Source organism: Camellia sinensis, chromosome 1 (genome assembly GCF_055761805.1).
Source record: "Camellia sinensis isolate YWXY chromosome 1, ASM5576180v1, whole genome shotgun sequence".
NCBI lineage: Eukaryota > Viridiplantae > Streptophyta > Magnoliopsida > Ericales > Theaceae > Camellia > Camellia sinensis.
The window spans coordinates 10,147,757-10,219,845 of NC_138961.1; the positions used below are offsets into that span (position 1 = coordinate 10,147,757).

The window sequence follows — 72,089 nt, forward strand, 5'->3', positions numbered from 1 at the left end:
AGTAAGTCAAATGTGAGCAAAAATATACCTACATTTCACCAACACACCTTTTCTCTTTTCTTTTTCTAATCCCTTCTTAAATTCCTCAACCAAATACAGCATGACGGATTCAAACACGCAAGAGGCTGTTTCCTTCTAATCCTCTACTGCGCCCATAATGGCGATACCATAAAAAAGAATTGAAAAAAAATAAGAAAGAATACCCCTTTTTTTTCAATCAGGAAGGAGAGTAGGGAAAGAGAGAGTTGTATCACGCAAGGATAAGGCTGAAACTCGGGCATCAAACTTCATAAGAGAGTACCTCAACTACTAGGTAAACACTTGGATCTCGAAATATCCCACTTTATGACAGAAGTATGCAAATGAAAACAAGATAAGATCCTGGTAAGAACTTACAAATACATTTTCATGCTACTCAATTCTGCAAAGAAAATCCCATACACAATACCAGACCTGAAGGATCAAATACAATTAGATTTATGAGATTTGAATTTAGTGAATCACGGTGAAGATTTTGTATAGAAGAACACAACTTTTTATTCACCCTATAAAGTTAAAAAGGTGAAGCTAAATTATGACCATGGTTCGAGAAAACTAGCAGCTCTAGTTTGTTCAAGGTTTAGTGAAATAATACTAAACATTTCTATGCTAGTATCTTGACGGTATTGATCCTATAAGCCCGGTAAATACTTTGAAGAAATGATGACACAAAATCTTCTAAATTTACTTACTAACTTCACATTCCTTCATTTGCCCGTTGAAGGACTCTTCGAAGCTCATCAGCCATTCCTTGCAAAAGTACAGGTTTTCGAATAACACCATTCATTCCTACTTGTAAGCATCTCTCCCAAACATGTTCCTCAGCACTTGCAGTGAGGGCTATGATCAATGGCCAATTGTGGCTTCGGTACTTTCTGATTCTCATGGCCACTTCAAACCCATCCATTTCAGGCATTTGAAGATCTAAAACAACTACTTGAAACAAATTCCCAGTTGGGCCAAGTGCACTCAAACATTCAAATCCAGATGAAACGGCAGTTACTTGGCAACCAAGTTTCTCGAGCAGCCTTTTTGTCACGGTTCTGTTTATGTCATCATCATCAGCTAACATAACTTGCTGGCCTCTGAACATAGTGTTTGATTTTGGTTGCTCTGGTACATTTCCAGGTTCAAACATGGCTCTCCTAAAAGGTTGGATTTGAAACCCGAGAACAAGAGTCATGCTTTGTGCCTCACCCAGAGAATTTGAGGATATCCAGATATTACCTTGCATCATCTGCAAATTATATTTAATCAAAGAAGATTCATAAGTTGAATTATTATCAACAAAGGCCAACTATTATTGATCCAATTTTGCTTTTAAAAATTACCTCGAATTCAAATATAACCCTTGGGTATAACGACTAGCGTGCCCTAAAATTAAATATGTATCAAAACATTTTACAAACATCATTATTAACCATAGATGTAAGCCATAGTTATGCATTGTAAAAACTGCAAATTTTTTTAGGTCACAATGTTCCGAAGGTGTTTTTAACATAAACTAGCAAGTTTAATGGATAAAAATCAAAGAAAGAACAAAATTTTGCAACAAGACCTCTACAACTAATATTTTTAGGAGAATATATTTCAGATATAAGGCAAGCCTGACAGCATGATGCACATTCTTTATGAAAGGCTCACATCTACGTGCATCATAAATTTCAAGGCTCAGAACATTTTTCATTTAAATTACCAAAACTTATTATGAAATGGAAATTCTAAGCATAATTCTCATGTGCTCAACACAAATGCTACGAGACTTGAAAATGAGGTGAATGAAATGCAATTTTCATTCCCAAGTGAAATCCAAACGTGCTCTACTAGTGCAGTGACAAAATCAAACTACAACATCACAGGAAAAAAATTAAGATAAAAACAAATTTTTTGGGATTCTCACCTGCACGAGTTTCCTGCACATGCTGAAGCTGAGGCCCTCCTTGGCATTGTTGCTGTTGTGCCTCCTACCAGCAAAATGTATGGTAGCGATCGAGCCATCATTTGATTGAGAGCCTCTATCATTAAGTTCAATTTCAAATTTTACACTCACGTGCTCTTCATTCGCGTTTGGTCTCCACATTCCCCAAACTTTCTCATTCCTGCCCTCATTTCCTTTCTCAGAAACTACCCGAAAGATAACAGACCTCCCTCTGTCACTGACATTCAGTAGATGCCCAACCATATGAAATAGGACCTGAAACGTCCTCCTCTCATCGCCCATCACTTGATTGGGCAAAGAATTCTCAACATCTACGATAAAACCAAAGCCCTTGCAAACACACAAGCACTTGACAAGACAAGAAGCTTCCTTAATCATAGAATGCAGCTGAAAAGGCCTCATCTCTAACGGAAATCTTCCGTTATCTTTGGCTGAAATCTCCATTCCATCATTTACTAAAGTAGAAAGGACGTTGCTAGTTTTCACCATCGTGTCGACAATGATTTTTTGCTCGGATCTCAAACTATCGTCTTGAAACATTGAAAGTAAGCCCAAGATTGAGTGCATAGGCCTCCTCATCCCATGGCTCATCACTTTCTGAAAAGAGTTCCGTGCCTGGTTTGCCATCAATGCATTCTCCTTCGCCTGTTGTAGCATGCGATTTTGCTCTTCCAATTTTTCCCTCATTAGTTGGGATTCCTCTAGAACTGCAGCATGGGAGAGAGCCACAGCCACTTGATCAGCAACAACTGCCACTATCTCCATCTCATTATAGCTCCAAACTCTGTTACTTGCACTCGGAAGAACCAAAACCAATATGGCATAACAAGTCTCAACAAACTCTGGCGTACCCCCTTTAAAATTTGAAACATGAAGCATAGGCATCCGAATTGCCGCCACTGCACCCCACTCTGCAGACCCACCACTGCTTGCAGCCCCAAGTGCAGACTCTGGCCTCAAAACCCTAACCCCCTTTTTGTTTCTTATCTCTAATACATCAGGGTCATTAATAGGAAGTAACTGATGGCAACTGTTTGAAGAACTTGCTTTCAACTGATGGGTCAAGTTCATCTCTGTCTTAATCTCGTTTGGCATCCAAACTGCACAATTTTGCAGATCCAACGTGTTGGAAAGCTCAACCAAAGTGGTGTACAATATCGTGTGCTTATCAAGTGATTTCCTAATTTCTTGGGTCAGCATCCGAACATGCCAGCTTGCTTCTTTCTGTTTCTTCATCATCCCAACCTCTTGGTCTAGCTCTAACACGTTCTGTTTCAAGAAAAGCTCTCTCACTTTCACTTTGAGAAGGAGAGGGATTAGCGTCAAAAGCGTTATTGCAGTTGCGCAAGAAACAAGGGCTGTGAGGATTTTGGCAATGGTTAGGGCTAGCATCAACTGGAAAGAGTGAGGGCCATAATAGGTCCAACCATTGATCAAATGGGTCAATCCACAAAGAACTATGAACGCAATGAATTGAAGAAGTACCCATTTGAATGGTACACTCGAGCAGCTAATGAAGTAAAGTAGCTCAACGGGGATCGAGAAATACGCTATCGCAATCAAGAAATCACTCACTTTCTGACACTCAAGAATACTATGTATGCTCCAAAGCCCCTCGTCGTCGCAATGATAATGGGCGAATCCATTGTCAATGGCAGAAACAGAGATCAATAGACAAGCAACCAACAACCAAAGAGCGATAGCTTTTACCATTGCACCAAGCAAATTACTAGTCTAATCCATCTGACAAGTTTAAACCCAACAATTAATTGAAGATCATCAGAGAACAGTCCTCCAACTAGAATCCAACACACCCAAGTTTGAATTCTTGAAATCTAAACCTAGAATCTTGATAATACCAACATAGACCCATTATAAAAAAAAATTAAAACCGATCTACTAGATTTTTTTATTTGAACATAATGGAGGAAACTTCGTTTGATGGAAATGAATCTTCTGTCAAACAATGTTGATCTGCTATACGTGTAGATCTAGTATTCTTTAAAAAAATCTAGAATACCCAAATACCTCAACATCCAACATACCCATCTGCCAAAAACCTCAAAATTTGCATTTTTTTTGATAAAAAAAATCATCAAACTGATCTTTCACAGTTCAATACTCTTTTTTCATGTTATCTTCTTGTTTTAGCTATGAATTGTTATGTACTTGTAGACAAAACCAGAATTGAAGAAAACGTGTGCTTTCTTCAACTCTGTGTTTAGGGGGGGGGGGGGGAATCAACAACAAAATTAGACCCAAAACATAAAAAATTAATCTTTAATCGAGAGAGAGAGAGAGAGACCTGAAAGAGAGGCGAGACCCACCTTCAATTCGAGCCTGTAGTAGTCCTTTTCCACATTCACTTGTTTAATGCTTTGCTTATAACAGTGATTACTGTTCACCACTAAACGATTTTCAACTCTATAGAATAAAAGAACAAAACAGACCTTAATTGCACAAAAACCCCCAGCCAACCCACTTGGCACTTTTAAAATACCCTCAAACCAGAGTCTCCGTTATGGTATACCCCAAACCCAAAACCCATTAATAAAATTACAAGTAGATCATCAGAATCTTATAGTGAGAACCACCAAGAGCAAGAAAGAAGATTCTGTGCTGTGAGTGACCCATTTCAGAATAAGAGAAAGACTGTCAGAATGAGTGAGTACATCCTCTCTATATACATACATGTAGTATACATTCTGCTTCGAAATCTTAAGGAGATACGTGTATAAAAAAGTGTATATATACGTGTATGGTTATTGATTGATCTTGATATCGTTACGTGTATGGTATTGTGATTGATAAAATAATTTGAGCAATGCTACGTATCATGAAAAAATTTTCATGAAAATGATCATGAAAGATTTATAATTCTTAGATTACACTTAAAATAAAATACCACATACTAATCAAGGTAATCTAAGAGTCATAAATTTTTCATGATCAGTTTCATAAAAAAATTTTCATAATCCCTATCTTTTCTCAAATAATTTTTATGAATTTGTATTAAATTATTAAAAATTATGAGGAATATAAGTAATTGTAATTGGTATAAGATATAATTACGCCTCAAATTCACCAATAAATTTTCGAGAGAGAAGAGGCAAGATTGGTGGGACCCAAATTTTCTGAGTGAGGAGAACTTGGACGATCTTGTTTTGCATCCTCGTAAATGAACATTTGTCACTCTCCCACAAGTCAAAAAAGGTGCTTTTAGTTCTAAATTATCAGCAATGCTACAGACCCCAGTGGGAGTGACCCCCAGTGATCCCCAATGCCACGTGTCGGCCTGGGGTTGGCTGAAAACTCAAAAAAAAAAAAAAAAAAAAAACATTTTTTTTGGACCAATGAGAGGTGACCCCAGTACCCCCACTGGGGGTCCAAAGCTTTATTCCTAAATTATAGAGCAGTCCTGGGGACCCTAGTGGGGGTGATCTCAGCACCCCCACCTTCACGTAGGGGTTGTGACTTGCAAATAAAAGGAAAAAAAAGAAAAAAATTATCGAATCACTCACAAAACAGTAGGGATGCTGGGTCCGACTCATTTTTCATTTTAGGATTTCATTTTTAAATGGAATTATAAAAAAAAATCCAAAAGGAGTATTTGTATGGACAAAATAAAAAATATCAATAAAGTGAAAGATAGAGCAAATAATGTCATTTAATTAAGTATTTATTAAAAGAAATTAATACACGAAAAATATTTTGGTATTATAGAACTTAAAATTTAAGGAACATGAATGTGTCTCTTTTTTTTTTTTATAAAGGATTAACATGATTCGAATTGTCGATTTAAGACAAAATTATGATCAATTTATTGTTTACTGTTTTATAAAAATTAGAATCAATCCAATTCATTTAAATTGTGGAACCAAACCAACCATTTAAACATGGTTCGGCTAGATTTGGAACTACTAGTTCACATAATTTGTTAATAAAGAAAAATCATATAACATTTTCATTTCAATATTAATCTGTTCATGATTTTTCAAAATGTAAACAAGCATATTATTCCACTATTTATTTAAACAAACATAATGACCCTATTTGGTAGAGCTTTTTTTAAGTTAAAGGTTGATAATCAAAAAGCAAAAGTTAAAAGTACTCATATCTCAATTTCTAAACAATCAATTTTTTTCAACTTATTTAAACTATTTTTGTCTAATAAGTTATAAGCAGAAGTTGCACCATACAATCTGGCATAGACTCTCAAATTAAAATAAGTTATAATCATCTCTCAAAAGTTGTAACAAACAGTCCCAATATCTAGTTCTACAGCAACAATAGTAGCAGCTATCACCAAATTCTATGTAATAAAAAAATAATTTAAAAAAAAAAAACTAAAACTGGATCCACAATCCACTATTAATTTAAATAAACATAATATCTAGTTCTACAGCAATAATAGTAGCAGTTATTACTAAATTCTAAAAAAAAAAATTAAAAATTAAAATTAGTTCCACCATTACATTAAAACGGTTGTTACACACACAGAAAAGAGAAGAAAATGAAATATTATGAAGGGTATTGGTTTTATATATAAGAGGTAGGATAGTATGTATCATGGATATATAATATGAATATAGTCTAAGTTGCATATGGAGTATTAATCTGAAACCGTGAAGTGAAATTCGAAACCGATCTACGGAGAATGGTTTCTCAATTTTACAATTCAAAATCAAAACACAGATTCAAAAATCTAATCCAAACCTACCAGATTGGATTAGACCAGTTCAGTTTGTGAATTTTACAGATTCTTTGCTCAACCTTTTTTTTTTTTTTTTTTAACTTTTACAACTGCCAATTATCCCATATTTAGAAGTGAAATATTAAAATATATATACATCAATAAAATAAAAAGATAAGTAAATAATATCAATATTATAGAATCTAATTTAAGGAACTTGCTTTTTTTGGGCGTTGGGGGGACCACTATGGTAAATCCTTTCTTGTCACCCCAACTCCTCTCCTACCCTTTCCTTTTCAGTCAAGGCCAGTGCCACCCTCAACATTGTCCCCGTTCTCAATCATTCCACTCCCCACCATCATCGAGTGGAATAATTATTAGATTGTAACTTGGGGCTGGGTACATTGTGATTAAGGTTTTGGGTTTAAATCTCAAGATCACATGTTCAATTCTCTTTTTTATGAATTAATTTTTTAGACGAAGTACAATTAGTTAGGAGGTTGGATCTCAAGTTGTCTAATCAGCACTAGATGTGGGTTCAATGCTCTCCCGCTGTGCGAGTCCTGACTTAAGCGGAGCTTGTCTTGGGAGGTCGGGACAAGTTCCCAGATTATTGTCTCCTCGCTCGGAACGGCTAACAGAACACCCTGGTGATCTCTGTAAGGGGCACTACCTTGGACCTGCGAAAGAGTAGGGAGGATTTTTCTGTAACAAAAAAAACTATTAGATTGTTTTTTAGCACAAATTGTGTTTTTAGATTAGTAATCAGGAGCAATTTGGAACTTGATTCAAAGTCAAATTTTTTTTTACTTTTTATCAAATTCTTTCAAAAAAAAGTCACAAAAAAATACCAAAAAATCTACTTTTTTTTGTCAAAAAAGTCAAAAAAATCAACTTGTTACCAACTTTCTAAAACACTCAATAACCTATGACAAATTAGTCTTAAAATATTGATTCCTTATTTTATTTTTCATTATCTTAAAATATTAGTCTATTTTCAAAAATTAAAGAATAAAATAATATGAATTTACTATTTAATCATTTTTTCAAATTCATTAATAACACAAAAAGTATAATTATGATAATTGATATTTCTAAAAAATATACTATCAAAGAATTTTTTTTTAAATTAATATTTTTAAAATGTAATAATTGTATTATAAAAAAAGTTAAATTTTCTAAAAAGAACTATTATTTTGAAACCAAAGGGATGGTAAATTCGACCTAAAAGATGTTATATGCCTAAGAGTATGGAGTCTTATGCATAAAGAAATTCCGAAGATATGTCATTTAAGTAACTATTTATTAAAAAAATTAGTACACAAAAAATATTTCGGTATCATAGAATCTAAAATTTGAGGAACGTAAATGTGTCCTTTTTTTTTAAAAAAAAAGAAAAAGGTGAGCATGATTTGAATTGTCCATTTGGGATAAAATTAAGATCGATTTATTGTCTATTGTTTCATAAAAATAGAAACTAATCCAATCTATTTAAATCCGTAAAACCAATTCGAACCAAACTATTTAAGCATGGTTCGGCTCGATTTGGAACTACTAGTTTACATAATCTATTAACAAAGAAAAATCATATAACATTTTCATTTTAAGATTAATCTGTCCAAAATTTTTCAAAATGTAAGCAAGCATATTGTTCCACTATTAATTTAAACAAACATAATGACCCTGTTTGGTATAGTTTTTTTAAGTCAAAAACTGATAATCAGAAAGTAAAAGCCAAAAGCACCTCTACCTCAGTTTTCAAATAATCAAATTTTTTTAACTTATTTAAACTATTTCTGTCTGATAAGTTATAAGTAGAAACAACATCAAATAGTCTGCACAAACTCCCAAATCAAAATAAGTTATAATCACCTTTTAAAAGCTGTAACAAATAGTCCCAATATTTAGTTCTACAACAATAATAGCGGCAGTTATCACCAAATTTTATAAAAAAAAATTAAAAAAAAAAACTAAAATTGGTTCCACAATCCACTATTAATTTAAATAAACATAGTATCTAGTTCTACAACAACAATGGTAGTAGTTATTACCAAATTCTAAAAATTTTAAAAAAAAAATTAAAATTAAAATTGGTTCCACCATTACACTAAAACGATTGTTGCACATACAAAGAAGAGAAGAGAAGATAATGAAATGTTATGAAGGGCTTTGATTTTATATATAAGAGGTAGGATAGTATATATCATGAATGTATAATGTGATACCTAAATTTTTAATTTAATACAATTATTTATGAATAAAAATAAAATAAAAAAACGATGGCTTATCAACATAAGCATATAGTTTAAGTGAGTCACCTAGAGCAATGGACAAGTGGTGGCCAAACATGCCACGTGCCACACAAAGACCATGCACACTCTTCTTATAAATATTTTTGGTCTCTGTTCCGTGAGATCAGCAAGCTTTGGAAGAAATATACATACAAGTTAAAGGTGAATTATATTATATATTGGGTTATCATAATATATTTTTTATATGTCTTAAGTTATTATAATATATTTTATAAATATTTTGAGTTATCATAAATTATTTTATATAATTTATATTTTATGATTATGTTAATGTTTTAATTGTATGAATTATTTTCTGAACTTTATTTGTTTAAATTAAAACTCATAGATATGTTTGTTTAAATTTTAAAAATTATTTGACAAAGATTTTATAAATAATTATGTTCTATAAGTAGTCTCACGCCTTGGAGAACTTAAATAAACCATTGGTCCCTATTTGACCACCTTGTGATCCTCTGTTTATCATAGATCTATTGCCCACTGTTTGACTTAGAATAATATAGAATTATAGTTTCTGTAGTTTCCTATTTTATTAGCATTGAATAATACGAAGTACTCTTTTTGTTTGTTTCAGCAGTTGGGCAATTGTATGTCTACCTTGGAATAAAGGCTTTTTTTTTTTTTTGACCTTTCATAAATTTTTCAAAGCTGTTCTGCTCTCATCCAGACAGTATTCACTCAGTTTATAAAATGTGAACAAACAAACAGCTACTATCACTACATTCAAACAAACAGTAACTCGCCAACTCATGCATGAAAACTTCTTACAAGTTGAAAATTGATAATAAAAAAACATAAATTAAAAGCAAAAACTAAAAACTATTTTTGTCCGATAAATTATAAGCAAAAACCGCACCAGACCACACCAATTTTCAATAAAAAATAAAACAAGAGGAGCTATAAGCAATCCCAGAAGCTGCACCAAAAAAGGCCAAAAGAGAATTCAGAGAGGGGTTCGTTAGGGCAAATAACTTACTGATATAAGGGTGCCTAATAAACAGTAACAGCAGCTGAGAAGAGAGAAACTGTTTGGCAACACCTATACAACAGCATATCATCAAAATATTACTTCATACAGTGCATACCAGCTCTCAGGGAAGGACAGGACAGGTTACAGATTATACCAAAGTTCCATCTCAAAAGTCCACAACTTTTATCTCTAATCTTGAATATGATCATAGTCCCCATTTTCTGGAGATTGGTGAGCTCCATGACCTACCCTTCCTGCAAATCAAGAACATCCCAATTAAACCCAACACAAACTTAACCGGTTAGGATTAGTTATTTTCTGACATGAACACGAATGTGACATGAACCGATAACACGAATATTAAATGGGTCAAGTTAATGTTGAGATAGTTTTGACACAAACCCAAAAATGACATGACACAAATATGATCAACATGACACAACACCCACCCCTAATCCCAACCCTCTCCCACAGACACCACACAAAAACACATGCCCAGGCCCACAACCCATCAAGTAAACGGTACCTGTAAATTCATAACCAGCATTGATTCTAGTGTCTGTTCCGCTCCTCCAGTCAGTTGCCCGTGAATTTGTTACCTGCACATCACGAGGCTGAATGATGAATTGACTACCACTAACACTTTGATGATCTTCACTGCTTCTGACCGGGACTCTTCCAGAAGAATCTACTGCAGATTGGAAGCCAACACCAGAAACTGATGCCCCAACAACTTTTGCATCAGCAATTATATCCTTCTTGGTGTCAATAAGAAAGGTGCCAACAATTACCTGTGGACACACAACCAACTAGTAAGCAATACATGTAAGAGAGGACTGCTTGTCACCCTCAAGGAGCAAAAAATTAGGTAAGAACTATGGCAAAGCAATTCTTCATTGGCCAACAGCATGTTAAACATAAATTTAGCTGTTGTTATCCATTAAAGGCATGCACAGGTCGGTTTGAGTTGGTTTTAGGGAAAATCGTCAACTGTATCACTTTTTACAGATTGAGAATTTTACAACCCACCGCCAACATCCATTCCTGACGGTTAGGTTAAAAAAATTTAGGTTTCAAACCAACAGTTTGTGCTGGATATAAATACAAAATGAGAAAGAATATCAATGAACATACAACCTTGTTTTTTTTCAAACTATTCAAACAAAAAAAAATTATTTATTCCAATTCCTGACGCAAAATTCACAAATTAATCAAATGTATGATGTTTGAAATTATGTTTCACAAATTAATATACAAAACAATCAAATTAGAAAGGGGAGGGGGGGGGGGAAAGCAATGAAAATGAGGGGTGGGTGTCATCCAATTAATGATAGTAGGGTTACAGAGAGGTTGTGTGTGAATAAATGGAAGGTTGGGTCGCTTTGTAGACGGGTTGACATACTGTAACCCGTAGGCCAACCAACCACCAATTTTTATCATCTAACCACCCGACTTTTCAAACCACTCCGGTTGGTTTGGGTAGGTGTGGTTTGGCTTCTTTTTTTTTTTTTTTTTTTGCACACCCATAATTAACTCAATGCACAAGAAGAAATAAAATCTTACGTCTAGGTGTTCCACAGACATTGGTGCTCCAAGAATTAGATAAAGGTATTGTTAGTTGTTTAATCTCTCTCTCTCTCTCTCTCTCTCTCTCTCTCTCTCTCTCTCACACACACACACACACACACACACACACAGAATCACACATGCAACAAAACAGCAGAAGATAAGTGTTGTCCTTTAGTTCATACAGATGATTGTTTCAACTAAGATTACAATTTACAATTGAAACGCTAACCTGTACTGGGCCTGCAGCCTTCAAGGGTCCACCAATACCACCCCCAATGATATGGCCATCAGTACTCGAGAGGCAGACACTCAACCCACCAGTTCTCCCTCCGAGCTCAGTACGGATATAAGATCCAGAAAGTGATAGGATGTCAAACCGTCCCTGAGATTGAAGTAAGCAATAGAATTACAATATATCAAAAAAAAATTGTTGAAAGGACTGCAAAACCACATTTCAGTGCATCAAGTTGTCTTGCAGAATAATGTCAAAAAGGTGGAAATCTAAGCAAAGGAAGAAGCGTGTTTTAGCAAAAGATAGTTGCTTTAACTGAAAGGTCAGTTCTCTGCCTCACCATTTACTGTCCTTTCAATTTTGATAATTTGGTGGAATAAAGACATCAAATGAATGAGGGAGATTTCAATTTCGACAGAACATGTAAAACCTTGTAAGGTTAATCAAATGGGTTTACACATTTAAGCCTTGCAAGAGAAAACATGGCAAAGAATGTCTCATTGATTTTTTCTTAATCCATCACTTAGGTCTCCAATCCATGTGTTGTGGTAGTAGGGGAAAGCGATAGACTACGGATGTGCTTAAAACAAAAAGCAAGAGAAAGGTGTTGAGCAAGAAACCTCACTCTTCTTAACCTACGGTTTTGTGGAGTTTCATAAGGGGTACAACCAATGTTTCCTAGAATGGGGAAGTGTATGTTCTCAGAAGCTTTGATTCAAATAAGAAGTCACGGCACCTTTGGAGTTGTGTAATTTGTGCAGTATTGTGGGTTTTATGGTTGGAGAGAAATGCAAGAATCTTTAAGACAAATCAGATGATATTGGTGGCTTATGGGGAAAATTTCTATTATTTGACTTCTTTTTGGGCATCGGTTTCAGCACCTTTCAAAGGAATTGTTTTGTTTCTTATTGGTAGTAATTTGAGGGTGTGTTTTGGAAATATTTTTTTGGTCTCTGTCCTCAGAGGATTTCTTGTCCTCCACATTTTTATTTGTATATTATATCTCTTTCTTTATTAATAATATTTCTTTTTTCGTTGTTGATTAAAAACTAAAAGTAAAAAAAAAAATAGCAGAAGTGATAGGGCAAGAAGAGTAAATGGCCTGGACAGCCAACCATTTTTGTTATAATGATCAAATATAAATATGGAGTTCTGAAAATAACATGTTTGACCTATGAGTAAGCTTAAGGAAATAAATAAAGAAGAGGAAGAAGTAAAAGATAAATTCCTCTTCGTATCTCAATTTCTTGCTTCACTCAATTGATGATGTATCCTTTTGAAGTGTCAGCAAAAATAACTGATAAAAAACTACCTCATATGTAATGTTGCCTCCAGATGTTGCTGGCTGGCGCAGACACGGATTAGAGATGGAACCAGATGCAGACAGAATACAGATCTCACGCTTGGTTTGTTGCATGAACAACATAATCTTCTGGTGTGTGTCCTATACAATGCATATATATTTTGTTAGGACTACATGTTTATAACTAGAAGAAAATAGTCTGATTTAGAAGAACAAAAAGAAAATCCTAATAGGCATCAGCACAACAATCAAGAAACGTAACATAGTGATATATCATCACTTGCAACCAAAAAATCTAAGTAGAGAAACCAGTCTATAACAGCAGAAAAATAGTCAAATTATCATTAGCACAAAAACCTTACAGCCAAAACTGAATCATACAAAGCCAAATCGACCATAACCCAAGCCCTTGCCCTGCAATTGGACCTTTGGAATTTTCAGCGACCAGATCTTAGAAACTCATGTAAACTTAAGCTTCTAAAACCAAACCAATGTTACCCCTTTTTATTAAAAAAACTATGAATTTCCTAGTGATCAAAACCCACCTCAAACCCAAGATGTAGGATGCACTATCCAAATTTCCTAGTGCTGTTCTACATTATACATCGCCTCTTGAATCTTTTTATTAGGATTTAATTTAATATCAGTTTTTCAGATCTTATATAAAACAATAGAAAGAAAAATTTTATTGCGATCCAATTTAGAGGTTGTACAATCTGTGAAAGTCTTGTAACTAAAGCCAGTGTGAAAGAAAAGCATCATCACATGATCACAAACTTTGCAATAAAAATTCAGCCAGTCAACAATTGTTCTCCGAAATGTAAGAGAATGTTACATTGAAGGGAGTAGACGAAGAAGATTTAGCCTGCAAAACTCGTTAACTCATTACTGAATAAACGGGGTACTGAGGGAAAGTTTCGTCATTAGTTTTCCATAAAAACGCTGAAGAGTGCAATCTGAGATACCAACCAAAAGAAGAAGGATATTACTCCATATAACTTCCTAAGGATAAGCAGATTAGATTCCAGCAAAAAAACGAAATTCTAAAAGGTAGCAATAAAAATTACAATAAGGCTTAATTTCCAAAAAGATAATGTAACAATAAAAATTCTAGAATGTAGCAGACTTCCACCTCTCTCTTTTTTAAAATTTTTTTTCCTTTAAAGGTTGTGTATAAAGAGTTGCAGTAAACCACTGCAGTGCTTAAGTTTGAGTCAGTTGTTCTTGTATTCCACAATTGCTTAATATATAATATACACTACAAATGAGGCAAAAAAGCAAGCAAGCAGGAAATGAAATGAAACAATAACTGAGATGTAATTTCAGGTCAACAGTCCAAAACATATGGAACAATCACAGCACGCACAAGAGAATGCATATTGACAATAACAATTAATTCTATATAAATGACAATTTTTTTATGACAACATTAAATTTAAAGATGTGCAAGCATACTTCACCAGCAGCTACAGAAATAATATGTGGAGTAAAACCTTGCCCCGCATTACCTGCATCACCCAGGTAGATGTAAATGCATCGAATAAGTATTTACATATGTATCTCTCAACCACAACAGATTGATATGAACTTAGACATTATTGTAAAACAATAAAAAGTTCCACAACACAAGGAATGATATTGTACATAAAATTGTGTATTGAAAATATAATTGCAATAATTTTTTCAAATGAGAAAGAGAAAACTAGGTATGGAAAGCTACTCTTAATCATCCAAATGCACAAACAGGTTTAGAAATATGAAGCACTTCAGAGAAGCAGCTATAGAAGATATGCCTGCATCTTACAAGAATGAGATGAGCAGCTATAGAAGATATGCCTGCATCTTACAAGAATGAGATGAGCAGATTTAATCATCAAATCATATTTATAAAAAGTTATCCGCAGATGTTCATTTCTATAAGCAGTGAAAGACATCAATGAAGAAATAAGATATCCACATTTCTTTGTAAAAATCACATTGCATGTAACACCTCTAACATGGATAACAGATCGTGTCTACACCATGCAATAAGTCAATTTTATGCAATGTTCACCGGAATGTAACCAAACCAAACCTTAAATCCCATCAAATGGAGTCGGGTTCATGAATCCTTCTTCTCCACTCGACTCTATCAAGCTCCATTTAGTTAGTCAAATTAAGGAGATTCATATCTCCACATACTACACTAGCCCACATCAATCTAGGTCTGCCCCTTCCCCTAACACTTCCATCTGCTATCACTGTATCGCATCTCTTCACTACTGCTTCTGTTGGTCTCCGTTATATATGACTAAACCATCTCAATCTATTCACTCTCAACTTATCTTCTATCGGTACTAATCTTATCCATTCACGAATATACTCATTTTTAACTCAGTCTTTTCTAACCTTGCCACACATCCACCTTAACATCCTCATTTCAACAACACTCACATTGCCCGTATGTTACACTTTCGTGGCAGAAAACTTGGTTTCTTGTAGCACAGGTTGTTGATAGGTCACAGTAGATAGATAAGATAAGACAGTGATACATGGTCTTTGCAAGCTACTCTGGTTAAGACATTGTTGACAAAATTGAATTTAGACTCTCTAGGATCCAATTAGATTGTACTCTGGAATATCACAGTTAATAATATTTCCCAAGATCAAGTACTAGATGTAAAACATTGTAAGATAAGATTAAACATATTGAGATGAACAAAAGTCATATTCTCTGTGAAATTTGGGATCAACCCTAATGTTCTCTCCTCCTCTTCTGGTGTCACTTTCCTCTTTTGCTTTGATCTTCCATCATATTTACCTCAGATCTAGTCCAACTAAACACCATAAACCTAGTCATAACTCATGATGCAATAATTGCAAAATCAAGGTCAAAACAAAAATGAGGAAGAGAACGAGGTACTAGAGCTCGAGTGAATTTTTTATTTTCATTTATCTACTTGGACAATTGAATTAAAAATAGTTAATTTTTTTTTAAAAGAAATTCTTTTAATGCCTGTGCACTTGGGGGAGGGACATAAATTGATCACATGCCAGTCACATGACTACTCAAGTGACATGACAAGTTGAGCTATCGCGTCATGACATGTTAGCAAGTGAATGCTTAGGTTGAATTATGGATTAGAGCCCTATAAATGTGCAAGTCTAAGAAATGAAAGGTATTTTTTTGAGTGAAAATCGTTGGTTAAAAGGATTTTCAGTAAGGCTTGTTGTGCACCAAAAATTCAAATTCATCTTGTATCAAGATATCCAGCATAGAATTGGCAACCAAATTTCTGGTTCAAAAGTCCACCAAACCCAACCATCTAGGGCTTCAGTTTTTTCAAAAGATTACAAATTCAGAAAGTGCATTTTAAAATGCTTGTAAACTCTATCCAAAAAGCATTAAAGGACTCCATAAGTTATTGAACCAACCCGTCAAACGACTTGAAGTTATTGATTCCTCAACTATTAAGGGAAAACACACCAAAATCATCATAATCAAGAAATCCCCTAAAAGCAAGAAGAAAACTAAAGTTCAAGAAGTTTTTTTGTTACATTTTTTTTGTGCCGAGCGATTTACATGCACTTGCACAGCAACATCTCAAACATACTCTATCTAAAAATAATTAAAAACATCATCACAAACATACTCGTGACCAGGTGGCAGCAGATACTACTTGAGCAGTTGATATTGGACAAGATTATAAACTGCTTAATCAACAGGGGAAAAAAACACCTTCTGCAGGCAAATAGAATGCAAATTCACATGCCTTTATTATCTTAAGCTTCACATATTCAGAATATTTCAAAAACCCACCAAGGGTAACCAACTAGGTCATTTGAATGGAATATATATTGGAAAGGACTATTGTTGGCAAAATGAATTTGAAAACAACCATTTAGAAAATGGCAGACCATGAAACAATAGAGAATTGACAAGGCATATTGATTATGCCTAGGGTGTGGCAGCAGCATAACAAAACAAGGGGCTTCATGAACATAATAAATGTCTCTTCCTCAATTGTATGCAAACATAGATGCCCATATTTTCGTCTTGAATTCAATACATTAAGCAGTAAAAGGGATTCAAAAATCCACCAAGGGTAACAAAATAGGATTTAACTTGGTCCTGTATATATATATATATATAATGGATAAATTTGGCTGTATATATTTTTAACTACATTAAAACCATGCTGCTAATAAAGCCAAATCACATACCAATACTACTACCCAAATAAATGTTTATCAAAAAATAGAGACCAATAGGGTTGGATGAGACACTCCCTTATCAAGTTATCAGGCATATGCCTACGTAGGTTCGAGTCTGCCTCTGCCAGTGCAGCTTCTCTTATCACATTCATCACATACCGATTATAAAAATAATACCCAAATAATTGATTTGCCACATTGGCAACACTTGGTTAACTTTTGCACAAACACATGAGCATATAACCACTTGAATCTAAAAAACTAGGCATGGAAGTAACATAACAAATTGAAAGGTTCCATACATAAGGCCCTTGTGAAATCAAGTAAAGATCGAGTCTTTAAAGCAGACTACAGAAGATTGCAACACAAACAAACAAACAAAAAGTTCGTACACAATGTATCCCCAAATATTACATGCAAACACAAAATCAACCCAAAAAAAAAAACAAAAAAAAGCCCTCTTCGCATGAAATTACAGAAACAGAAAATCTCTGAAAGGACACAATTTACACAAATTTGTACATGCAACAAAACAAAGACACAACAGAACATTGAAACCACTGCAAAATCAAGGAATTAGAGAAGGAAAATTAGGGTTTAGAGAGACCCACCAAGAGCAGCCAACTGGGATTTCTTCGAAGGAGAAGACAGAGACGAAGCACCAACGCCACCTCCAAAGGGCTGTTCCTTCTTCTTCGTCAAATGCGACGACGACGGCGCTCTCTTCGCCGCCGCCGCCTGCTCCGGCGTGCCGTACTTTCTAGGTCTCCCTCTCTTCCTCCGCACGCTCTCTAACGGTGGCGTGACAGCCGATGGAACGGGGTTAGGGTACACCATGTGAGGGGCTCTGTTGTCAGCGTTTTGAAGGATTCCATTGGTGGGTGAAGTGGCGGCGGGGCTCTGGTGGTGCGGTGGCTGAGGCTGGTGGTGCTGTTGGTGGTGCTGGTGGTGCTGGTGGTGGTAGTAAGAGCTTAGTCCACTTTCATTCGGTTCCATTCGCGAGGAGAGAGAGAGACAGCGGGAGAGAGAGAAGGGTATGTGTGTGGTGGAGGAGTACGGGAGATTTTTTTTTTTCTTTTTCTTTTTCTTTTGGAGTTTTTAGTTTTAGGTTTTTATTGTATTGTATTGGAGTGATGGGTTCTCAGCCCTTGGATTGGCATATCTCACAATGCACACAAACGATATATTCTCCGTTTAATTTCCAATAATTATTTTTGAGAATTTTTTTTTTTTTTTTTTTGTTGCTTTTTGATGAAATTTTTTTTAGGGTATTCGAGTCAATAATCCAATCTTGTATTTTTTATGCCCGAAGGTCCACACGCAACTTTATTATGTCTATAAAAACAAGTTTTTATGAAATAACAAAAATATCCATCTATATATATGTTCATGGTTCCCAACTCAAATCCTAAGCAAAATCATTTTCTCACTCTCTTTCTCTCTTTACTTCGTCGCTCATCGGGTACATTCATCGGCAATGATGACACCGTTGCTCCTCCCTTCACTGCCTCCGTCTTCTTTAAGCAGAACTCTAGCTAGTTCGCGAAGTCGTCAACAACGAAGGGACTCTGAACTAACTAGATCATCGACAAGTCTGTCGATATAGTCGCCATTAGGTCTTTCTTTCTCTCTCTAAATCTCTACGTCATCTCTCTAGATCTGAGCGATCCACCACAAAGATAACAATGTATACATATTGTTCATTTTATTGCTTAGTCACTACTAAAGATATTTATCTGTGAAATAGCTCTCTCTGTTTTTCAATAATTCGTAGTTTTGCTGATCTTGTCAAATTCTTGTCATCATAGTCTTCTCATACAAGGTTGATGATCAAATTGTGTGATGGTGTTTGATTCTTTTTAGTTTGGACCTGATATCAATCCTAGTATAGAGCTATTAAATGACCTTCATGCTGCTTTCCATATTTTATACCTAAGCTAGATGGATAATTGCTTACATTATTATTATTATTATTATTATTAGTAGTAGTAATCTTTTTATATAAATATACATTTTGAATTGAATAAACTGAAGAATGCTTCGATTTCACCATTCAGAAAACCCCTCTGTTTGCAAGTTTGATTGTAGGTTTTTGAATCACAAAGAAATAGAATTTAGTGTTTTTTTTTCCCCCTTTCCTTTCCTTTTATTTTTTAATTTTTTCACTTCTCAAGCTTTTGACTTGAAGATCTAAATATTTTGCTAGCATGATAGCATGGATTCAAGAGATGAACAATAATGTTCAAAATTTCACAAAACCGATCTTGCTCTACCACCACGCCGCCCTCTATGGTGGCTCTTGTGTTTGGTGTATTTCTCAGATTTGAACAGATCACTCTTCAAATCTAGATCTTCTTCTTCTGCATCACCATTTTTCTCTCTTTTTTTTAGCACCATTTTTTCTATTTGAATTCAACAGATAGTTGTAGTTATTTTGTTGTTGATGTTGATGATGTGTTGTTGTTGATGAAAATGAAAATGAAACAGATTGAACAGATAAAGAGGAAATATTTGAATAGATAAAAAAATCAACAAATAAAAAAATTGAAAATTTTGAACAGATAAAAAATTTAAACAGATAGGAGTTTTAACAAATAAAAAATTTCAACAGATAAAAATAATTTCAACAGATAGTCAATGAAAATCAAATAGATAAAAAAAGTGAAGGGGTAAAATTATAAACAAAATGTTCTCCAGGATTTATCACCAAACTATTTCACAAAGTATGGATCTCTCATCAACAAAAAATATTCCACATAATACCTTATACCCTCATTATATCGGATTTATCATCAATTAACCCCTTTTTTTATTTCTAAATCACTAAAAAAGTAAATTATTTGTAAACAATTTTTTTTTGTTAAAATGTGATAAATATTTTATTTTTTTAACTTTAACTAATATATAAAAAATTTAGTAAGAAAAATACAAAAATTGTATTTGAGTTTGAAAATTAAAGGAGTGTTATGTACGTTTACAATTTATTAGTTTCAATATAATAATAATAATTTTTTTTATACGTACGGTATGTTTTTAATATTATTTTGAAAATAAAAAGTTATTAGCGATATGTAGTTGTTAACGGTGGGAGATAGTCACTGGTCATAAGTGAATGAGGTGAGTGGCGGTAACTAGTGACAGTGGCCTGGGTAAATTTGTTGACAATGATATTCAAAATTAATGATTGGAAGTAGGAGATTGGCTATTTTGGAAAGATGGTTAAAGTTATTTTTTAATTTTTAATCTATTTTTATTTCTCATATTTTTTTATATCTTTTCAAAAAAAATAAAATAAAAAATTTAAAAAGTAAGTTTCTAACCATCTTCCTAAAACAACCCATAATTAATGGATGTGGGTAATGACCAGCTAGAATGGGAGACAGAATAATTTGGGTTATTTTGAGAAGTTGGTTAAAAATTTTTTTTTTCTTTTTTTAAAAAAATATAGGTAATGTGACCCAAAATAGATTAAAAGTCTCCAAATTGGCCCTTAATGAAATTGTTTTCAAAGCAAGTGAATGTAAATTTGTGGGTAGTTATATACAAACACAATTTCATATACAAAATGATGGGTCTCATTTTCAATAGAGGCTAAAAGCTACAAAATTAATGGATATTTATAAATATAAAAAAAAAATTGGGTGTTTAATTTCAAATTCAGGGTTAAAAACTCAAAGTGAAGCCTTCAAAGTGATAATTTTGGGTGTTTTGTTTGTTTTGTTATATAAAACAAATAAGTTTTACTGTTTTCAAAAAGAGAAATTTATTTGTTCTAAAAGTAAAATTTTAATTGAATACTAAAATTTATAACCTTCAGTGCAAAAAATAAAAAAAAAACCTTCAACACCATTATCACCACAACACAATAATCTAACGGTGAAATTTTACTCAGTAAAAAAGGCTAGTGAAATTTTACTAGAGAGAATGAAATTTTACTGTTTCCAAGAAATTGACATTTCTAATAAGCGCTAAAAATTTCAAAATTGAAGATCAATTGCAAAATATAGGTAATTAATCACAAATTTAGGACTAAAAGTTTCAAATTGTTAGGAATTCCAAAATGACCAAAAATTAAATTTCATTGCTTTTGAATTTTGTTTCAAATACCTATTTCTTTGCTCTCACTCTCAACTGCTTAAAAAACATAAATATATAATTTTTGGGGGGAAAAATTAGTGATGCCTTTTGAGCTTGTAGAATACTAGTATTTGCATATAAAAAAATATATTTGTCCAAATTATCAAGTAATCCCATCCCTAGTTGTCATAAAATAAAAAACAGTGTTATCCTATACCATTAATGAAAGAGCAAATACAAAATCTTGATTGGGTCATTTAATTGAAAACCATTTCTTTGGATAAGTAATTCAAAACTACTTATTTTCTTTGCTGCTATTAGTTTTAACAATGGAATCAGCTTATGGTTTATTAAATGACATTAATTATCTTAATTGTTTGGATTGAAGGAGTATTCTTAAACCATGCATGGACTTGCCTAGTGCACCCATATAATTCCCTAGGGAGTTTCCACAGGCGGCGCCAAATGAAGCAACTAACTCTCTCCGACCAGCACGATATTGTTCGTTTTGGAGTAAGGTAAAACCAGTAGCTAACCCCTCACGGCTTTAAAAGATCTCGTACTAGTCTAAGGGAGTTAGTCCACTTATGTAGTGGAGCTGTGATCTCTCACAGAGTGATGTGGGATGTGTGGACTTGCCTAGTGCACCCACATTAGTGTTCAACTATGCATCACGAAATAGTGTTTTGATAACATGAAATTGAATATAAAGGATCGGACGCTGGTGTGATTGATGTAGTTATTCAAATGAAGTTTTTAGTTAATGTTGATTTTGAATCATGACTCGTTGGTATAATAATATAAGAAACGAAAACAAATTTTCTGTACAACGGAAAACAGTGACAATGGGAGGCTGACCTTGGCGGTGGCATACTGTAGTGGCAGCAACAATTGGCGAGGTGGGGGGAGGAGGAGGATGATCCTTTTTAGGGTTCAAAATGCAGAGACAAACACTTTTTCTTGTATTGTGTTTTGGACTGGACACTCAGACTCAGATGGGTTGCTTACCCAAAACTACACATACACCATATAAAGGAGGATATATGGCTCAATAGATGTTTAATCAAAATTTCTACAATAGCTTTTTATGTTATTATTATAGAAATAATTTTCATGCTTCTAAATCAATAAATTTTTTTATTTGCACTTCAAGTTTAATATTCAAAACCACACAATTTACTTGTGTTCTATTGTGTTTTACATTTGAGCAACAAAGAATGACTTTTTTTTCCCCTTCAATTGTACGATATTTTCCCAAACCCTTCAATAGGTAGCTTTAGAGAAAAGCGATTTGAAATATTTAAATATTGATGTGCCTGAGCAGAATTTCAAATATAGACACTCCTTCAGATGATTAACATAGGATTAGCAGCCACAAATAGTAAAGTTATATTCATTGCTTGCATAACATTCCACAGAATTAAAAGAAAAACAATTGTAACATAGCCCTTCATGGACTTGCCTAATTTTACAGTATGTACTTGTGTCATCACCATTGTTCGGTGCAAGGTATTACCGCCACTGTTTGAGCTTTCTTTGCCCAACTCTTTGCCCTGAAACCTTAACTCGAGTGTTTAAACTCAAAACCCCTGTCCCAGCTCACAAGAGTTAAACATCATCATCAACTTCATTATTGTCAAAACAAACCACAGCAGTAAGAGTTGATAACCATGCCTCCAGCCCAATCTGAGCATTTTTCTTCCTTGTTAGTTCCATCTTGCCAACAGCCTGCTTGGGAACTCCACATTTCATTAGGACAACCTCAAGTGATTTAAATGTAGAATCATCGAGCTGAACAGAAGATTCCATCATCTCTTTAAAAATTCCCACGGCTTCTTTGAATCTCCCATCCGATGCATACAACCCTAGCACATGATTATAACTCAACAAATCAGTCAGAAGTCCCAATTCTCTCATCTTTTGTGCAATCTGAATAGCTTCCTCAAACCTCCCAAGTCTCTTGTACATACACAACATCATAGCATGTGAAAACTCATTTGCCTGTTCTTTTCTCTTGAGGTTCTCAAAAATATCTTCTGCTTGTTTAACCATAGATCGCTCGCTGTAGAGATCAATCATACAATTTGAAGAATATACATCAGCACCAACATCAAACGATTGTAGCATTTTGTACGTTTCCTCTGCTTCTTTCAAGTATCCAACTTTAGTATAAAGCTTAATCAAAGACGAATATATAACATTATTCATGGGTATGCTTGCCTCTTTCATTGCATCAACATAACTTATAGCTTCTTTAACACTTCCAATATCAGCAAACGCATTTATCAGTACACCGTAAACAACAACATCAGGGTGGACCTCAAATCGAACCATTTCTGCAAAAACTGCCTCTGCGGTTTTCAACTGACCCAACTTCACAAAGCTTGATATCACTGCACAATATGGGACACAATCACTTACCAATCCTGCCTGTTGCATTTTCCTCACATAGAGCACCGCTAAGTGTGGCAGATCGGCACTAGCTAGCATTTGGACGAGAGAATTGTAACTACATTTGTCTGGAACCACATCGTGTTCCTCCATACTGTCTAATAATTGGCAAGCCTTATCATATCTCTTGTTGATTCCATAAGCTTTAATCATCACATTGAACTCAAGAACACTAGGCTTTTTACCCTCTTGGCAACTCATGAAAACTTTCTCAGCTTCATCAACATGCCCACGTTCCCCAAATGCATCAATGTTGGCAGAGTAGCACTCGGGACTCATATTTCCTTCAAGATGAAACCTCATGAACCATAACCATGATTTGTCAAGCATGCCAGCTCCTATATACATTCTAGTCAAAGCTGATTGGGTGAATTCATCAATCTGAAGACCCCTTTCATCCATCTCCAAAATGAGATCTTCAGCTTCACCAACCATGTGTCTTATTGAGAATGCATACAAGAGGGTGCGGTAACTCACAACGTCCGGCTCAATCAAAACCTCCTTCATATTTCTGAAGTACTTTGCTGCCATTTCAATATCATCATGCTTAGCATGAAGAAAAATAAGAATATTATACGTCCTAGTATCAGGTGAGCACCGGAGCTCCTCCATTCTGCGAATTAATGAAGCAACTTCCTCCAGCTGGCCCCGGTTACCACATATGTGAATCATTGTGTTGAAAGTCACAGTATTTGGCACAATCCCATCTTTTAGCATCCTTGCAAACGTTTCCGATGCTTCTTTAAGTTGCCCAGCCTTGCCAAATGTGTCTATCAGGGTATTATATGTGTATGAGCTCAAAGAAACATGTCCCCGAGAATCACCATTCATTGTGGTAGATATTGTTGGGGTGCTAGTTCTTCCCTCATCAAATGAAGATTTACCCAACGACCACTTTTTGAAGAACTGCTCGGCTTTTTCAAATTCCCCTGCCTTCTTGTATGTTTGAACAACAATCCCCATAGTCACCTCATCGGGTTCCATTCCTTGTTTGGTCATCAATTCCAACCAACGAAGCGCTTCATTCTTGAGCCCACCTTTGCTATAAACATCAATCAGTGTACCATAAGTAGAATTTATCGGCATAATGCTTCTCTTCTCCATCTCATCCCACAAACTCTCGACTAAGCTCCACCTCCGCGCTTTCCCAAGAATCCTAAGCATTATGTTGTAGTGAATCACATTCAACTCGTAACAACCTTTCCTCTTGAACCAATCAAAGATCTCCAACGCCCGTTCCCAACTCGATTGCTCCTTCAAAATTATAGTCCTCTCCTTGTTACTCAAACTCTCTTCCCACGGCCTCAACGCCTCATCCAAATCAATAACTGTTTCCAAAGCTTCCAAAATTGCTGGAATACACCCTCCGTAACGTAGCCATTTCGTCGAACACTTGGTATGCGTCTTCTCCACCACACCATTCCCATTAACAGGAGTCAATTTAACCATTGAAGCTCTCTTGTTATCGATTCTAGAACTACCCTTTGTGTTTTTTCCATCTGGGTTCTTGATAGAACCATGTGGATTTGAGCTAGGCTCGTGAAGATGGGTTTTTGGGTCATGGGTTTGCTTATAGACTCTGCTAAATCTCTTGACATCTCCATTGGGATTCCTAGGAACTTCTTGATCTTGGTGTTTCTTGGTGGGTTTGAGATTGTTTGGCGGAGATACTGACACTAGTGGTGGATTGTTGGGTGTAGAGGTTTTTATGGAATTCAATCTGTGGAAGCAATTGGTATCTATATGTTGGAGCTTCACCAACATTTTCCCTAATTGTTTAAAGCCTATCCACAGTTGCTCTGCTTTTTTCTACACAAAACAAAGGTGACACATCAAATAGCCTATTTTTTTATTTTATTTTTTAAAATTTTTTTAGACATCAATTAGCCCTATCCACTTGGCCCAAAAACGTAAGCAAACTATAAAATAATAATAATAATAGTAATAATAATTAATAAAAGTAAATTACACTCACACCTCTTAAAATTTAATCTAATTACATCTCATCTCTTGACGTTCTGAAAATTATATTTAAACTTCTATGATTACTAGTCCTATTTCACAAACCCTTACTTATGTAAAAAATAACAATTCTTAGTAGAAAAATAGAGGAAATTCTATTGAAAAAAAAAGTAGAGCAAAGGGAAAAAAAAAAAACTAAGGAGGTAAAATAAAGCAAGAAAAGAAAGAGTGCATGAATTCAATATCTTTATTCCATTTAAATAATTACAATGATAGGAATTAGTGTAATTTTCTAAACATCAAGGGCGACATATATTAAATCCAAACTTCAAGAGGTGTAAATGTAATTTATCCTCCCAAAAAAAAGACTTAGGCCATGGTTTCGTTTTCACAATTTTATTTCAAAATTTTTTTAAAAGGTAAAAATTAATTTAGTGAAAAAAGTAAAAAAATAAAAATAATTATCATTTTTATGTAATTTTATCTTTTGGGAGGCTAGTAATATTTTTAAAAGTATTTTTTTAATATTTATTTTTATCAAATTAGTTTTCATTTTTTCAACAAAAAAAAAAAAAAAAAACCCAAACAAAGTCTTACTTCCAATTCAATAATTGGACCAGAGAGTCTACGTTTTGGAGTAATTATTGGATATTTCTGGACCATGGTCACATGGTGCTCTAGAGATGTTATGATTGGTAAAGAAGGTAAAATTTATAATTTTGTGTTAAGCGATGGGTGTACATGAAAGAACGCAGTGTCTTTTACATATAGTAACAATGATGACATGAACTCATTTAATATTTTACATATAGTTTTGCATGTCTTTTACATATCAGATTCTATATTTTTAAAAAGTTAACATATCAATATATACATCTTGCCTTAACATTGTCGTCTTAAAATTAATATCTTAATATATTCATGTCACGTACTTGTGTTGGTACTTCTTAATCCGTTACTTTTACAGTTGGTCGAAATTGAATATGATAGCTCTGAAAATATAGCAATATGTGCATGTTGGTCCACATCAAGAAAATTCAAGTCAAAAGGAAAATAAAATAGGGATAAACCTAGAATCCATCTAGGATTCCTTAAAAACCACAAGAATCAATGAGGTTTTGGTTTTGGGGAAAGACTTTCAAATTTTTCATTCAAAATTTAGGTTTGAATCTTTATGGTTGTTTGTTGGGATTAAATATATTTTTTAGCGTTCAGAGCGTGCGAGAGGCTTTAACTTTGGCCTTACCGGAAGTACGGTGAGATTCTCTACAAATGTATTATGGATGCTAAGAAGTAATACTCCCTAACGGATATATGAAGTAGTCTATTTACACATCTATTTTCTTGCAACCAAAAAAAAAAAAAAAAACCACAAAAACCATAAGGAATAAACTATAAAATATGGAATTTTATTATATACACCCTCATATTGTATACATTCTTAATTATATTATTTTCTTCTTTAGTCATAATTAATTTTTTATTTAGTTATAATCAATTTTTTTATTTAATTATGATATTATTTTGAGATATTTGACTATACCTTTTTAAGGTTTTGTTAATTATAATTTAAAAAATATAAAATTATGTCTTTTATAATTATAAAATGCATATGGTAGGAGAAATCTTTCCCACAAAGTATTATTCAAAACTCAAACATATGGAGAAATGTATACCTAATTTTCCTTTTTTAATAATGGACACAAATTACCAACACCCTCTTGAGATTTGATTAAAATACAAATTTTTCCTGAGGTTTGAAAAATTATATTCTGCCTCGTAAGGTTTATATTTGCATAACAAATTGCCCCTCAAAATTTATATTTGCATAACAAATTACCCCTCATTTGTTATGCAAATATAAACTTCAGGGGGTAATTTATAATTTTTCAAACCTTAAGAAAAAATCTATATTTTAGTCAAATCTTGAGAGGGTGTTGGTAATTTGTCCTTTAATAGGGGTATTTGTTTAGGCTTTTTTGAACCAACTTATAGCTTCTAGCTTTCGAAAAGTTATTTTGGACTGTTTGATTAAACTTATTTCAAACAGTTTATAATTATAACAACTTATTTTAATTCAAAAAAACTGATTCTGAGAAGTTGCTCACCTCTTACTTTTGATTATCAGCTTCTATTGTGGATATGTTAATTTACAGTTATACTCTTAAATTTTTTTATTTTTTTAAAATTAGAAACAGACCCAAATAGACTATAGATTATTATTATTTTTTTTTCTAAGAAATGTAAACAAGTAGTGAATAGTAAAAAATAAAAGTTAATTGAAAAAGTTACTTTACAATTTATTTAACAAACACTACTCAGCAACTTAAATCTATAATTCAAAAGTTACACTAAATAAATTAACAATTTCTAATTAAAATTATAATTTATAATCTATTAAATTATAATTTATAATCTATTTTAATAGTTACACCAGCCAAAAACTAATGGTTAGTGCTTTGGGAATATATATATATATATACACTACGTACGGAGGCCCAAGCCGGGCAAGTCACGTATTTTTTTTAAAAAAAAATTCAAATTTAATTTTTTAATTTTAAAGTAGTGTTTGTTTAATGAAAGAAATATATATTGGAATAAACTTTATGGTAGTATTTGTTTTGAGAGATTGAGAGGTGGAATTAAACTTTTAGTCCATTCATTTGTTGTTTGGTTCAAAATTTTTACACTGAACTATTAGTCCCAAATCTATTGGATTATTGTGTCCCGAGAGGTGAGACACAAATGAAGGGATAAAGGGATATGGGATTAGGTGGTGAAATGACCATTTTGACCTTCTATTATTTAATTATGTATTATATTTAATAAAATTCAGTAAAATTTAAATGTCTTAATTTAAAAATAAAATAATTTTATTTAGTTTTTATTGATTTTTTATTTATTTAATTTTTTAAAATAATTTTTTATAGATATTTTACTGATGTTTTATTTTAAAATTTTGTTTATATTTTATTTAATTTCATTATTTAAATTTTAATAGATGTTTTATTTTAATTATTATTATTTTAAAAATAAATTTATTTAAGATTTTAATTAAAAAAATAACATATATTTTTATTAATATTTAATATATTTAATTTAAAAAAAATAAATTTATTTAATTGAGTAAAAAATAAAATAAAATAAATTTTTATTTAATCTAGTTAAAAATAATTAAAATATTAAAGATGTGTTTAATATTGTTATACATAGTAAATAATTGAAAAAGATAAAATAATCATTTGAACATTTATCCTTCTATATAATATCTCAAACAAACGTAGGATTCATATCATATCCAACTAAATAGTCTTTTTCTGACATTTAATCTTATGACTAAACAAACATAGGATACAAATGCAGTCTAATCAAATAATCTGGGGACAATGTATTCTAGGACTAACAGTCCGATGGATTCCAATCCTCCTTTATTCAGTCCGTCCAAACAAACACACCATATATATTTATATATCATTTTATTTTACTTATAATATTTTTTATGAACTCTTATATTATATTTGGTTAATTAGAATGAAATGGAATAAAATGATTATGTGCCTTTATTACAACTTTAGTTATGAGTTCGGATTCGCTAAAGTAATTTTAATTTTTTTTTAGTTGACTGGTATTTAATTATACAAAAATTAAAGTTAGAATAGTCAAAAGTTAAGAGTATAACAACTATACAAATAATCACTTTAGCATCATTTTTTTTTTAAAAAAAAGGATAAATTACAAATACACTTATTGAGATTTTCTTAAAATATGGATCGTCTCATATGGTTTGAAAAATTACAATTTATCTCACATTGTTAGAATTTTTTATTTAACATAATTAATTGAAAAAATAAATTTTCTAACTGTTCTCCTATATAATAATAAAATGACTTGAATTATTAATTGAAATAAAATTTTGTCATTATTAAAGTTGTTAATTGGCTTGATAATTTATTAATAAAATAGACTATTTGTTATTAAATTTAAAATTTCAAGGAGTGTAATATAATTTTCAAAACCACAAAAGACAATTTGTATTTGAAGTAAATTTTAAGGGGTGTATTTGTAATTTATCCAAAAAAATCCCAACTTTTTCACTATTAAGCTAATTACAATTAACCCAATTTTCTTACATAATTTCCAAGAGCCCACCACTCAAATTAATTCACCAACCAAACTAAAATGGACATAAAGATATTTTAAACTTTTATTTCTACTTTTTAAAAAGATAAATTTATATGAAAATGATGAATATTTTTAATTTTTTTCATCACCAAATAAATTTTAGTTTTTTACAAATAAAAATTTATTTCTAAAAACAGATTTTAAAAATCAAATCAAATGAAGACTTTAACTCCATAATATTTGTGGTCCTGGCTATTACAATGACTACGAAAAATATGTTGTGATCTAGGGACAAGTTTGCATGTGCCTGTACTTGATATTATTAGTAAAAATTACAAGATTCAGTACTTCTTGTTAAAATATTAAGAAATAATTTGACTAGTGTCAAATAATTAGTGTAAAATATTGCTCCTAGATCACAAAATGACATCTACAAAGATTATCCTCAAAATAACAATATATATACATATATATATATATATATTTTTTATTTTATACTGTAACGAGTTAAAAAATAATTTTGACACTTCTATAATTGAAGTTGTTCTTATGATAGAATAACAATATGTAATTACTTTTAGTTTCTTTTACCTTCAAATGTAATCTTAAGAGAACTTATTAAAGGGATCATGAAACTAAGTACAAGTCTCATTTTAATAATCTAAATTATTCTTTTAATTGAGCGGTGTTAGCCTTAAAGGGAATACTTGCTTTAGCTGGCTTGAAAAGCTAGTTAATTTTGTTCCCTACTCAATCGTTACTTGCCTTCTTTGCCCTTTGATTTTAATAAGTTGGAGTGCCTTCGCTCCATTGCTTAGGAATGGTATGTGGCGTGTTAATGTATATTAGCTTTATCATACTTATCTATATTGTATTGTAAATATATCTTATATCTCTCTCTCTATCTCCTTCTATACTTATCTAGGTTTCTTTACAACCTATAAATACAAGCTTCTTCTATTGTATGTAATTCAATTCAATATATATAAAATACACAGTTTATGTAGGACAATCTTCATTGTATTTAAATAAATTAAATTCTGTTGTGTACTAAACAATAACCAGAATATAAAGAAATAAAGGAAACGAGAGAATTTGTTTGATTACAAAAATCAAACTCGAAATAAAAATAAATAAATAAAAACAGATTTTATTTTGTTACAAAAATAAAATTAAAATCTGATTTAAATAAATAAAACAAAATAATAAATTAAACAACTTACTTGATTAATTTCTTTAAATAATTATCTGATCAAGTCCAGTGTTTGACACTGTGTCCTTAAGACAGATTCGTCCTCTCCACGGTGCTTTCAGAATTTGGACGTCTATCTCCCAGGATAAAATGATCTACTACAAACAATAGCAGCACTACAAATTGTTTGCCTAATGAACACACTAAGTGTTTATACTCTCTCTGACAAGAAAATAATGCAGCAAAATGAAGAGGATGTTTGCAGAATTATGAAGGACGAAAATTTTTAGTTCTAAAATCCAAATGAGGGCTGTCCTATTTATAGATGTAATGGTGGCTGTAGGTTTTGAATTGAACAGGTATGAAACCTGTTGGTTTTGAATTTCAAACAGATTTGAATCTGTTGGATTACAATTCAAACAGATAACAAAAATGGGAAAGGCCCTATTTGGGTGTACAGCAAATCTGGACCAGTTTAATTCTGGTTTAAAAACGGGAAGAGCCCTGTTTGGATGTACAGTAAAACCAAACCAGTTTAATTTTGAATTCTGAATTTTATTTTACCAAAAATAAAATTAAATTCAAATGTTTTTTGCCTAAAAAGATTAATATTGAGCCGAACAAGCCCAACCCAACCACACACCACGTACCCGCTCCCAAGTCGAGGCCCAACCCAGCCCGTCCAGACGGACGGCGGCAGCGACGCGCGCGCGCGCATGTGGTGATTTTTGGGTCCAATGGGTCTAGCCCATTTTGCCCATAACCTCTCCCTCTAAAACACTTGGGTACCCCTTAGGGCACACCCAAGTACCAAACCCAAACCTTATAAACCCATTCAAAACTTCCCACCAAATCAATGTGGGACAAGCCATTTTACAACCTTAAGGAATTTCTACCAAAACTCCATTTTCATGGAGCACACTTTGGCTTCAATTTCTATCACGACCCAAACCCGGCCCTATGTGTTTAGCACCGTAACCGGCCAGTAATCCGAGATTACCAAAGGCCTGCTTAACAGTAGCACAGTAAAACAGAGTACAGGGCCTGGCGGAAGCCAAAACAGTAAAGAAACAATGTCCAATGAGCTGTGACAGTCTGTATGCAAAAAGACTTTTCATACGTATATACACAAACAATACAGAACAGTATGCACAATATATACAATCATTCAGAATAGGGACTTAATCCCTATATAACAGTACAGTAAACATTCAGTCTATACAATCCACTCGATTATTACAAAACAGCAAGACAGTACAGAAGGGGGAGTCCTAAAACACCCCTAAGCCTTAGCATGATAGGCTTAGAACCTCGCAGTGAGGCACGGTAGTTGGCTGGACAAAACTGGAGTGACCCTGACACTCCTAGCCGCGATCTGGTGCCTGAACACCTACATATATATATGAGCAGTGAGCTAAAACCCAGTGAATAACATAATGCGTAAAGAGGTTAAGAATGAATGTCCTTACAGTAATGAAAACAGTTCATTAAATCAGTATTTCAGTCGTTCAGTCAGTACAGTCATATGTGGTACATCCATTAGCATAACAGTACAGTAAACAGTAGGCCTTAAAAGACCGAGCAGTAAATGATGGCCATCAGTCAGTAACAGTAGTGGTTCCAACAAGGGAACCGACAGAGATCTCTGTAACAGTAACAGTAAACAGTAGGTGCTAAGGATGCCACAATACAGTTCAGAATATAGGACATACATTCATTCAATTAACAGTATTTAATTCAGAAACAGTACAGTTCAGTTGTTCAGAAAATAATCATTTTTGAACATATCTTTACACAATCGTTACTCACAGAGTTTGGGCTACGGTATGCTAGAGCGTGTCTCCCCAGTCGCCAACCCTACACAGTTAACAGATTGAACACACTAAGCTACACAACTGGGAAAGATAATAACTTAATCCCTGATTTGCCTCGGTGTGTTCTACATCTATATCCTCAATAAAATGTCTTAAACTAGGCCTAAGAATGCCTAGGATGAGATGAGGATGCAAAGATGTGATCAGAAAACAGTTTCAGGAGTTTTCAGAAAAACAAAGTCCCGCTCGAGCTCAGGTTTTCCCGCTCGAGCGGTCATGCAGCAAAGGTACACGCTCGAGCGTCAAATATCCCGCTCGAGCGTACTGTAAAAGTACTGGATGGGTGAAATCTCCGCTCGACGGACGTTCGACTCTCGCTCGAGCTTGAGACACATGACTCCGCTCGAGCGCCCAATCCTCCGCTCGAGCGGACTGTAAAACAGTGTAGAGATACTGGATGCTCGGATTCCCCGCTCGAGCGTCACTAGCCCCTGCTCGAGCGGAAGTGCAGAATCTGGAAAACCCAGATTGCACCTCCAAGCTCAAACCAAGTTTTAACAACTCAAAACTCGACCTCTTGGGCTGAATTTCCAGAAAACATTTGTAAACTCATAGAATAACATGGTTCAAAGCTCAATTTTGAGAAATCAAAGCCCAAGGGTGTTTAATTTAAATCCAATTTCAAACCATTTTTCAAGAACAATCCTCAAACATGACATGCATGATCTTTAAATAACTTTCAAGCTTCAAGACATGCTCTAAAGAGCCAATTGATTCCAAAACAAGATGCAAACATGGCCTACACTCAAAACATGGACATGCATGTGACAATTTGCCATGAACTCAACTCAAAATCCAACAATACTAACATGCATGCATGAATTAAGCTATAATTCAACATGTAAGAGCCATAACTTGGCTCAAGGCTTCAATTTGCCATAAATCATGCAAGAATTTACTTAAACACAAGAATAAGGAAATGAAATTCTACCTTAAGTCTTGAATGCAAGATGAACAAGCTCAATCTACAGGTGAACTCAAGTCTCTCACTTCCTCTCTCTCTAAATTCGGCTGAGTGCTCAAACAAGGCTGAGGAAATGTTTTGATTTAAGTGTATACAAGGCTCAACATGTGTGGAGTAGTGGCCACTAAGTGGTCTAATGGTAATTAAGTCCAAAACTTGCAATCCATCAATATTTAATCTAATTTAATCATACCTAATCAGTTTTCAGATAAATTTACCATAAAGTCACATTAATTATGAGGATCATAAAACATCAATCAATTCTCGGTTCGGCCACCGATAAGGCCTTCAATTAGCAGTTGAAACATAAAACGTGAACAGATCAAATAAACAATCAAATAGATAGACTACAGATTAACATACATACTCGGTCAATTCAGTTTCAGTTTTCAGTCAGTCAGTTCAGTACTTTAATCAGTTCAATTAGCAGTCATAATCAGTTCAGTTTAGTGGTAATCAATGTTTATCGGTAAGCAATGGGGAGGGTTATTACAGTCTCCCCTCCTTATAAAGAGTTTAGTTCTCTAAACTCGAGTTACCTTCGTTCTGGAAGAAAACAGGATTCAGTGGAAATAGTTCAGGATATCTTTTAGCCATGTCCTCTTCCCTTTCCCAAGTGGCATACACGCCACCGTGGTTCTGCCAGTCAACTTTTACCAGCGGGATTTCTTTGTTTCTCAGTTTCTTGATCCGTCTGTTTACAATCTGTATAAGCCGTTCCTCATAAGTGTAGTCATCACTCAACACTACACGAGTAGGCTCTATCACATGAAAAGGATCCCGGAGGTAGTCTCTCAATATGGAAATGTGGAAGACATTATGCATATGCTCCATTTCAGGAGGAAGCGCAACCTGATACGCCACCGGATTGATTTTCTCAATGATCTCATATGGTCCGACGTACCTCGGTGCTAACTTGCCTTTGACTCCAAAACGAGTCTGGCCTTTCATCGGTGTCACTTTCACAAATACGTGATCACCCACTTCATACTCTCTGTCTCGTCTTCTGACATCAGCATAACTCTTCTGTCTGCTCTGTGCATTTTTCAATCTCTATTGTATCAGTTTCACTTTCTCAGTTGTTTCATATACAATCTCAGGCCCAAGCAAAGGCCCGTCTCCAACTTCTGCCCAGCAAATCGGAGATCTACATTTTCTGCCATACAATGCCTCGAAAGGCGCCATACCAATACTCGAATGATAGCTGTTGTTGTAGGCGAATTCAGCCAATGGCAAATGGCTTTCCCAGTTTCCTTGAAAATCAAGGACACACATTCTCAGTAAATCCTCCAGAGTCTGGATGGTCCTTTCTGACTGGCCATCTGTCTGAGGATAATAAGCACTACTCAGTCTCAGTTCGGTACCCAATGCAGTCTGTAGGCTTTGCCAGAATCTCGATGTAAACTTCGAATCCCTGTCAGAAACAATGGACACAGGTACTCCATGCAGTCTCATAATTTCATCAATATAGAGCATAGCCAATTTGTCCGCATTATAAATTGTCTTAACAGGTAAGAAGTGAGCAGATTTAGTCAGTCTATCAACAATAACCCAAATCGAGTCCATACTTTTATTGGAGCGAGGCAATCCCACAATAAAATCCATGGTGATATGCTCCCACTTCCATTCCGGTATTGGTAAGGGCTGCAATAAGCCTGCGGGCCGTTGATGTTCGGCTTTAACTTGTTGGCAATGAAGACATTTAGATACAAAATCGGCAATTTCTTTCTTCATTCCCGGCCACCAGAAATTCAATTTCAGATCTTGATACATTTTCGTATTCCCTGGATGGATAGAAAATTTTGAGTTGTGGCCCTCTTGCAGAACTCTTCTTTTCAGTTCAGTATCGTTCGGTACACACAGTCTTTCTTGAAATTTCAGTACATTATTCTCAAATTTGAATCCCGGTCTCGGTTTAGATTCTCTTTCTTCGATGATCTTCTTCAGGAAGTCATCTAGTTGCTGTTTCTCTTTAATTTCTTTAATCAGTGCCGGTTGAGCAGAAATAGTGGTTAGGGTTCCACCTCGTTTTCGCAAAACAATTTCTATTTCAGATTTTTCAAGGTCACGGAGGAACTCTTTCTACCCGGTAAGCAAACAGGCTAAATTTCCGATTGATTTCCGACTCAATGCATCGGCAACGGTGTTGGCTTTTCCCGGATGGTACAAAATCTGTAGGTCATAGTCTTTGATCAGTTCTAGCCATCTCCGCTGTCTCATATTCAGTTCTTTCTGTGTGAAGAAATATTTTAGGCTCTTGTGGTCGGTGTATACTTCACACGTTGCCCCATACAGATAGTGACGCCAGATTTTCAGTGCAAATACTACTGCAACAAGTTCCAGATCGTGGGTCGGATAGTTTTTTTCATGTGGTCTCAGTTGTCGGGAAGCATAGGCAATTACTCTCCCATTCTGCATTAAAACACACCCCAAACCCTTATGAGAAGCATCACTAAATATGGTAAAACCATCCGTACCTGAAGGTAAGGTAAGAACCGGTGCAGTCACAAGTCGAGTCTTCAATTCTTGGAAAGCTGATTCCCTTTGATCCGTCCAGTCAAATGATATCCCCTTCTGTGTCAGTTGAGTTAATGGTAAGGCAATTTTGGAGAAATTTTTGACAAATCTTGTATAATACCCGGCTAGTCCCAAAAAGTTTCGGACTTCTGTCACATTTGTTGGTCTAGGCCAGTTCACTACAGCTTCAACTTTCTGTAGATCAACAGAAATTCCGTCTTTGCTAACAACATGCCCCAAAAACATAACATGGTCAAGCCAAAATTCACATATAGACAGTTTAGCATACAGTTTCTGTTCTCTTAAGGTTTGTAGGGCAAGTCTCAGATGATGTTCATGTCCTTCTATACTCTTGGAGTAAATCAATATGTCATCAATAAATACAACAATAAAATTGTCAAGGTATGGTTTAAAAATTCTATTCATAAGGTCCATAAATACAGCTGGTGCGTTTGTGACTCCGAAAGGCATAACTAAAAATTCGTAATGTCTATACCTCGTTCTAAAAGCAGATTTATCAATGTCATCTGATTTAACTTTCAACTGATGGTATCCGGATCTGAGATCAATCTTCGAAAATACTTTAGCACCCTGTAACTGATCAAACAGGTCATCAATACGCGGTAACGGGTATTTATTCTTTGCAGTTACCTTATTCAGTTCACGATAGTCAATACACAGTCTCAGTGAGCCGTCTTTCTTCTTTAGATTTTTTATTCTTTACAGTTACCTTATTCAGTTCACGATAGAATTCATCCTAATGTTAGATAAAGTTTTGATTTTATAATTAGAATTTTTTTAATCCATGCATGTAATGTAATTTAAGATTTTATTTAAATTAAACATATTTTGAAACATCTATGATTATGAATTAAGTTGAGGTTACAAATTAAGTTAAGTTTAAGATTATGAAAATTAGTTGGAAAATTTATAAGAATATAAAATTAGTAATTTTGATGTCAATTTCATACATGTGAATGATTTTATAAGGAGTTTATGACTTTAATTTCATGATTTCAAGGAAAATAGAAAGAACTCGAGGCCAATTTTATGTGATTAAAAAAAAATGAGTTAAAACTAAATTTGGATAATTGGAGCATGATTTTGAATAAATAATTTTTAATTGAGAGTGTTCACTAAATTATACAATGGTTCTCCATATTTGTGTACCAAAAATACAAGTTTTGAGGCTTGAATATCAAATCTGAACTTCAATTACAATTCTGGAAATTCCAGAATACACACTGTTCACTCGAGCGTGAAAATCGAGCTCCCAGAAGTTTATCAAAATTTTACAGTCCGCTCGAGTGACCAAAGTGGCGCTTGAGCGAAGACCCTATTTTCAGCATATTTTGGAAAATTACATTTAGTTCACATTTTTATTCTCATCTCTTTCCAAAGCATTCTAGACATGATTTATGGCTCAATAAAGATTAATAAGCTAGAAATCAACATTAATTAGTTGATTAAAAGAATAAGTCCTCGTTTGGGAACATGCTAATTTAGTAACTTTTTTGCTATTTGGCTAAAATATGAGCTAAAAAAAACTAGCATGTTTGGGATGACTTTTTGACTTTTTATGAAAAGATGTGCAAAAAGTAGAGAGAAAAGAGAATCTTTGACTTTTTGGTATGGGTTGTTGGCTTTTTGGCTAATTTAGTAACTTTTTGACTTTTTAACTAAAATGGAGGGTTCCCAAACGAGGATATGTGAAATAAGAATCCAAGTAAGAATTGGTTTATTCAAAAAAAGAATGATTTAGTAATGAAAGGATATGTGAAATAAGAATCCAATTCATTTGAATAAAGGAAGAATACACGTGTAGTAGAATCTCGAACTACTTAGACAGAAAAAAAAAAAAGACAAGAAAAGTCAAGCTTGATCAAGGAATTGATATTGTGTTTCGATGTGTATATGTTATGGGTTTGTGTAGGTCGCGCACTATCATTCGCCTGGTCTATCTGAATTGTCTGTATTATCTGATCTGCTAGTAGAGCCATCTGTGAGTAACACTGTTGTAAAGATATGTTCAATCGTATTTATTTTTGATTGATAAATCATATTGTTTTCTGAAATGATACCTTTTATCGTTTGAATGATGATCCTATTTTGAACTGTATTCGTGGCATCCATAGCATATTGCTATTGTTATTGATATTGTTATTGTTATTGTTACAGAGATGTCTGTCAGTTCCAATTCGTGGAACTATTGTTATTGTATGATGGTCATCAATTGATTGTTCGGTCTTTTAAGACCTAGTGTATTGTTGCTATTGGATGTACCACGTATGACTTAATGAATATGATGGATCGACTTGATCGAATTGAATGATTGATTGACAAATGATATTGATTGAAAATGTTCTAATGCTAATTGATTGTTTTAAAGACGGTAAGGACATCATTCATAACCCCTTTATACAGTTGTTATTCACTGAACTCTAACTCACAGTTTATTGTATATATGTAGGTAGTCAAGCACCGGAGCAAAGTTGGCGGCGTCAGCCTAAATTCGTTTTGTCAAGCCAACCTATTGTGCCTCACCACGAGGTTCCAAACTGTTATTGTCAAGGCTTTGTTTTGGATGTGTAGACACCCCATTTTTGACCGACCTTAAGACTCAGACGTCACCGATTGAGCACTTGGTGATGTTGCATAGTGTGCTCGTTCAGAAGTTTTAGAGTCGCGGCCGTGAGCCCTGCCTCCGGACTTCCGAACCTTCTTCTGTGCCTTGTCTCGGTTTGCGAACCAGACTCGGTTTTCTCTGTTTCTTTTCCTGAGGGGAGGGAGAGGTCCCGTAGACCATCTCTCAATGTCCGTAGGCTACATTTGGTGGCCGTAGGCTATTTTGCCCATTTCGGAGTCCGGTTCCCGGTTTTCGGAGCCGTCAGGCCGTGTGCCTCGGTTCGGGACCGCTTAACCATCTCCTATTGCTCTAATTTTTGGCATACATCTTATTTCATCCCTTTTGAGGGACACTGGGGGCTAAGAAACCCACTTCGAGGTTGAATACCATTTTCGGTGCTTAACAGCCCATTTTCGGGACCCCGAACTGCGTGTTTTGGCCCCGGAACGTCCGTTTTGCAACGGTTTTCGTTCATTTTTGGCTGGTACCTCTGTTTTATCACAGGGAAGGTCACTGAAGGGTGAGAGGCCAGCAATTGTTGCAGCAACCAGTTATCTCTCTTCCGGAGCCTCCCGGCGCCCGTTTTTCGCACTTCCGGGCTAATGTTGAATACCTTGGAGCTAGTGTTGCCAACTTTCAACCACATATCTGTGATCTACACATCTGAGAGGCCCCTAAAAGTTCATGGCCGGCCATTAAGGTCACCTGACCCTTTTGACCCCTTTCTTCCGGGCTAATGTTGAACCCCTTGGACCTTTTTTCTTGAACTTTGAACCACATATCTGTGATCTACACATCTGAGAGGCCCCTAAAAGTTCATGGCCGGCCAGTAAGTCAACTTGACCCTTTTGACCCCCTCTTTCCGAGCCATTGTTGAACCCCTTGGGCCCACTTTCTTGGAATTTCAACTACATGGTTGTGTTGTACACACATAGGGGTACCTCTCCAATATCTGGCCGGCCAGAAAAGCTCCTTGACCCTTTTGACCCCTAGCCGGCCGGCTAGGGGGTGTGGCCGGCCGGCCACCTCCAGCAAAAGTGAGAGGCCGGCCGTGTTCCTCGCACTGTGCACTTTCCAACTGTTAGGCAATATCCCCCAGATATTTTTTGTATCCGGGGGATATTTTGAGGGGGAGTTTTCCTCTCCATCTCCCCCACCTTTTACACCCCCTTTTGGCCATTTTAACCAGCTGATGGCCTCCTCTACAAGGGTTAGAAAAATTATCCTTCAAAGCTCCATAGCCATCTCCATCTTCTTCTCTCTCAATTCTCCAAAAAACCCTAACCCCCTAACCATCATTCCTTCTACACCACCAAGCTCTACCACCACCATCTCATTTCCAGCAACAAGGGAGGATTCTTGAAGGCTAAAGAAGCTGCAAATCAACCCAAGAAGCAACAAAAGCTTGGATCTTCAAGGGTAAGTTACACTTTGATCCTTTTGAACCTTTTCCTTGATCTATTTCTAAGCCTCATTTCTTTTTGGTTTCAAGCTTCGGCTCTAACTGAAAAGGACCATATTTTGAGCTCATCTTCACTTCTCATTAAGGGCTCAACCATGTTTGAGCCCTCCATAATACACTTCCTTCATTGATCATCTTGTATGTCATGATTTTGCATGCTATCTTTGGCCCATGAGCAATCTGTTTTTGAGCATGTTATAAACTGATATAAGGCTTATTTTGAGCCCCTCTTCAACATTGGAGAAGGGCTCAACCTTGTTTGGTGTTTCCATATGTCACTTGTAGTTATATCCCCTATTTGGCCCTATTTTTGCATAAATTAGTAGCCCTCTTTGCTTCTGTTTTTGGACCTTGGTTCGAACTAAAAGTGGTCTTATTTTGGCCTATACTTCATGTTTCATTCACAATTTTTTTCTGTTTGGTGATTATTTTATATACTTCATGTTATAGCACCTTTTGAGCCTCGTTTCGCATCACATTTTTAGCATGTTTGTATACTGATTTGAGGTCTGCCATATACTGTAAATGTTCATATTTTTGGTCCATCTTCAGTGTTGTAGAAGGAAATTTTTCAGTTTGAGTTTTGCTTATACCACTTGCCTCATTACCCCTCTTTTGGCCCCTATTCTTGCATGCTATTTTTCCCTTACTTATACTTGCTGTTTGGCCATGTTTATAACTGTGAAAGTACATCTTTTGGGACTGTCTATCTTCTGTCTTTGCATTGCATGTCCATATTGTACATGTTTGGCATAGCTATAGGCCATTTCGGGTGCCTAATGTCGCATTTCGGGACATTTCCTTGCATTTCATGTCATTTCGCTTCATTTCGGGGCTGTTTTCCCCCATATTTTAGTGCTGAAATTCCATTAGTATGCTTGCATATCATTTTTGCCACATTTCATCGCATTTTGCATTGCCTCGGTTTGCGTGCCCGTGTGCACGCATTTCGAGGCACCTCATTTTCTGCCATCGGCATCCTATGTGAGTGTGGCTGAGGCTTACTCATGTTGGTATAAGTCCATATCATGTTCCATATCATTTCATCGCATTTTATCATCGCCTCGGTTTGTGTGCCCGTGTGCACGCATTTCGAGGCACTTCATTTTCTGCCACCGGCATCCGATGTGAGTGTGGCTGAGGCTCTCTCATGTTGGTATAAGCCCATTTGTCATTTTCATGACATTTTCATATCATTCTAGCATTGCCTCGGTTTGCGTGCCCGTGTGTACGCATTTCGAGGCACCTCATTTTTATCCGCCGGCATCCGATGTGAGTGTGGCTGAGGTTCACTCATGTTGGTATAAGCCCACTTGTCATTTCCATGTCATTTCATCACATTTTAGCATTGCCTCGGTTTGCGTGCCCGTGTGTACGCATTTCGAGGTACCTCATTTTTATCCGCCGGCATCCGATGTGAGTGTGGCTGAGGTTCACTCATGTTGGTATAAGCCCACTTGTCATTTCCATGTCATTTCATCACATTTTAGCATTGCCTCGGTTTGCGTGTCCGTGTGCACGCATTTCGAGGCACCTCATTTTTATCCGCCGGCATCCGATGTGAGTGTGGCTGAGGTTCACTCATGTTGGTATAAGCCCACTTGTCATTTCCATGTCATTTCATCACATTTTAGCATTGCCTCGGTTTGCGTGCCCGTGTGCACGCATTTCGAGGCACCTCATTTTTATCCGCCGGCATCCGATGTGAGTGTGGCTGAGGTTCACTCATGTTGGTATAAGCCCACTTGTCATTTCCATGTCATTTCATCATATTCTATCATTGCCTCGGTTTGCGTGCCCGTGTGCACGCATTTCGAGGCACCTCATTTTTATCCGTCGGCATCCGATGTGAGTGTGGCTGAGATTCACTCATGTTGGTATAAGCCCACTTGTCATTTCCATGTCATTTCATAGCATTCCATCATTGCCTCGGTTTGCGTGCCCGTGTGCACGCATTTCGAGGCACCCTATTTTTATCCACCGGCATCCCATGTGAGTGTGGCTGAGGCTCACTCATGTTGGTATAAGCCCACATCATGTTTTCATGTCATTACATTGCATTCCGCCATCGCCTCGGTTTGCGTGCCCGCGTGCACGTATTTCGAGACACATATCATCGCCTCGGTTTGCGTGTCCGCATGCACGTACTTCGAGACACATATCATCGTCTCGGTTTGCGTGCCCGCGTGCACACATTTCGAGACACATATCATCGCCTCGGTTCGTGTGCCCGCGTGCACGCATTTCGAGACAACATATCATTCTCTCGGTTCGCGTGCCCGTGTGCGCGCACTCCGAGGCACCTCATTTTTATTGCATCATATCATTTTCTCGATTTGCGTGCCCGTGTGCACGTATTTCGAGGCATCTCATTTTCATAGCATTGAGTATGTTAGGATTGTATCTTAGTTGCATTTCATGCATATCATGCATATTGCATCGTGTCCGGAATAGGAGTTAGCCCGGGCACGGGAAACGAGGTACATTTCGTACTTCGAGTGACGGAATGTGTCTCAATTCCCCAGTCACCGACACTCCGGATTATCCATGATGGAGTTAGGTTTTAGCTGTAGTCTCATGTGCATTCATCCTATATTGAGTTGTGCATTTCGACTCCTCGGCCATCATGCCTCGGTATGCGTGATTGGTGGCACGAGGATCGAAACATGCATATATTTGTGCAAATACATTGCTATGCCCCTTTCCTGCTCTCTGTTGCAGCAAAACCAGGAATCAGCAACTTTCCGGGACTTGGCACGCTTTTCAAGAATAACAGGTGTAAACAGAGGCTAATTGGGGCATTCCGGTGGATTTCCGCGCAAGACAGTCCGGACATGCATCATCCACCAGAAGCAAGGCAATCCCTGGCTTGCATGCCAGTTTTACTTGTTTTCTTAGTTAATTCTTTAATTAATTAGAATTTTATAATATTTCGGACTGTAATATTCTTTTATTCGGGACTGTAATATTTGGACTGTATACTTATTCGGACCCTCTGCGCGAGGGCATAACTGTAATAAGTGTGCGTGTGTGTGTTGTATGTCTTCCAACCCACGTCTTTCTTCCCTTTTATTTATCCGCTTATGATGGTTAGATTAGGGCATATTTCAATTAGCATACAGTATGATAGCATGTTTGCATTCATTCATCTGTTTTGCATGCACCGGGCTCGGCGCATCATACTGACTGCATTGTATTTTCAATTCCAAGTTGAATACATGTTAGTTGTAGCATTTCATATGTCATCTTAGAATAGCCGAGCCTACTATAGTTGCATTTTGCATGTGTTGCATTAAGCATTTTTGTATACTTAGGATCATGCATGATTTCTAATGTAATTTCTGTTTTTGGCTTGGAGTACTCGGTAAGCTTTATGCTTTAGCATCCTTGCATGCGTGTGAGTGAATGCCATGATAGCATGCTTACCATGAGGCTATGTGCTTATCTGATATATCTGCCTGAATGTCTGTGGGTGAAGGTTGGGTTATCTGAATTGGAATGAATCATCAAAATGTTTCAAGCCTACCTGTGGGTAGCAAACCATTTTAAAAAACAAGCATGAAATGTTTTGTTCCAATTCAGGCGATCCAGTCTATACTTGTATGCTGTGAGCATCACATAGTAACCTAGGCTAATAACCGGAATAAGAACTCACAATGTTTTCAAAAATCGATATCATGGTTAGTAGAGGCCGGTCTATGACCGGGCGAGCGGGGGTGCTCACGAAGTGACCTTCCCCAATCGTACCCAAGTTCCCGAGCCGAGGCAACTTTGGTGATGACGGACACGTGGCCTTTTGGCACCGAGTCAGGGTTTCCTAAATTTCCCAAAATAAAATATTTAGGTGGCGACTCTGTATCTGGCAAAGCAGTCCATGTTTGGCACTTCTTTCAAAAATCTGTTTTCTCAAAACGATTTGCCGGATTTGGACTCTTTGGTTCAGACTTAGAACCGTGACTGAAAAAAGTCGAGTCCGAGCTGTAGCGAGGTCCCCCCGCGGGCTTGTTACAGGATGGTCTAAATCCACCTCAAGTGAATGTTTCCTAAGTTGTTTTGGCTTTGAGATTTAATTCCCCAACATGCCTTTTATTTTTACTTAGACGTGTTTTGGACTTCAGTTTTTACATATATATTGAATATGGACTTGGACTTATGTCTGTATTGGTATGTGTATATATAAGTTGTTTGTGCATTTAAGTCCTCACAGCTCTTTGGACATCATATTTTAATATTTACAGCCTTCCACCGGCCCCTCCTATTGTATAATTGTTATTACTGATAATCACGGATTACTGGCCGGTTATGATGCTAAACCATTAGGGGCGGGTTTGGGTCATGACATTCGTGCCTTTTTCTGATGCTGATTGGGCTGGGGATCCTATTTATCAATGCTCCACCACGGGTTTCTGTTTCTTCTTAGGGGATTCTCTGCTTACTTGGCGCAGCAAGAAACAATCTCTCATTGCTCGCTCTAATACTGAAGCTGAATACCGCGCTTTTGCTGACACTACTCAGGAACTTTTGTGGCTTTGCTAGCTCCTTGCTAATATGGGTATTTCTTCCCCTGGTGCTACCTCTCTCTATTGTGACAATCAGAGTGGTATTCAAATTGTTCACAATGATGTCTTCCATGATCGCACCAAACATATTGTTCATGTGGCATTGTTCATCTTCTCCCTATTTCTTCTACTGATCAACCTGCTGATATTTTCACCAAGGCTCATCCTCCCAGTCATTTCAATGATCTAGTTTCTAAACTCAAGTTGGTTGATGCTTACCTACCTTGAGTTTGAGAGGGGCTGTGTCACGACCCAAACCCGTCCCTGTAGGTTTAGCATCGTAACCGTCCAATAATCCTTGGATTACCAAAGGCCTCTTAATATAATAACATATAATTAGGGGTTGCGGAAGCAAATATACTAACAATACATAGTCCATAGAACCGTGCAAACATACATAGAACAGAAATTTAAAACCTTATATAATATACATGCATATATGCAACATCATAATGTAGTAATCTTCGTCACATTTAATACAGTTGTAACCCAAAACACATAAATTAAAAGACTTGATCGTATTACTTATTAACACTAGATCGCAACTTATGTCGTTTAGACTTGACTTGAGCACAAAAAGGAACCTCCTCAGAGGCACAACGGCTGGTTAACAAGATAGAGACACCAGATCCTCAAATTTGGGTCTGGTCACGGGCCTGGTCACCTACATACATAATATAAATAGTGAGCTGAAGCCCAGTGAATAATAACAGAGTAAAGATTTTAATGAATGATACCCGGAACAGATTTCAAATCCCAAAGCAAATCAGAATCTTAATCAGGTTTATAGCAGAAACAAAGTCATAATCTTATTCATATTCAAATTATGTGTGGTACATTCATTAGCATAAACATGTCTCTTTGGTCAAGCATATCAAGTTCCAAAAAGGAAACCTTTGGTACCGGGAAACATATCTCATATATGGGCCACGATATTATTTCCCCCGGGCAAGGGCCTCATGACCATAAGTCACAGTATTATATCTCCTGGGCGAGGGCCTTTACTAAGGATACCATAATTATTTTTCAAAGAAAATCGAACATTCATTCATTCACACAAAACATAGCATTTCAGAAAACTGATCATTTCATAGCATCAGAAAATAATTAAAGTCAACATAACTTTACAAAGTTATCACTCACAGATAGTCTTGGCAGTAAACAAATGAATCAACCGCTCACAGCACGTGACCCACACCAAACATAACAGATACATATAATGAAACACACACTTGGTTGATACTTAACTTCTTTCGTTTCATTCTCAGTGTGTTTCTAAGTCTTTACCTTTTATTGAGTCCTAATCATGGCCTAGGAGTGCCTAGGATGCAATGAGGATGCTAAGATGTACTTGAAAACACTTAACAAAAATTGCTGAAAACAGGGGTCTCGCTCTTTGCTTGAGCGGACATGTAAAAATATAGCGGTCGCTCGAGCGGCCTGCAAAAGTACTAATTGCTTAGTTTTTCTCTCGATGCTCGCTTAACGCTCGCTCAAGCGTGAAACTCAAGTCCTCGCTCGAGAGCAACTATTGTTGCTCGAGCGGTCTGTAAAACACTCAGACTTCTGGGGGCATGCATTTCATGCTCGAGCCAACCTTTGGTCGCTCGAGCGGAGGTGCAAGACACAAAATGGTCGCTCGAGCGTAGACTCCTTTGCTCGAGCGTAGGAACAAAATTCTGGAATTTTCAGATTCGCTCCCAAGCTCAAAATTCAATTTCCAAACCTTCAAAACACATTCTTTTGGGCGAAAACTTAGTAAAACATTAAGAAACTCATAGTACATGATGAATTACAAACTATTTTGCAAAAGTAAGCCCAAAAGCTAAGCCAATTGTACTAAACAAAGCTTGAAACTTAAATAACATAACTTGTATGTAATGTCATGAATTTCAACTCCCTAAAACATGATCAAGTGAGTCATTAAGCTCAAAAACAAGTTGAATTCTTTTGACAAAACCAATATATAAACATGCATGTAAGAATTCTTGTAAAAACAATTTCAAAACCTCATGATATGCATATGCATGCATGAGTCATGTTCAATTCTATTATCTAATCTCAATTCTCTTTAAATAATACATAACAACATCATTTCTTATTGATTTCACATGTAATTGAGCCCAAGGTTACAAAATGTGGGTTGAAGTCTTACCTAAGGCACAAATTCTTCAAGTTGGAGTTTAATTCCTTTGAATTCACTTCAATCTCCTTCAAATTCTAACAATCACTTTACAATTTGAGCTCAATTTCCTTCTCTCCCACTCTTACACATTTTTGATGGTCAAGCAAGAGGAAGTGGAAGTGTAAAAATGTGTAGGAGGTAATGAGATGACCTTATAACGGCTTGATTAATAAATTCATTAATTTGGGCTTAATTGAGCATTAATTATTCTAATTATTTTGTTCCGAATCGAATTTTAATTAAACCTACTGCAAAATTCTAAAAATTCTAATTAACACATAAATCAAGCCAATTTCTGATTAGATACCGATAAGGCCTTTAATTCACAAACGGAAACATAAACAGACCTTTCGACATTAAACAGATATAAACGCAAATAAGACAATGTATGATACAAAATTTCACTTTAATTCTTTATTTGACACAATTAAGCATGAATTAACGTTAATCATGGGTCGGGGTTGTTACGGGCTGTTAATGTATATTAGCTTTATTATACTTATCTATACTATATTGTAGATATATCTTATCTCTATCTCTCTCTCTCTCTTTCTCTCTCTCTCTATCTCTATCTCCTTGTCTCTTTATCGCTTTCTATCTCTATCTCTTTCTATACTTATCTAGGTTTCTCTATAGCCTATAAATACATGTTTCTTCTATTGTATGTAATTCAATTCAATATATATAAAATACATAGTTTATTCACCTTTTCTCTCAACCATTGTAACATGGTGTAAGACGCTTTGTGTATATTATTATTTTTTTATAAAAAAGATTGATCTAGCAATTGTAACTATTTTTATTTCATTGTGTTTCTCTTACGAAAATAGTGATCTATTTTAAAAAATACACTTGTCTATTTTTTTGAAAGAAATGTGATAAAAAAATGTTGTGGTTATCGAATTGACATAATTTTTTTTTCCCCATAAATGACGTACTGAATTACCTACAAAATGATTGATTTATTTTATCAAAATGATGCATGTGATGAACTTCACGAATCTCTCAAATTCTTCCAAGTTTAGATTTTAATTTGAGAGAAATTCAAACCTACTTTGACTGTTGATATTTTACAAAATTACATGTCCGATAGTACAAAAAGAAAAATAAATTTTATTAAACCAAAGTATCCTAATGTCATAAAGAACCTCCAAAACCAAAAAAATTATAATAGGCAGAATAAACAAGGTGTGTCGTATTATTTTCAAAGTGAGAAGAATAATAAAATAATTTTTCTCAAATGTAATCATTGAGCTATACATGTGGTTAAACTCATTAAAATAAAATAAAAAATATAAATTTACCAAGAAATTCAAGAAAGTAACCAAATTATCTAAAAGGCATAAATCAACAATGAAGTATCAAGAATAATAGAATGACAAAATGGGAAAAAAAATATGAACCTCAAGCAGGTAAGCACATCATATATATATATATATATCCACATATCCCAACAAACCCTAATAAGCAAAATCAAATAAAATCCACCTAATGCAAGCCTCAATACAAGCTATTTGAATTTAGTTCATGTTCGATGACATGTACATTTGTAATATTATGATATTAGTAAGAGCATTTATAACGTCTACTCAATTTTTTCTTTTAAAAAATTCAGTAAAGATTTGATGAAAAAATTCATTTGATATTATGCATTCCAATTTTAATTTTTTAATTTTCATCATACAATCGGTTGACCGGGAGGACAACTAGCCGATCGTCCAGTATACGGTAAAGTCTTTACACAAGCAACGGTTATCTACAAAAATTTGATGAACGATGAAGTCTCCCTTAGTTTGATGAAATTTTTTGTTTTTCCTCATTTGAAATGGATTGATGCAATGGTTGAAACAGAAAAAGTGTGTGTGTTTCATCAAATCTAAATTTAAATTCGAAAAAAAATCTAAATAAGGGCCTGAGATGCTCTCTCTAATACATAAAATAATAGATGATATCAATAAAACCATGATGAGAGTATTAGTATTGTGTTTAATTAAAGTGAAATATAAAATGAGATAAGATGAGAGGATTAATTTTAACCAATGAATGAAGTTATTATATGGCTAATTCTATGAATCTTGTGATACTATGAACAATTTGGACAAATTAAAAATACCATGAGACTATTAACCATTCGGAGGAGACATTAATTGGTTTTTTTTTTATCGGCAAAAAAGAGACTTTATTGATGTAAAGATCAAGTACAAGATACAAAACAAATTACACCAATAAAGAAAAGGGAAGTGCAAGAGCATCACAATGAGTTAAATCATCCCAATTAGGTTGGCACCAAAAGCTCATCTTATTATCATTTGCTAGCACCCCCAGAGTTGGTGAGAAACCAACGAAAGAAACAGATCAAAACACCACAGCAACAACAGCACAGCTGAGCAATCTGACCCACTGAACCGCTGCTGCTGCTAGACCCCAAACCAATGCTGCTGCTAGCTGAGTAGCCAGGGCAAACATATCAAAACAGATTAACACAAACCAGCAAAGCAGCCCACTAGCAGTGCATACCAACAAAGCAGACCAACACAGACCTATATCAGCCAAACATAACAAAATAGAGCAAAACAAACTAGCATACGGAAGAGACTCTAATAAAAAATAAATTTTTTTTGGAGGAGACATGTAGGCAGAATATCTCTTTCAATTCGATTAAATAAATAAGTACTTGTCTGAATTTATTATTATTATTTTTATTTGATTAAAATGAAAATGTGTAAGTATTTTCATTTCTTTTCTTTTGACAAATTTAAGATTTACAAATAATATATATATATATATATATATTGTTCTTTGTGAACTTTTTTGTGGTGATGATAAATTCTTCAGGTAGTGACTTTTTTTCAGTCTAAAATTAGATTGGATAGTTTTGTTGGGTTTTTGTGGGCTTGCGATGAAACTCACATCGATAATTCAAACCGTTGAATGTGTAAACTTTGTCAACTATTTTATTTCTGTAATAAATCATATTGATCGAATATTGATAGTCACGTGATCAGATCAAATTCGTATCAGCAGTAATTATGATTTCAAAAATAAATTGTTCACACAAATATGATCTAATCAAGTAGTTATTGTTATCTGATTAATATGATTTTTACAGAGATGAAATACTCAAAGAGTCATACATATTGAACGATTTGAATCGTCGAGACAAATCCATAATGGGCCCATAATAGGCCGAAATGGACCGTCCAATTGGACTAGCCAACTGGAGATAGTCCAAGCTCGATTTTTTACGATACTACACACTAATTGATTAGTGATATATCAATTAGTATACCAACATATGTTATAATATTATCACTTTAAAATAATAACTTTACCTATTATATAAAATATAAAGATGTAAAACTTTTAAAATTATATCACATTACCTATTAGTATATCAAAATGGATGTATGTCAAAGAACTTAGCAGACTGGAAGTTTCCAGGCAACATGCTTGTCAAATGTGTGCAAAGACTATTATATTGTTTAGAAAAAGAAAATATATATATATTCTTGATTGTCAATTGGACATTATCAACATTCATGAGGAGACTTCAAAGTCTTTCTCATATAAAGGCAATCAATCACCCATCTGCTTGTGGAAATTATATCAACTACCCTCCATGATTTTTAGAAAAAATTATTGATTGATTCATAAATATCATATAAGTATGTCTTAATCAATCATAAATTATTATATTTCTTTATATTTTTAAATTACCTAATATAAAATTATGATCTCATTCTTTTTACCAATCACACACACATAAAACATCAAATAACGACCGCTGCAAGCCAATAACTTCTCGATTTCTAGATGGTACCTCATTCATTGCTTTTAATGGGGCCATGTTATGCCTGTTTCTTTTTTTTCTTTTTTTATGGTTCATGTCATAAAAATTTTATACTAATTTTATTCTTTTAGTTTTTATTTTTTTTTATTGTATTAACATGTTAAAAAAATATTTTTCTTCTTTAAAAGAGAACATGGCACAACAGTACTATGATTTAAAACAAATTAAGAAAATGCTATTCTATCAAAATTTTTGTACAAAAATTTGTCCCTTATCTAATAAGAGACAATTCAACAAATTTTTTATTTTAAAATGATAAGCTCAAAAATGAATCATTATTTATGAATTTTCTGGTAAGTGACATTTCATTGAATTTTTTTTTTCTAAAATGATAACTCAAAAAAAGAGTCATTATGTATAAATTTTCTATTAGTATATATTACTATTAGTAATTTGAATTTTGGCACGTGATGTATTGATTAGATTTTTACCAATTATAAACAGCAAAGCAAACATGTCCTAATCAAAGGTTGGAGCTAGGAAGCTTCAAACGTTAACGAGTCAAGCCATGCTGTTGAATGATAAGAAAGTGACTTTTGTCTCTGTTTTAAAAAACCAACTTTCTAGTTTCTAGAGGAGAGAGACAGAGTACGGATCTAGTCACAAATTGATAAAAATATTTCTATCAATTGATACAAAAGAACAAAAAAAAATAAAATAAAATAAAATAAAAAACACTAGATATTAATTTTTTTCTTATCTTTTTCATCATTTTCAAAATATTTCTAACATTTTTATTGATTTTAATTTTTTCTTATCTTTTTCATCAACTTCAAAATATTTTTTTACACAAATTTTAGTATTAAACAATTTAATTTTTTCTTTTTTTAAATTTAAGAATTATTTATATAGTTTTATTTAATATGTTCCTCTTCTGACAATCATGCGTATTAAATTTTAGGTCAATCTAAAATTTAAAAATTTCTAGTCCGCCTAGAATGTCAAATTTCAGTAATATTATATATTAAAAATATAATCATATGGATGAGATAATTTCATATTTATAATTAATTTGAAATTACACGTATTCGATTAGGTTCGCGTGACGATAGCAGGTCATTGGTGACGCATGCAGAGAAGAAAACTTTTACTTCGAAAATTTTCATAAATTTTTTATTGAGCAGAAATTCTTATTGGTGGTGATTGTTTTGAAGGATTGGGTAATGGTATTGGACTATTAATTAATAATCTGTTATTTGGTTCAATTTTTTTATTTTGGACTATTAGTTCCTCATATGAGAGATTATTGTATCCTAAGGGGGTGGGTGAGATTATTCTCATGGAATTGGTATCCCATGGGACTAATGTGTAAAATATTTATTTTACTCTCATATTATTACTTAATAAACAATTTAAAAACGGTAAAATAATCTTTTGAATATTTATAAATTATTTTTTTAGTGTTGTTAATTTAAAATTATATATTCAATAAAAAATATAAATTATAAATTGTAAATTTAATTCAATTAAAAATAATAAATTAAAAATTATGCCCCTATAAAATAAATTTTTTTAGTGTTGTTAAAAAATTAAATTTATATACTAAATAAAATTATTTTTTTAGTGTTTTTAATTTAAATTTTATATTAAATAAAAAATATAAATTATAAATTTAATTTAATTGAAAATAATAAATTAAAAATTATGGCCTTATAAATTAAAAATTTTTAGTGTTGTTAAATTATAAATTATAGATTACAAATTTAAAATTATATCTGAAATAAAAATTATGAATTACAAGGGTAAAATAGTCTTTTGAACATTTATCTTTATTCAGTCCATCTAACCAAATATTAGATTCACTGAACATATGATACAAATTCAATCCAACAAAATAGTCCGAGATAATGTATCTCAGGACTAACAGTCCGATGAATTACAATCCCCCCTTATCCAGTTCGTCCAAATAAACATGCTCATTGGGTTTAGGGTTAATAAAAATATAAATACTTTATTTTCAAAATCTCTATATTTTTTAAGATTAATATGATCAAATTATGTGATTATCAGTGTACGGAAGAGAAATATTCGCCTCGCTCCATACCTCCTTGCTACTAAGCTTGTTTCACTCCATGCTGGGGCAATTCTGTCCATCGATACAAGCCAGTTCGGTTGGGTTTGGCACGGCATAACATTTAGCGTGGGTCCAGTTCGACCTAACACCATGTTCCGTATTGGTCTGGCTCGACCCAACACATCCCAGGCAGCCTTGATTCGGCTTAGCTCTATATTCGATACAAACCCAGTTCGGTCTAACAATGCGCCCCAGGTTCTCTTTACGCCCTAATACCACGTTCTATGTTGGTGCAGCTCGGCGCACTGTTCAGCACAAATCTCCCTCTCAATTGCCCCTTAATCCCATCTGAGCTGAGCGTAATTGGAATTATCATTTTTGACCGAGCTATCCGTTTTGATCGGTCGTTGAGATATGTGCCAGTTGTCTTGTCAATCAATCAGCCGTATTAACAACCCATCGATCGTACTGACAGTCCGTCATCTTCAAGCCACATGGTGCTTCCCTAAAGGCTCCATGCTGTCTTCACAACTATTTTCATCATACCCAAAATTTGAAAAGTTAACACCCTTTGGGTTTTCCCCCCATATATACGCATGAGGGGCCAAACACCCCTTCAATGTTCATCTTCTCTTTGCGCTAAACCCTAGTTTCCTCAGAGCTCACGTTGTCGCCATCGTTGTTGTTGCTTTAGTTCGTGCCATCTCTAGTGTTTTCCATCGTCTAGGGCATCGCAACAGAGGCCAAAGCCGATTGGACTTGAATTCGTCTCCCGGATCAGTGAGTTGCCATTGCCCCTCTTTCTTTTCCATTGATGTTCTTCGTGTTCTTCATTTTTTTTATTATTATTTGTGACTATTGATATACTGTCGATGCCCCTTTCATGGGGCAAAATTGATAGACACACAAAGAACCTAAGTAAAACCGGTACCAAAAACACGAATGGGGCCCCCGTGCCCCTTATTCCCATTAGTTCCAGTATAAGAACTTCATACTTAGGATGAATAACATAATTCCTAGGCAAGACTGAGCAAAACTTCAGTTTTGAATCTTGAAATTGCTCCAAACCGAGCTAAGATGTGTTTGTGGTCCTTTCAAGTGCTTTAAACCGCGATAGAAACCAGTAGGAGCATTAAACCGAGATAAGTGACAATCGTTTCTGATGAAGGCCCAGAACCAGATTAACACATTAGGCCTCACAATCGAGATAAAACGATAATCCGAGATAAAATTGCTAGCTTAGCAAAAACTTTTTAGCCGAGCTAGGCATATTTTGGTAGCTGCGCACTTGATGTCGTGCTAACACTTGCACTTATTTTCAATAATGCAGAACGAACTAAGGCCGACCAGGCACACATCAACATCACAATCGATGAGGCTCAAAGGTCGAGCAAATAGTCATCAGAGCGACTCAAATTTGGCCGAGTTATTGCCATATTTAACATACATAATACCAAATAAAAACTGGGATAAATGAGGCTATACTGATTTATGGTTAGTTCACCAGGCGCCATGGCTGAGTTTCGCAAGGAATTTAACATTCCAGACGACGTCCACTTAGAGCTGGCAAAAAAAAAAGGACACTCTCTGGGGCAAATTGGACGCCTGTCCCTTCACCGTGGTGTCCATAATCGAAGGTGGCCTTCGTTTCCTGGTCTAGCCCTTAGTCTGTGAGTTTTTGAGGTAGACTAGGTTGTGCCCAACCCAGGTCTCCAATAACACATACCAGATAATAAATGGCGTGGCCACGCTGAACCGAATCCTCGATTTGAACCTCGGCCTCGCTGGGATATTCCACCAGTACACACTTAATAAAAATAAAGGAGACTTCTGCTGGTACTTGAAAGTTAAAAAGAGCCGAGCAAAACTCATAAAAGGCAACCCGAACAAAGAGTTGAATGACGATGACTTTTTATGGGTGTTTGGAAATTATGAAGATACCGAGGCACCCATATCAGGTTGGTACATGCGCAAAAATTTTGGGAGTGCTAGTGAGCAACATAGCGCAGTTCAAATTTTTGTATTTGATTTGCCTTTGCCAAACTAACCCTTGCTTCGTTTTTGCAGATTTTAAACTCTTGGCAGACAATTACTGCCAATCAAGAGGCTATAAGGGTTGCTCTGTGGTATTCGGCCAAGCAACGAGAGCCCCAAAAGCTGCTCGGATACGAACCGAGCTACCGCCATATAGCACCGCGCAAGAATAAGGTCATCGATTTTCTTCAAGCCCCCTCTCCAGAGCCAGATCCAACCTTTTTGCCGGTCAGACTTGTACATTTAACAGCTGAACAGAAGATGGCCAAGATTCGGGCCATCAAGTCTATGATCACCGGCAAGCCAAGCGATTCTCTGCCGACTAAGACGGCAGGGAGGTAGTCTTCCCAGCAGGCCGTTCGACAAGCTAGCCCGATATTAGCTCTTGCTAGCAAACAAGGTGTTGGTTAGTGAAGAAGAGGCAGAGGCGGGCACCGACCAAGCAAACGTTGGTTAAGGAAGATTCCACCGAGCTTCCTTCCGCTGATCAAGGGGAGCAGACTGAACAAATCCTGACTAAGCAACCGAGTCATTCCACTACCCCTCCAGTCTGGTCACCCGAGCTGAAGTACAAAGGCCTAGCAATGACCACGACTGACTCGGTCTATGTTGACAAGGATTACTCCCTTGGTTTTAACATGACCAAGGGTCTGCTCTTGCCAGCAGATATGAAGAAGCATGAAGAGCTTTCTGACCTGAAGGTTCTTGTAACAACCCTCACTTTGCCTTAGTCATGCTCACATACATTTATATGATTTTGTCTTGTTAAGTTGTATTCATGAAATCCTGTTTTGTTTTATCTAAGTGTTGTTGCATGCTTTGTTCCTTGTTTGGTGTGTGTTTAACTGAGGTCATCTTAAGCCTAGGTTGCACCTTTGAACCTCTTACACCTAGGACCATCTTGGAACCACTTTGGTTGACCTCCACCTTCGCCCTGGCATATTGGCCGAGATGTCATTATCTACGCCGAGGTGTTCATCACCAAGGCCGAGATGTGTATTATCTAGGCCGAGATGTTATCCTTGCACCTGGTGATCTTGTTCCTGGACTGGTATGACCTAGACCGAGGTGTGGCACATCTAGGCCGAGGTGTGACACATCTAGGCCGAGGTGTTATCCTTCCTAGCCGAGATCATTGAGACCCCTTTTGCCGGAGCCGATGTTATAACCCGAGATCCTCGCCTTACTAGAGTACCCTTGTCACCTTGCTTGTTGTACACACTTTGTCATGCTCTTGTCTTGTCAGTCAGTCACCTTTTTGAAGAAACCCAATCCGGTGGTGCCACATCTCCCAGCAAAGGGTTAAGTCTGCTGACAGTAGAGAAAACATATCATTTTGTCATATCTTTTGCATAGTAGAGAGAGAAGCTCTAGGAAGAGAGGAAGAGGAGTTCTTGAGAGAGAAATAAATTTCCAAGCTTGATCCTTAGAGTCTAAATCGTTTGATCCGAGTGTTGAGTTAGATTCTTGATCTACTCTTGTTATTCTTTATGTTGATCCGATCACATTGCATGATCTAGCATGATTCATGAGCCATGCATTGATTTAAAGTTGTTTTAGAAAGAGAAAATGGTGTTCATGTGTTCTTGAAGAAAAACCATGTGTTTGATCCGAAAGTTTGTATGAAGATCCATGTTTTTGTGTTTGTTTTCTTAAGATCTTCAAGTATGGGTACCAAGGTCCATGTTTTTGAACTCATAGCATGAAATCTCATATTTTGAATAAAGAAGTTATGATTTTAGCATTCATGTTCTTTATGTTCTTCATGTACTTCAAGGAATGAAACCCAGATTTCCAGACTTCACCTTTCCCTAGGTGTGGTCACCGAGACCACTCTTGCCTTGATCTCACACTTAGGCCAACTATCGTATCTCACATTGGCCTGCCTTGCATGATCACTTGCACCATTAGTCTATCTTGCACGAACACCTCGGCAGACAGCCGTTCGCCAAAGCCTTGGTAACCACACCTCGGCCAAGAGGTGTGGGACCTCGGCAAAGACCTGGTTGGTACCCAGCATGTTTTCCCCAAGATGGAAAACAGTGTTTTAACTTCCAACATGTTTTGCTTTGACTTAACCTAGTCTTGAACGAAATGCCAGGATCATTTGTATTCATGTAAGGCCTGTCTTGAGAGTGCATTTCATATCCATCTTTGAGCATTCTTTTTTGTCTTCTTGAAGTGCATTCAGTAGACTTTGCCATGTGTTTGTAGGACTCGGACCATTGCTATAACCCTGACGTCTGAAGAGCTATGTGAGTGGTATTTTTAATAAAGCTTTGTTTCGTTTTGGAAAAGTATTTGATCAAGCATGAATGATTGTCCCTAGTTTGTATTACGTATTATATTTGTTTTGATAACATTCTGGGAAAGTCCTTAGTGCTAGGGGACTATAATGTAACTGCACCCTTGTTTTGAAAGTCCTTAGTACCAGGGGACTATAATGCAACTGCATTCTTGTTTTGCCACTGACGGTTTTCCGTGTGGGTTTGTTTGTCCGGAATGTCACCCTTTGGTATTATGTAGATGTTATTAACATCCAAGAAGCTTTGAAAGATTTGATAGATGAACTTGATTCATCCCTTTGATTTGTAAAGTTATGATATGTATTGTTTTGGAAAAGATTTCGGATATCATTCATTCAAACATTTATTACTTATACCATTCACTGAGTATCCAAGCTCACCCTCTCCTTATATATATGTAGGTGTTGAGCAGGAAAGCGGTGACGCCTAGGTGTATTTTGCAAGCTTGTTTTAGGTTCATACTTTTGCTAGCATCTTAAAGATTATGCTTCTCGACTTGTAATTCATTTCTTTTGTTTATGTCGACTTGAGAAGCCTTTTGATCAAGATGTATTATGTACTTATCTTATTGTCATTAAGTTGGAAGACCATGTTAAGATGTATGTCATTGCATTTAATCTATGCACAGCTCTTATGGACTAATTTGATTGAAATTTATTGCTTCCGCACATGTAAGCCCCATATGTATACTCTGATTGTGTGTGAATCCTTGTAAGTCGGCCTTTGGTAATCTCGGATTACTGGCCATCACAGCACCATTCTACTAGGGGCGGAATGAGGTCGTGACAGTTCTGAGGTCAGCTGCCAAGTTTATTGTGCTGGTAAGTAGATGAACCAATTTCTTTCAAGTTATCACTCGATTTCAACATAATGACTTTAGCTTTGTTGTAGGCTGCGCAAAAAAATTACTTGCCCCACGAGTGCATGATTTTTGTTCGGCAAAGCTTGTGGGAGGCCATTACTGACAATAAGGCCAAAACTTCCGAACTGGAAAAACTAAAGGCCACTCAGGAGGCAGTGGTGGCCGAGCGTGACTAGCTGGCCGAGCGGTTGGCAAAGGCAAACGAGGACAAATAAAGGGCCCTGCAAGCAACCAAGGCCAGATATATCGCCGAGTTGTGCAAGTACCGTGATGCTCACAGAGCCGAGCTGAAGAAGCAAGTTGACAAGGCCGAGGACCACGGCCGCACGGAGGGCGAGAAGGTGTATGAGCGGAGGTGGAGGGCACAAAGAACATATTCTTTCAATGTGGCTGGAAAGATGTCGCGAAGGAACTTGGCCAAGCGCTAGAGTCTGAGGTCTTCAACAACCCCCTTGCCTGCCTTCATTCCTTCATACATAAACACTTACGTTGCTACCGTACAGCAGAAGCTGATTGATGCGACCCAAGCAACTAGCGCGGTGGAGGAGCTTGCCCCCCAAACTAGGTGCTAATCTATGTTTACTGCATTCTTAATACCTTTTACGTTATTGACTTTTCAAATCATTGGAAAGGAATTTAAGGTGGAGCCTTTAGCAGGCACAACACCCCTTTATTGTGCTTAGACACGAGAAATCCTTTTATTGAACGGTAGTGTTACATGTACTAATTAATGTACATATTAGTATACCAACTAGTGTTATATAATTATTACTGATTCTACCTATTATACAAATTACAAATACTCAAAATTACTAAAATTATTTCATATAATCTGTTAGTATATTAGTTAGTACATTAATTGATACATATAATATTATTCTTTATCGAATAGTTTAAGGCATCCTGTTATCAATAATTATATTATTTATTGCTTTTAATATATCATTTCATGTGTCTGCACATCATTAATGTAAGACCAATGCTATATGCACCAATTAGTGCATTAACTAATGTATTAATTGATGATGTGACAAATTTAAAATGTTTTTTATATTTGTAATTTATATAATGAATGGGGTCAACAATAATGTCATAACTAGTGTTAGTATACTAGTTAGTACACTAATTGATATATATAACACCACTCTTAATGTAATGAGTTAATAGCTATTTCAATAGTATTGACGCACAATACTAATCAGCATGCTTGGTTAGAGTTTTTCAAAAACTCTTTTCAGAAAATTCTACTTTCTTGTTTTTCGTGTTTTTTTGTTTTTACTGAATTTTTTTAATATTTTAAGCAATTTTTTTTACTTTTTAGACATACCTAACATAAATATACCTAAAAAGTAAAAAAATTGTGAAAGAAATCTTTTAAAAATTCACTAAATACCAAAAATATAAAAAAAAAATACGAGAATTCCGTACATATTTTGTATTTTTATGTATTTATTAATTTTTTAAAATATTTTTTTACAAATTTTTTACTTTTTAGATACATCTAAGTAAGGTGCATCTAAAAAAATAAAAAAAAATGTTTAAAATTTTAAAAATATTCACTAAAAACAAAAAAATACGAAAACTAAAAAATTCAATTTTCAAAAAACTTAATCCAAAAAACTCAAACCAAACACACTGAATAGTGTGCGCTATTTAGGAAAAAGTAAAAGGTTAATTAGATCTCGTTTGTCAATTCAATATTTTAGTTTAAAAGTTAAAAAGTGACTAAAAAAATTAAAAATCAATAATTTATACCAAAAAATCAAATATTTCATTTTTTTCTCTACTTTTTACATATCTTTTCATAAAAAATTTAAAAAGTCATTCCAAACATATTAATATTTTTAACCGCATATTTTAACTAAAAAATCAAAAAATTACTAAAATAATATGTTTCCAAATAATATCTTACATCAATATTTCTTCTTATTATTTTATTATGAGCAACTATATTAAGGCCAAGTTTGGCAATTCTGAAAAAAGACAAAAAGTTAAAAAGTTACTCAAAAAGTTAAAAATTTATCACTATTCATCCAAAAAAAATTTAATATATATAATATTAAATACAAATCAGCCGACGCACGACAGCCTATGCACAGATATCAAAGCGTAGGAGTGAAAGGGAAAAAAAAATATTACATATGTATATTCTTAAATTGGATGGTAAAGTTGGGTCTATGGGGGTCCATCACGGGTTCCTTTTTTCTAATCGGAACCGTTAATATGTAGAACTCGTCGAGTACTATATGCCTGTAAAAAATCACTTCTCTCGGATATCGCTAACTACATGATCAAATCAGTTTTGTATAAAAAATAGATGGTGTTATAGTTAACATGTGACAAAAAAAAAACTAACACAATCAGATAGCTATCGATATCCAATGAACGTGATTTTTTACAAAAAATATAGTACTCGATGAGTTCTACACATTGAACGGTTCCGATTAGAAAAACGAGACTCATGGTGGGCCCTCACGGGCCAAACAATACCATTCAATCAAAGGCAAAAAATTAGGCAATCTTTTCCCATATCCTTTTGAGCCGACGCACTGCCTAACTGTACGGATTAATTCTTCTCTACCCACTTAATTATACAATATTTTAATACATATTTTTTTATAAAAATTCAAAAAATTAATCTAAACATCCATATTTTTTCTTCAATTTTTTAATCAAAAAAGATAAAAAGTGTACTTATTTAAAATACCCCAAACAACCCCTAAGCAAACCACACAATTCAGCCTAAAATGTTTGGATTTATGCAATCTCTTGCACTTTAATCATTAATTTGTTTTTTTTTTACTTTGGTTCATGAAGTATGCGATATGTTATACTTTTGTCCTTGATATCAACTCCATTCAAAATGAACCATGGAAAGAGGGATATTTCAAATTTTACATAAAATCACAATAAAATAAAATAAAAGTCCAACTAGGCACATAGTCCACAGAGTACATTATTTTTTATTTTTTATTTTTTTGAACTGACAGAGTATATATGTTGTTGCATTTAAATACGCACTTTGTTGTATTTTAATCCCAATTTTTTAGTCAATAAACTTTACTATACTAAGAATTAAACCTTATTGATTGCACACTTTTTTTTTAATTTAAGTCTCATTTATCAATTATATATTTTAATTAAAAAATTAAAAGTCATTATAAATTATCATATCATTCATTTTACATTTTTACATATCTCTTTATAAAAAATTAAAAAATTATTAAAATAATTTATCTTATTTGGTAAACTATTAGAGTAACTAAAACCAAAAGTACCACTTTCAAACGTAACTTTAGGACAGGCAGACATTTTGGAAACTTTGATGAGCACACACACATACTTGCCCGTATTCTATGTCCCAACTTTTTTTTCTCTGAATTCCCTTTTCTTGGAACCTTCCTTCCACAAAATCCTTAAACCTCTATAAATATTTGTACCATTAGCCACCAGGATAATAACCCCCAACACACACCCCTCTCTCTCTCTCTCTCTCTCTCTCTCTTTATGGACAACCTTAAAAGTTACAATTATCACCAGCTCAAGATCAAAAAACCCATTAAATCAAAGAAAAAACCCATCAAGGTGACTTATATTTCGAGTCCAATGATGGTAAGAGCTAACAATGCTTCGGAGTTTCGTGCAATTGTTCAAGAACTTACAGGCCAAAACTCCGACCTTGGAAGCTCCGAGTTTGAAGCTTCCCTGGCGATCGGCGGCGGCGGCGATGAAGGTAGGTCGATGGTTTTAAATCGAAGTTCAATTGCAAAGGCAGAATTTGGAAATGGTGGAATTGGGGAATTTGAGTTGTCAAATGTTGTTTCGTCGCTCGAGCCCAATGAAGCTTCTTTCTGGAAAGAAGTTTCAGACAGCTTTCTTGGATTTCAATTCCCTTGTGTTCTTGTGTAATATAAAAACAGAGCTTTTGCTTTCCTTTCGTACGTGTTTGGATCAACTTCTTCTTTTTTAATTTATGTTAACAGAAAAACTATACATAATTTATTTAGGAAATAATATGATTGCATTGAGATATAAAACAGTGTTGATTAAAACAAGATGTTGGTTGAAATGACATTTAATTATAAAAATACCACAACCAACATCACTTAATGAAAAGAAAAAAAAAAAAAAAAATTGTAAAATAAAATAATTATAAAATACCGTGTGGCATTATTTATCATAATGTTCCAAATCAATCGGTGAGATAGAATACACGGACACATTATACTCCGGCTATCTAATAATTTTCAAATAAATAGTGTATGAATAATATTTTCTTTTATTTATTTTTTATTTTTTAAGTGACTCTAAATATCAAAATTAAAAAGGTAAATCATATTGATTTCTTTTAAGTTTGAAAAAAAATATAATAAATTTTAAATTTAGTGTAATTATACCAATTTTTCTTTTAATGTAGGTGGTGTATGAATACAAATAATTAATGATGAAGTATATTCAAGTCTAAAAGAGATAATACATTTTTCTTTATTCATAATTAAAGAATAATTAATTGCTGGTAAAAGGAGAAACCCAATCAACAAGAGTCGTGTCATTTTGAGAGAGAGAGAGAGAGAGAGAGAGAGAGAAAAGGCATATCCTCATCCATATCCACCACAATGCCCTAGCAGCCCAATAACAAGAGTCGTGATTGATACGGAGAAGGGGATACTAAGCGCAGCAATTACTGTTTTGCTTTTCCGGAGAGTCGTTTCAAGTTTTTTTTTTTTTTTTTTTTTTTTTGATAATCTAAATCATTTATATTGTAAAATTTGTTAAGTAAATTATTTATACAAAAAATTAAGTTGATTAGATATCTGTAACCCTATAATTAAAGTACATTTATTTTTATAAAAATTACCGGTTAACATAATTTTTATAAATTTTAAAAACAATTAGGATCTAATCATGAGATTATGAATATCCGATTAACTTGATTTTTTATATGAATAATATTTTTGACAAACTCTATAATATGAACGATTTATATCATCAAAAAATACACGAGATGACCTCCTACAAAGAATTCAACAATAATTGTTGTGTCTTAGATACAAGAATATCTCGTTTCCCATTGATACACAAATGAAATATGTCATTTTAAAAAGAAGATTTAACCTAGGAATGAGAAATAATGTAGCCAAATACTTGCACAAGTGTCCACATTAAAAAGAGCTATTGTCAAGTGTTGGTGCACATTGCACAAATTATTTAAATATTAAATATTTTATATAATAATTTATTTAATTTATGATAGATGATAGTTACTTGCATTAATATGTGTATTTCAAGAGTTTGTAATTCTTTTTAGTAAGACTGGCATTATTATCATTGAAAGCTTGAGAATATAATATACATATTAGGCTTTGTTTGGGAAATGGGTTGACTTTTTGACTTTTTGTCTTTTTTAACTATTGTAGCTTGGGCTAAAAAACTTGGTTTGAGAAGGATTTTTTGGCTTTTTAAACTTTTTTTGTGAGAAAAGAGTGTAATGATTATGGGTTGGATGTGATATTTTGTTCGTTGTGGCTAAAATAACCTATTTTGTCTTTTCTGACTAAAATAACTAAAAAAATCTATAAACCAACTTGTCAAACTGAGGCTTAGTTGAGTTGTCATACATCATGGTCATTGTGCACACGTGTCAAGTATTACATGTGGATTAAAGCTATGAGTTACATATATGAATCACGGTATTAAATTGTCATATAGTGATGGTAATTTATAATTGATTCATTACTGTATTAATTATGAAACTCTTCATATTTTAGTAGGTGTATATATACAAGAAAGTATAAATAAAAAATATGTATATATATATATATATACTTTATATTGTGTTTACACATAAATAATTAGACAACTTGTAAAAGTGTTTTTTTGTTAGAAATGGTTTTGAAAAAATAGTTTTTTCCTCAACTTTGGTTTATTTTTTAGGTGAGACTTATGCACCAAAGTTGGTGGGTCTAAGTGGTAACACGTTCTATGTCACGTTATGATTCACGTAGTATACTTGGTTGCTCAAAACCATTATTGGATGAATGAGAAATTAAAGCAAAAGTGAGCTCCAGGGAAATGAAATTTTTGGTGAAAATTCCTTAATGTTTGAATTAAAGGCTTGTCCCACATTAGTTTGGTGGGAAAACTTTTATGGGTTTATAAGGCTTGAGTTTGCAACTTAGGGAGGGCCCTAAAGGGCATTCCAAGTTTGTAGAAGAGAGAGGTTATGGGTAAAGCGGGCTAAACCCATTGAACTCAAAATAAAAACACATGAGCGGGCTGGGCCTGGTTGATGTGAGGTTGGGTTGGGCTGGGCTTGTCCGGCCCAATACTTATCTTTTTGGGCCAAAAATATTTAAATTTATTTATATATTTTATTTTTGGAAAATAAATTCTGACCGTTTGAATTTAAATTTCCAACTTAAAGTTCAAACCCAAATAGAACCTTCTTGTACAGTCCCATATCTCTCCGAACATATTCAGTTATCTGTGCAAAATACAAACCAAACAGATTGTATCTATTCAAACAGGACTGAACAAGTTCTATACTTGTTCAAACAAGTTTGCACCTGTTTAATTCAAATCTGAACAATCACATTTTCTCTTATAAATAGACAGACCCCCTCTATTGATTTTTGTTATTCACAAATTTCGTTCTTCTCTGCTGTTTCAATCTCTGTATTTTGCTGCATTAATTTTTCTGTGAGAAAGTATATAAACACAAAGTATGTTCGTCGTGCAAACAGTTTGTAGTGCTGCTACTGTTTGTTGATCATTTTATCCTGGAAGATAGACGTCCACAATCTGGAAGTACAATGGAGAATACGAATCTGTCTTAAGGACACAATGTTAAATAGTGGACAGTGGACTTGATCAAAATTTTATTCAATAAATACATAAGGTTACTAATTGATTTACTTTATGTTTTATTTATTTATTTTTATCAAATTCTAATTTTTTTTTTGTAACAAAATAATAATCTATTGTTTTATTTTATTTTCTTTACTGTTTTGATTTTTGTAATCAAACAGTCTCTCTCCTTTCCTTATTTTCTCTGGTTGTTGTCAAGTACACAAACATTATTTATTCTTAATACAGTTAAGATTGTCCAACAATCAAAATCCTTTGGTCCAGATTTTCTGACATACCTGTTAGAAAATGAACCTCAAAGTTTTAAGAAAACAATGACAGGTCCTGAAGCACCTTTGTGTAAAGAAACTATTAATAATGAAATTGAATCCATTATGCAAAATCATACTTGAGAATTAGTAGATCTTTCACCCGGTTCTAAACCTCTTGGATATAAATGGATATTTAAGAGAAAAATGAAAGCAGATGGTTCAATAGACAAGTATAAAGCAAGATTTGTGATAAAAGGTTACAAACAAAAAAAATGTCTGAATTATTTTGACACATATTCTCCTGTGATAAAAATAACATCCATCCACATTCTTATTGTTATAATAGCATTGTATAATTTAAAAATACATCAAATGGATGTTAAGACAATTTTCTTAAACAGTGGTCTAAAAGAAGAGATCTATATGAAGCAACCCGAAGGGGTTGTAGTGTTAGGGCAAGAAAAGAAAGTTTGTTGACTTGTAAAATCTCTTTATGGATTAAAACAAGCTTCTAAGCAATGGCATGAAAAATTTGATCATGCTATATTGTCACGTCTCAAGCTCCGTGACAACGCAGCACACTCATTTAAGTGAGCATGCAAGGCTAAGAGTCCAACACATAACTAACAATGTAAAATACTCCAATCAAATCCTTAATTATCATAATACTAAAATCCATAAAAAAAAAAAAATTGATTATTCTTATCATATGAAATTATCCACCAAGTCCACTAATAAAATCCATTAACAAAACAAATAATCCAAGTACTTAAATCATAGTCCTACTCTCGGCACTCCCATATGTAAAAAAATCCCGCGCAGCTCTACTCTTCAGAATCTGAAAAAAATAAAATAAGGGTAAGCTAGACAACCTAGTAAATAACCAACCATCACTGCCAGCTGGATCAAGTATAAAAAAATAAATAAATAAATCGATAATCAATAAATATAAATTTTTCTACAGTTCAATAAATGAACAATTATTTTGTAAGATGGTTTCATAACTAAAAATAAACAATGTACAATACATTTTAAATGAAAAGCCAACAAGATAATTCAAAGTAATTCATTGTTCAAATCGATGGTTCGATATTCAGATGGTTCAATGATTTGATTCACAAAACCCAAGTCTTATTGACTACGGTCACATAGCCCGTGACAATGCCCAGAACCACACATAGGCCGGTGGTAAAACCCCAAAAGAAACTAGTTTCTGTGCCAATAAATAACCCCCATTGGCTAGGGTCCAAATCATAGTCAGACTAGAGTGATATTCAAAATTCACACAATACACAAATTTTAAATAAAACATTCGATATTTTCAGAATAAACGTTTAGTATAATTTTCAGAATAGTTTCACCGAATATTCAAATAATTTTCATAATAATATTCGATGTTGTTTTATACTTGACCCATATTTTATTTTAAAAAAACAGGAAAGCTACGAATAAATATTTATGATTTTAAACGATTCGATAGGATTAAAAATAAACCAACAGTGATAGAGGGTTACTTACCTCAAACAGCTAAAATAATATTTCCCAAGCTAATCTCAAATTACCAAGATCCACCTTAATCTCACAAACCTAATAAAATATTATACCACATAAACAATTATTATTGATCACCATGATGCATCTATCATTCTTTTCTTTATAATGTACTAATCTAATCCTATAGTCTACAAGTAAATTCCAAAACCCCAAAATACATACACCCAATCAACATACAAGATACTATGTCTAAAGAAATAGTTAGGAGTACCATAAAAACAAATCTTACCTCCAAGAGATGATTAGATCAAAGCCACCAATCTATGAATCTTCTTTTTTTTCTTTATTTCTTCTTCTTCTCTTTTTTTTTTTTTTTTTCTATTGCTAGATCTGCCGCAGCAGCCACAACAACATCACTACCTCTATTTGTTTGTGCTTCTATGTTTCCAAGACCTAAAGCCCAAGTGGGCCTATAACCCAATTTCCCAAAATTACAAACTTAACCATCTGGGTAATAAAAATTTTAAAAAAAACCACATCATAACTAATTCCTTGATGTTACTAAAATGACCCATATAAATTAATTTAATTACTACTTTATCCAAAAATAATTCTACACATAAAAATTTAGATTTTACATATATTTACTAATGGGTTTAAGATAAATAAATGTGACAAGTGTGTCTATGTTAAAAATACTGACAAAGGTTATGTCATCGTTTGTCTTTATGTGGATGACATGCTTATCATTGGAAGCAGTCAAAACATGATAAAATCAACTAAGTAAATGCTGAACAAAATATTTGATATGAAAAATATAGGGGTCGCAGATGTAATATTAGGAATAAAAATTACTAAAACATCTGATGGATATGCATTATGTCAACCACATTATATTGAGAAAATTCTTGGTAAATATATCAAGGATGATATGAATATAGCAAGAATACCTGTAGACATCAGTCTTTATTTATCAAAAAATAAAGGTGATACGGTGTCTCAAATAAAATGCTCCCAAATCATTGAAAGCCTAATGTACCTAATGAATTATACTCTTCCTAATATAGCTTATGCTGTCAATAAATTGAGTAGGCACACTAGTAATTCCAGAGAAAATCATTGGAAATCGATCATTCGAGTTCTTAAATATCTAAGATTTACCCGTGATCATGGTTTGAACTTTACTCGATATCCTGCAGTATTAAAAAGTTATTGTGATGCCAATTGGATATCGAATACTAAATATTCAAAATCTACTAATGGATATGTCATTACTCCGGGAGGCGCTACTATTTCTTAAAAATTCACGAAACAAACATGCATCTCACGATCCACAATGGAATCTGAGTTCATTGCTCTAAACAAAGAAGGAGAAGAAGCAGAATGGCTACGCCACTTTTAGAAGACATTCCAATGTAGCCAAAACTTGTACCAGCTATTTACATTCATCGTGATAGTCAATCTGTAATAGGCAGGGTACAGAGTCATATGTATAATGGTAAGTCACAACATATTCGTCGTCGACATAATATCGTAATTACTCTCAAATGGAATAATCTCAATAGATTACATAAAATCTAAAGAGAATATTACGGATCCGTTAACAAAAGGTTTGACTAAAGAGCAAGTATATAGTTTATCAAAATGATAGGATTAAAGCCTATTACATAAGAGTCATCATAATGGTAACCTTACTTAAATGACTGGAGATATCAAGAACTAAGTTCAAAGAGACAACTAAGTTAAGTGTGGCTCGTCAAAAATCACCAGGGGATTAAAATTCCCTACCCATTCCTATGGTGAGAGTGATATCTGCAACATGTGTTGTATGCAGGGGTTTAAGGATAAATTTTGTTTTTAATGATTACTTATATCTTGATTTAAGCGTAAAAACCAAGACGGGCATAAGAGATACTCACAATAAGAATTACCTATATGAGTGTCAAATTGGGGCCGGTTCTATGAGAATGAAAAGGCTAAATTCTCTAGAAAGCACTCATGAATAACCAGGAGCTCTCAAGGTAAAAATGAATACAACTATTAAAATCACGATGTGTTAGAAGATATTTTGTATGAAATCTATTGTCTTGGCTTACACAAATAGCTGAACAATTCAAGTCATCGGGTCCATTAGTTAGCTAGTAAGTCCGATAGGTTATCACTAGGGAAGGTTCAAGGCTGAAAGCTACCTATCCTAATGCAATATTTTTTCGATTTATACACTTTCGACAAATTCTGAATATTGTTACATTTCCGTTGTCATCAAATTTCATTCATGTGGAAGATTGTTAGAAATAATTTTGGAAAAACAATTTTTTCCGCAACTTTGGTTTATTTTTTAGGTAGGACCAATGCGCCAAAGTTGGGGGGTCTAAGTGGTAACGCATTTTATGCCGCGTTGTGATTTACGTAGTATATTTGGTTACTCAAAACCATTATCGGGTGAATGAGAAATTGAAGTCGAAAGCGAGCTCCATAGAAATGGAGTTTTTGGTGAAAATTCCTTAAGGTTTGAATTAAATGCTTATCTCACATTGGTTTGGTGGGAAAACTTTTATGAATTTATAAATCTTGAGTTTGCAACTTGGAGAGAGCCCGGGGACCCCAAGTTTGTAGAAGGGAGAGAGGTTATAGGCAAAGTGGGCTAGACCCATTGGACCTAAAATAAACACGCACGCTGCCGCCGGTGGTTAGGCGGACTGGGTTGGGTTTGGGTTTCGGCAAAAAATACTTATCTTTTTGAACCAAAAATATTTGAACGGCAAAAAATACTTATCTTTTTGAACCAAAAATATTTGAATTTATTTTTATATTTTATTTTTAGAAAATAAATTCTAACCGTTTGAATTTAAATTTCCTACTTAAAGTTCAAACCCAAACAGAACCTTCCTGTACAGTCCCATATCTCTCCGAACATATTCAATTATCTGTGCAAAATACAAACCAAATAGATTGTATCTGTTCAAACAAGACCGAACAGGTTCTATACCTATTCAATTCAAATCTGAACAGCCACATTTTCTCTTGATAGACAGACCCTCTATTGATTTTTGTTATTCAGAAATTCTGTTCTTCTCTGCTGCTTCAATCTCTGCATTTTGTTGCATTAATTTTTCTGTGATAAATTATATGAACACAAAGTGTGTTCGTTCGACAAATAATTTGTAGTGTTGTTAAAAGTGTGTTCGTTCGACAAATAATTTGTAGTGTTATTACTGTTTATTATTGACCATTTTATCCTGAGAGATAGACGTCCACAATCTGAAAATACTGTGAAAAAAGACGAATCTGTCTTAAAGACATAATTTTAAACACTAAATTTGATCATAATTTTATTCAATAGATACATAAGGTTAGTAATTCATTTACTTTCTATTTTATTTATTTATTTTTATTAAATTTTAATTTTATTTTTATAACAAAATAAAAATCCTTTTTATTTTATTTTCTTTACTAATTTAATTTTTGTAATTAAACAGTCTCTTTTCTGTATTTCCTCTTATTGTTGTTAAATACACAAATATTATTTATTCTTAATACAATAAAAATTATCCAACATTTTTATAAAGAGTTTTGGACTCACTTTTGCAAGTTTGATTAAGTCAACACAACTAAAAATCAAATTGTTGTATCCTTAACGAGACATGCTAATACAACATGATATACATGATATTCTGTTGCATCAAGAAATGATAATTTTACTAATCGAAGACTTGAATCTCCATAAAAAGAACAAGATTACCGCTTCACAATTTAATTTATTGTATATTCATATATTTAAAGGTGATTTAAAATAATCTGACTTTTTATAAAATATGAAGTGAGAATGAATTGAATTTAAAATGATATGACAGAGAGATAACGTGACTTAAATAAAATGATGTAACTTAAATAAAATAATAATTGACTTTTTAAAATTATGCCAAACATGCCCTCATACATTGGACATCCGTCATGATCGTAAGCTAATTTGCTGAATTACGTAAATCTGATATTTTTCATGGTGACACTTTATTTGTTTATTTCGGTAAATACTCCAACATGAAGCATTCTGCTTAAACAAAAGATCACAACACAGGCCACAATTATTGCTCCCATTGATACTGAAAATCTGATACAATAGTAATGTCCACGGTAGCTATAATATGCTTCATATATTTTAATTCAAAAAACAGAAATCAACGAAATGTTGGCAAAAAGCTGAGAAATTTGGGAAAATGATTTACAATTGCTCACCAAATACTAAAAAACAGGGAAATTCACTAGATAATCAGGTTTGGGACCAAATTGAAGTTCTAAATGCAAATTTTTTATGTCAAACCCAAGTCATGAAAGTAACAGTAAAGCCACGCCCAAAACAAAAAAGGCAGATGTGAAGGTGATGATTGACCCAATTCAAGAAAATCAAGAAAGCAGAAACAAACACAGTTAACAAAGCTCAAAGCACACCATCATATAACCTACATGATTTACATAATACACTATCATATAACACACATCATCTTAAAACTTCAGGCACAAAACCTGAGCTTGGAAAGCAATCCTGACAGTTTGTATCACATAACTAGAAGTAGTCTACGCAGCTAATCCTCCGTTCTTTCAAAATACTTAATCATCCTGCCTAAACTTACCTACAAGTTCAGAAGTTAAAATAGGTCACTAAGCCAAGAACGTCTTACCTCTCAATTACCATCTTCACCGGCCTTCAAATAAAGAGACTCGCCCCCCTCACCACCATGTCCTCCTGAGCTCCCGCCACCTCGCCCTTCAGAAGATCCGATCTCTTGCTTTCCCCTTCCAGAAGCCTGCAAGCCTTCCCCAGTGGAGCCACGCCCGAAATCAGGAAACCCTCCAGCTCCGAGTGCCCCACCGGTGGTTCCAGAACTATTAGCCTCGCTTTGAAGCATGTGAAGTCCACTGCTTCCACCAGAACTCATGCCAAGCTGGCTGTGCAAGGCTTGCTGTTGTTGCAGTGCCGAGAACTGTTGTTGGCTGTAGAGCATAGAAGAACGTGCAGCCATCAGCGATTGGGGAGTCATCTGCTGAGCTTGTTGGTGTTGCTGCAAGTAGTGACCTCCTGGCTGCATAATGCCACTGGGAGGGAACTGTCCGACATTCAACAAAACACGCATCAGGAATTTTCATTAAGTTTCAAACAGCTGTATGAAT

The 72,089-nt window shown here is 34.5% G+C and overlaps 4 protein-coding genes across 5 annotated transcripts in view; all 4 read right to left on the reverse strand.

The window, feature by feature from the left end:
• Nucleotides 1–382: 382 nt before the first annotated feature.
• On the reverse strand, nt 383–4,698 carry EIN4 (Signal transduction histidine kinase, hybrid-type, ethylene sensor). Of its 2 annotated transcripts, none has more exons than XM_028207872.2 (3): nt 4,284–4,698; nt 1,940–3,721; nt 383–1,276 (listed from the first exon to the last, which is right to left on the reverse strand). In XM_028207872.2, exons 2-3 carry the CDS (start codon nt 3,689–3,691, stop codon nt 737–739), a joined length of 2,292 nt encoding a protein of 763 aa, XP_028063673.2. In that variant the 5' UTR covers nt 3,692–3,721; nt 4,284–4,698; the 3' UTR covers nt 383–736. The 2 variants fall into 2 exon arrangements, with proteins under 2 accessions (XP_028063673.2, XP_082778824.1); XM_082922698.1 differs by having other exon boundaries at nt 4,306–4,667.
• Nucleotides 4,699–9,782: 5,084 nt separating this feature from the next.
• On the reverse strand, nt 9,783–18,409 carry LOC114266914 (AT hook motif DNA-binding family protein). Its single transcript, XM_028207873.2, has 6 exons — nt 17,863–18,409; nt 14,513–14,565; nt 13,067–13,198; nt 11,752–11,904; nt 10,480–10,744; nt 9,783–10,207 (listed from the first exon to the last, which is right to left on the reverse strand). The coding sequence occupies exons 1-6, from the start codon at nt 18,245–18,247 to the stop codon at nt 10,143–10,145; spliced, it is 1,053 nt and encodes a 350-aa protein (XP_028063674.2). The 5' UTR covers nt 18,248–18,409; the 3' UTR covers nt 9,783–10,142.
• Nucleotides 18,410–22,693: 4,284 nt separating this feature from the next.
• On the reverse strand, nt 22,694–25,603 carry LOC114266915 (Tetratricopeptide repeat (TPR)-like superfamily protein). The gene has a single exon (XM_028207875.2). It carries the CDS (start codon nt 25,541–25,543, stop codon nt 22,937–22,939), a length of 2,607 nt encoding a protein of 868 aa, XP_028063676.2. The 5' UTR covers nt 25,544–25,603; the 3' UTR covers nt 22,694–22,936.
• Nucleotides 25,604–71,348: 45,745 nt separating this feature from the next.
• The window catches only part of AN3 (SSXT family protein), a 7,430-nt gene continuing 6,689 nt past the window's right edge, over nt 71,349–72,089 (reverse strand). The window contains exon 4 of the mRNA XM_028207876.2: nt 71,349–72,025. Within this exon, the coding sequence (XP_028063677.2) occupies nt 71,603–72,025 (423 nt within the window). The 3' untranslated portion in view covers nt 71,349–71,602. The remainder of the gene's footprint in view (nt 72,026–72,089) is intronic.

Bases quoted from the DNA above. Each gene is read 5' to 3' on its own strand.
- LOC114266915 (XM_028207875.2), bottom strand. From the start codon at position 25,543: ATGTTGGTGAAGCTCCAACATATAGATACCAATTGCTTCCACAGATTG.
- EIN4 (XM_028207872.2), bottom strand. From the start codon at position 3,691: ATGGTAAAAGCTATCGCTCTTTGGTTGTTGGTTGCTTGTCTATTGATC. The intron at 1,277-1,939 runs GTGAGAATCCCA...TATAATTTGCAG, and splicing joins TGTGCAGGAAACTCGTGCAG to ATGATGCAAGGTAATATCTG.
- LOC114266914 (XM_028207873.2), bottom strand. From the start codon at position 18,247: ATGGAACCGAATGAAAGTGGACTAAGCTCTTACTACCACCACCAGCAC. The intron at 11,905-13,066 runs GTAGTTTTTTAT...CTTCAATCTCAG, and splicing joins GAGGCAACATTACATATGAG to GGACGGTTTGACATCCTATC. The intron at 10,745-11,751 runs GTTAGCGTTTCA...GTGTGTCCACAG, and splicing joins AGGCTGCAGGCCCAGTACAG to GTAATTGTTGGCACCTTTCT.